This window comes from Nesoenas mayeri, assembly GCF_963082525.1.
Source record: "Nesoenas mayeri genome assembly, chromosome: 2".
NCBI classification, from domain to species: domain Eukaryota; kingdom Metazoa; phylum Chordata; class Aves; order Columbiformes; family Columbidae; genus Nesoenas; species Nesoenas mayeri.
The window spans coordinates 1,342,911-1,413,191 of NC_137543.1; the positions used below are offsets into that span (position 1 = coordinate 1,342,911).

Sequence of the window (70,281 nt, forward strand, 5' to 3'; positions counted from 1 at the left end):
GCACCCCAAGAATCCCCCCCCAGGGCCCAAATGAGCCCCCCAAGGCCCCAATGAGCCCCCCAAAAGCCCCTAATTAACCCCTCCAGGGCCCCAATGAGCCCCCCCAGCACCCCAAGACCCCCCCCCAAATTCCCCAAGAAGCCCCCCCAGAGCTCCCCCCATCCCTCCATGAACCCCTCAGCACCCATTGAGCCCCCCCAGACACCCAAAAAGCCCCCAGACACCCCCCCCCCAGATCCCAATAAGCCCCCCCAAGGTGCCAGGTAGCCCCCAGAGCACCCCAAGAATCCTCCCCCAGGGCCCAAATGAGCCCCCCCAGCACCCCAAGAACCCCCTCCAGGGCCCAAATGAGCCCCCCAAATTCCCCAATGAGCCCCCCAAAAAGCCCCTAATTAACCCCTCCAGGGCCCCAATGAGCCCCCTCAGCACCCCAAGAACCCCCCAAATTCCCCAAGAAGCCCCCCCCAGAGCTCCCCCCATCCCTCAATGAACCCCTCAGCACCCCAAGAAATCCCCTGACCCCCCCAGACACCCCCCCCTGGATCCCAATAAGCCCCCCAAGGTGCCAGGTAGCCCTCCCAGCACCCCAAAAATCCCCCCCCAGGGCCCAAATGAGCCCCCCCAGCACCCCAAGAACCCCCCCCCAGGGCCCAAATGAGCCCCCCAAGGCCCCAATGAGCCCCCCAAAAGCTCCTAATTAACCCCTCCAGGCCCCCTATGAGCCCCCCCAGCACCCCAAGAACCCCCCCAGAGCTCCCCCCCATCCCTCCATGAACCCCTCAGTACCCCAAGAAACCCCCTGAGCCCCCCCCAGACACCCAAAAAGCCCCCAGACACCCCCCCCCCAGATCCCAATAAGCCCCCCCAAGGTGTCAGGTAGCCCCTCCCAGCACCCCAAGAACCCCCCCCAGGGCCCAAATGAGCCCCCCAAGGCCCTAATGAGCCCCCCAAAAGCCCTAATTAACCCCTCCAGGGCTCCAATGAGCCCCCCCAGCACCTCAAGAACCCCTCCCAGGGCCCAAATGAGCCCCCCAGGGCCCCAATGAGCCCCCCAAAAGCCCCTAATTAACCCCTCCAGGGCCCCAATGAGCCCCCCCAGCACCTCAAGAACCCCCCCAGGGCCCAAATAAGCCCCCAAAAGGCCCTAATTAACCCCTCCAGCACCCCAATGAGCCCCCCCCAGCACCCCAAGAACCCCTCCCAGGGCCCAAATGAGCCCCCCAAGGCCCCAATGAGCCCCCCCAGCACCCCAAGAACCCCCCCCAGGGCCCAAATGAGCCCCCCAAGGCCCCAATGAGCCCCCCAAAAGCCCCTAATTAACCCCTCCAGGGCCCCAATGAGCCCCCCTAGCACCCCAAGACCCACCCCCCAGGGCCCCCCCAGTGCCCAAATGAGCCCCCCCCTCACCTCCAGCGCGTCCCCGCGGTGCAGCGCCAGCTCCTCCCGGTAATGCTGCAGCGCCCGCATCGTGGTCCCCAAGGTCCCCAAAGGTGGTGGCCAGGGACACATGGATCACGGCCACTTCCCCCGGTGGCCGCCCCAGCGCCTGCGCCAGCCCCAGCTGCCCCCCCCGGGGACCCCCTGTTAGTGGGGACACCCCATGGGGACACCCCTAAACCCTTCTCTGTGTGTCCCCTGGTGTCACCTGGCGCTGGTAGCACTGGACGGCGCGGTCGAAGTCCCCATGTTTGGAGAAGGTGTCCCCAAGTTGCTCGCAAAGGGACAAAGCCACCGCCGGGTCCCCCGCCTCCTCCAGAGCCTCCTGTAGCCGTGTCACCTTGGTGGCTGCAAGAGGGGGGGGACAGAGGGGACGTGGTGGGGACACCCAGAGACACCCCACAGGGTTGGGGGGGTGGTGTCCCCTCAAGTGTCACCTGGGGGACACTGTGCCCTTGGGGGACACTAGAGCATTCCTGAGGACATTGTCCCACCCCTGGGGACACTGCCCTACCCCTGGGGACATCACTCTGCCCTTGGGGACACTAGAGCATTCCCTGAGGACATTGTCCCACCCTTGGGGACACTGTCCTACCCCTGGGGACACTGTCCTACCCCTGGGGACATTGTCCCACCCCTGGGGACATCACCCTGCCCTTGGGGACACTGTCCCACTCCTGGGGACATCACCCTGCCCTTGGGGACACTGTCCCACCCCTGGGGACACTAAGCCATTCCTGGGGACATTGTCCCACTCCTGGGGACACTGTCCTACCCCTGGGGACATCACCTTGTCCTTGGGGACACTGTCCCACCCCTGGGGACACTAAGCCATTCCTGGGGACATTGTCCCACTCCTGGGGACACTGTCCGACCCCTGGGGACACTGTCCTACCCCTGGGGACACTGCCCTACCCCTGGGGGACAACACCCTGCCCTTGGAGACACTGTCCTACCCCTGGGGACACTGTCTGACCCCTGGGGACATCACCTTGTCCCTTGGGGACACTGTCCCACCCCTGGGGACACTAAGCCATTCCTGGGGACATTGTCCCACTCCTGGGGACACTGTCCGACCCCTGGGGACACTGTCCTACCCCTGGGGACACTGTCCTACCCCTGGGGACAACACCCTGCCCTTGGAGACACTGTCCCACCCCTGGGGACACTGTCTGACCCCTGGGGACATCACTTTGTCCTTGGGGACACTGTCCCACCCCTGGGGACACTAAGCCATTCTGGGGACACTGTCCCACCCCTGGGGACATCACCCTGCCCTTGGGGACACTGTCCCACTCCTGGGGACATTGTCCTACCCCTGGGGACATCACCCTGCCCTTGGGGACACTGTCCCACCCCCTGGGGACACTGTCCTACCCCTGGGGACATCACCCTGCCCTTGGGGACACTGTCCCACCCCTGGGGACACTAAGCCATTCCTGGGGACATTGTCCCACCCCTGGGGACATCACCCTGCCCTTGGGGACACTGTCCCACCCCTGGGGACACTGTCCTGCCCTTGGGGACACTGTCCCACCCCTGGGGACACAATCCTTTCCCTGTCCCCTTGTGTCCCTTATCTGTACTGGCACAGAACAGGGGACAGAGCTGGGGGAGCCAGCAGCCCCTCAGGCCATTGTCCCTTCCCTGGGGACATTGTCCTGCCTCTTGGGACACTGCCGCACTCTTGGGGACATTATCCTGCCTCTAGGGACATTGTCCTACCTCTGGTGACACTGTCCTACCCTTGGGGGACATCAGCTGGCCCTTGGGGACACTGTCCCACCCCTGGGGACACTAAGCCATCCCTATGGACATCAACCTACCCTTGGGGACACTGTCCCTCCTCTGGGGACACTAATGCATCCTTGGGGACACTGTGCGGTCTCTGGGGACACCATCGTGTCCCTAGTGACCCCGTACCTGTCCCCAACTAACCATATCGCAGGCAGGGGCACAGGAGCCGGTGCTGCCAGGGTTGCTGGGCTTGTCTCACCCCTGGGGACACTGTCCCTGTCCCCAAATCCCCGTCCCTGTCCCCAGCTCACTGTGTCACAGGCAGGAGCCACAAGAGCTGGCGCTGTCAGGGCTGCCGTGCTCGTCCCACCCCTGAGGACACCAACCCTCCCATGGGGACCCTGTCCCACCCCTGGGGACACCGAGTCGTCCCTGGGGACCCCGTCCCTGTCCTCAAATCCCTGTCCCTGTCCCCAGCTCATCGTATCGCAGGTGGGCACACAGGAGCTGGCGCTGCCAGGGCTGCTGCACTCGTCCCACCCCTGGGGACACCAACCTTCCCATGGGGACCCTGTCCCACCCCTGGGGACACCAAGTCAGCCCTGGGGACCCTGTCCCTGTCCCCAGCTCCCTGTCCCTGTCCCCAGGTCATCATATCACAGATGGGCGCACAGGAGCTGGCGCTGCCAGGGCTGCTGCGCTCGTCCCACCCTTGGGGACAACCAAACTTCCCATGGGGACGCTGTCCCACCCCTGGGGACACCAAGTCGCCCCTGGGGACCCCGTCCCTGTCCCCAACTCCCCGTCCCTAGCTCACGGTATCGCAGGTGGGCGCACAAGAGCTGGCGCTGCCAGGGCTGCCACGCTCGTCCCACCCCTGGGGACACCAACCTTCCCATGGGGACCCTGTCCCACCCCTGGGGACACCAAGTCAGCCCTGGGGACCCTGTCCCTGTCCCCAGCTCCCTGTCCCTGTCCCCAGGTCATCATATCACAGATGGGCGCACAGGAGCTGGCGCTGCCAGGGCTGCTGCGCTCGTCCCACCCTTGGGGACACCAAACTTCCCATGGGGACGCTGTCCCACCCCTGGGGACACCAAGTCGCCCCTGGGGACCCCGTCCCTGTCCCCAACTCCCCGTCCCTAGCTCACGGTATCGCAGGTGGGCGCACAAGAGCTGGCGCTGCCAGGGCTGCCACGCTCGTCCCACCCCTGGGGACACCAACCTTCCCATGGGGACCCTGTCCCACCCCTGGGGACCCCGTCCCTGTCCCCAAATCCCTGTCCCTGTCCCCAGCTCACTGTATCGCAGGTGGGAGCGCAGGAGCTGGCGCTGCCAGGGCTGCCGCGCTCGTCCCACCCTTGGGGAAACCAACCCTCCCATGGGGACCCTGTCCCACCCCTGGGGACACCGAGTCGCCCCTGGGGACACTGTCCCTGACCCCAACTCCCTGTCCCTGTCCCCAGCTCATCATATCACAGGTGGGCGCACAGGAGCTGGCGCTGCCAGGGCTGCTGTGCTTGTCCCACCCCTGGGGACACCAACCTTCCCATGGGGACCCTGTCCCACCCCTGGGGACACCGAGTCACCCCTGGGGACACCGTCACTGTCCCCAACTCCCTGTCCCTGTCCCCAGCTCATCATATCACAGATGGGCGCACAGGAGCTGGCGCTGCCAGGGCTGCTGTGCTTGTCCCACCCCTGGGGACACCAACCTTCCCATGGGGACGCTGTCCCACCCCTGGGGACACCAAGTCGCCCCTGGGGACCCCGTCCCTGTCCCCAACTCCCCGTCCCTAGCTCACGGTATCGCAGGTGAGCTCACAAGAGCTGGCGCTGCCAGGGCTGCCGCGCTCGTCCCACCCCTGGGGACACCAACCTTCCCATGGGGACCCTGTCCCACCCCTGGGGACCCCGTCCCTGTCCCCAAATCCCTGTCCCTGTCCCCAGTTCACTGTATCGCAGGTGGGAGCGCAGGAGCTGGCGCTGCCAGGGCTGCCGCGCTTGTCCCACCTCTGGGGACACCAACCTTCCCATGGGGACCCTGTCCCACCCCTGGGGACACCGAGTCGCCCCTGGGGACCCCGTCCCTGTCCCCAGCTCACTGTCCCTATCCCCAGCTCACCGTATCGCAGGAAGGAGCCACAGGAGCTGGCGCTGCCAGGGCTGCCGCACTCGTCCCACCCCTGGGGACACCAACCTTCCCATGAGGACCCTGTCCCACCCCTGGGGACACCGAGTCGCCCCTGGGGACCCCGTCCCTGTCCCCAGCTCACTGTCCCTGTCCCCAGCTCATCATATCACAGGTGGGCGCACAGGAGCTGGCGCTGCCAGGGCTGCTGCGCTCGTCCCACCCCTGGGGACACCAACCTTCCCATGGGGACGCTGTCCCACCCCTGGGGACACCGAGTCGACCCTGGGGACCCCGTCCCTGTCCCCAACTCCCTGTCCCTGTCCCCAGCTCATCATATCGCAGGTGGGCACACAGGAGCTGGCGCTGCCAGGGCTGCTGCGCTCGTCCCACCCTTGGGGACACCAACCTTCCCATGGGGACGCTGTCCCACCCCTGGGGACACCAAGTCGCCCCTGGGGACCCCGTCCCTGTCCCCAACTCCCCGTCCCTAGCTCAAGGTATCGCAGGTGCGCGCACAAGAGCTGGCGCTGCCAGGGCTGCCGCGCTCGTCCCACCCCTGGGGACACCAACCTTCCCATGGGGACCCTGTCCCACCCCTGGGGACCCCGTCCCTGTCCCCAAATCCCTGTCCCTGTCCCCAGTTCACTGTATCGCAGGTGGGAGCGCAGGAGCTGGCGCTGCCAGGGCTGCCGCGCTTGTCCCACCCCTGGGGACACCAACCTTCCATGGGGACCCTGTCCACCCCTGGGGACACCGAGTCACCCCTGGGGACCCCGTCCCTGTCCCCAGCTCACTGTCCCTATCCCCAGCTCACCGTATCGCAGGCAGGAGCCACAGGAGCTGGCGCTGCCAGGGCTGCCGCGCTTGTCCCACCCCTGGGGACACCAACCCTCCCATGGGGACCCTGTCCCACCCCTGGGGACACCGAGTCACCCCTGGGGACCCTGTCCCTATCCCCAACTCCCTGTCCCTGTCCCCAGCTCACTGTATCGCAGGCAGGAGCCAGAGGAGCAGGTGCTGCCAAGGCTGCCGCGCTCGTCCCACTCTTGGGGACACCAACCTTCCCATGGGAACGCTGTCCCACCCCTGGGGACACCGAGTTGCCCCTGGGGACACTGTCCCTGTCCCCAACTCCCTGTCCCTGTCCCCAGCTCATCATATCGCAGGTGGGCACGCAGGACCTGGGGCTGCCAGGGCTGCCGCGCTTGTCCCACCCTTGGGGACACCAACCTTCCCATGGCGACCCTGTCCCACCCCTGGGGACACCGAGTCACCCCTGAGGACCCCGTCCCCCGCCGGGGGACACCGAGTCGCCCCTGGGGACACTGTCCCTGTCCCCAACTCACCGTATCGCAGGCGGGAGCGCAGGAGCTGGCGCTGCCAGGGCTGCCGCGCTTGTCCCACCCCTGGGGACACCAACGTTCCCATGGGGACCCTGTCCCACCCCTGGGGACACCGAGTCACCCCTGGGGACCCCGTCCCTGTCCCCAACTCACCGTATCGCAGGCGGGAGCGCAGGAGCTGCCGTTGCCATGGCTGCCGCGCTCCCAGCGCGTGGGCTCGTCTCAGCGCCCGCTTGGCCGCTCCGAAGTCCCCGAGACTCAGCAGCACCTGGTGACAACGGCCACACGCGTCACCGGGGACACCAGATCCCACCCGTGGGGGACACAGGGGGTGCACACCCCCCCCCAGCACCCACCTGGCCGGTGCTGCTGCAGCAGTCGCTCTCCAGCGCCGGGTCGTGCAGTTTGCGGGCGCAGTCGCGCGCCCGGGCCAGGCAGCGCAGGGCCCCCCCCGGCTGCCCCCCCCGCAGCCGCAGGTGCCCCAGGTTGAAGTACGCGCGGTACAGGTCCTCAGCCAGCTGGCCCTGCCTGCCACCGGGTCATTGTCACCTCCCCGGGTCACACACACCCGCCCCTGCCTGGCACTGGGGTCACTGTCACCCCCAAACCCGCCCCTGCCTGCCATTGGGGTCACTGTCACCTCCCAAAGCCACCCACACCCACCCCTGCCTGCCATTGGGGTCACTGTCACCCCCAAACCCATCCCTGCCTGGCACTGGGGTCACTGTCAACCCCAAACCCGCCCCTGCCTGTAAATGGAACCATTGTCACCCCGCTGCATCCCCCAAACCCGCCCCTGCCTGGCACTGGGGTCACTGTCACCCCCAAACCTGCCTCTGCCTGGCACTGGGGTCACTGTCACCCCCAAAACCGCCTCTGCCTGGCACTGGGGTTACTGTCACCCCCAAACCTGCCCCTGCCTGGCACTGGGGTCACTGTCACCCCCAAACCTGCCCCTGCCTGGCACTGGGGTCACTGTCACACCCAAACACACTCTTGCCTGGCACTGGGGTCACTGTCACCCCAAACCCGCCTCTGCCTGGCACTGAGGTCACTGTCACCCCAAACCTGCCCCTGCCTGGTACTGGGGTCACTGTCACCCCCAAACACACTCTTGCCTGGCACTGGGGTCACTGTCACCCCCAAACCCGCCCCTGTCTGCCATTGGGGTCACTGTCACCCCCAAACCCGCCCCTGCCTGCCATTGGGGTCACTGTCACCCCTAAACCCGCCCCTGCCTGGCACTAGGGTCACTGTCACCCCCAAACTCGCCCCTGCCTGGCACTGGGGTCACTGTCACCCCCAAACCCGCCCCTGCCTGGCACTGGGGTCACTGTCACCCCCAAACCTGCCCCTGCCTGGCACTGGGGTCACTGTCACCCCCAAACCCATCCCTGCCTGGCACTGGGGTCACCGTCACCCCCAAACCTGCCCCTGCCTTGCACTGGAGTCACTGTCACCCCCAAACCCGTCCCTGCCTGTAAATGGAACCATTGTCACCCCGCTGCATCCCCCAAACTCACCCCTGCCTGGCACTGGGGTCACTGTCACCCCCAAACCCACCCCTGCCTGGTACTGGGGTCACTGTCACCGCCAAACCCACCCCTGCCTGGTACTGGGGTCACTGCCACCCCCAAACCCGCCCCTGCCTGGCACTGGGGTCACTGTCACCACCAAACCCGCCCCTGCCTGGCATTGGGGTCACTGTCACCCCCTAAACTAGCCCCTGCCTGGCACTGGGGTCACTGTCACCACCAAACCCGCCCCTGCCTGGCATTGGGGTCACTGTCACCCCCTAAACTAGCCCCTGCCTGTACATGGAACCATTGTCACCCCGCTGCATCCCCTAAACCCACCCCTGCCTGGCACTGGGGTCACTGTCACCCACAAAACTATTCTTGCCTGGCAGTGGGGTCACTGTTACCCCCAAACCCGCCCGTGCCTGGAACTGGGGTCACTGTCACCCCCAAACCCGCCTCTGCCTGTAAAAGGAACCAATGTCACCCCACTGCATCCCCCAAACCCGCCCATGCCTGGCACTGGGGTCACTGTCACCCCCAAACCCGCCCCTGCCTGGCACTGGGGTCACTGTCACCCCCAAATCCACCCCTGCCTGGTACTGGGGTCTCTGTTACCCCCAAACCCACCCCTGTCTGGCACTGGGGTCACTGTCATCCCCCAAACCCTCCCCTGCCTGGCACTGGGGTCACTGTCACCCCCCCAAATCCAGCCCTGCCTGGCACTGGGGTCACTGTCACCCCCAAAACTATCCTTGCCTGGCACTGGGGTCACTGTCACCCCCGTGTCCCCCAGACCCGCTGCCGGGGGCTCCTGCCCTTCCCCCCTTACTCAGCCAGGAAGATGCTTTTCTTCATGTAGTGCTCGCACTTGGCCGCATCCCTCAGGCTGTCGTAGACCAGCGCCAAGTTCAAGTACAGCCGCGTCCTCATCTCCGTCAGCTCCCGCCTGGACACGCTCCCTGGGGACAAAACAGCCACACCGGGAGGTGACAAATCCCCCAGCCCGGGGGTGGAAAACCCACCCCGAGCCCCCCCAGTGCCATGTCACCTTCCAGTTTCTCCTCCACGATGGCCAAACTGGTGCGGAACGCCCGCTCAGCCTCACGCAGCGCTGCTGTGTCCCCTCCTGCCGCTTCAGTGTCCCCTCCTGTCGCTTCCGTGTCCCCTCCCGTCGCTCCCGTGTCCCCCCCCGGCGCGCGGCTCTCAGCCATGAACATGTACGTGCGGCCGATGGTGGCCCAGGCGCGTTGCTGCTCCGTGTCGTCCGAGAGGGACCGCGCCAGCTCCAGGTGCTGCCGCTGGTGCTGCAGGGACGGCGAGAAGCCTTAGAACCCCCCTCTAAATACACCTTAGACCCCCCCACCCCCAAAAAATCTAAACCCCACCTTCAGCGCGGCCTCGTAGTTCTCCATCTCGGCCAAGCGCTCACCGATCTTGCGGTGAGCGACGGCGCAGCCGATGCCGTCACCTGCCGCCTCCAGCAGCCGCAGCTCCTGCCGATGCTCCTCCAGAGCCTCCTCGTAGCGGCCTGGGATGAGGGAGGGGACGTCAGATAGATGGGGGGCTCAGGAGAACCCCCCTGAGTCCCCACAGTCTCCCACAGCATCCTCACAGCTAAGTTGAGATCTGGACATGTTGGAGAGTTGGGTGGGGAATAACCTGATGAAATTTAACAAGGGCAAGTGTAGAGTCTTGAACCTGGGCAGGAACAACCCCAGGTTCCAGTATAAGTTGGGGAATGAGCTATTAGAGAGCAGCGTAGGGGAAAGGGAGCTGGGGGTCCTGGGAACAGCAGGGTGACCATGAGCCAGCACTGGGCCCTTGTGGCCAGGAAGCCAATGGGACCTGGGGTGGGTTAGAAGAGGGTGGTCAGTAGGTCAGAGAGGTTCTCCTGCCCCTCTGCTCTGCCCTTGAAAAAAGGGTTTAGCTCAGATACCATCAGGATATACGTGGGGAATTTATATATAATATATATATAACGTGTAGCCGAACCACCCTGAAAACACCTGATCTCATCTGATCTGGGAAGCTAAGCAGGGTCTGGCCCGGTCAGTACTTGGATGGGAGACCTTGTGGCCACGAAGCCAATGGGACCTGAGGTGGATTAGAAGAGGGTGGTCAGTAGGTCAGAGAGGTTCTCCTGTCCCTCTGCTCTGCCTTTGAAAAAGAGTTTAGTTCAGATACTATCAGGATATACCTGGGGATCATATATATATATGTAATGTATACAGCCATAGCACCCTGGGAATGCCTGGTCTGGGAAGCTAAGCAGGGTCGGGCCCGGTCAGTACTTGGATGGGAGACCAGGTGGGCACAGCGGGTGCTGTGGGCTGAGCCAGCACTGGGCCCTTGTGGCCAGGAAGCCAATGGCACCTGGGGTGGGTTAGAAGGGGGTGGTCAGTGGGTCAGAGAGGTTCTCCTGCCCCTCTGCTCTGCCCTGGGGAGACCACACCTGGAATCTTGTGTCCAGCTGTGGCCCCTCAGTTCCAGCTAGATGATCTTTTGAGGTCCCTTCCAATCCCAAACATACTGTGATACTGCGAACCAACCAGCCCCCCTAGACAAAACAAACCATGGCTGGCCAAGATCTCCCCGAGCTGATTGCAAAGCGCCGCCTCTTCCAGCAGGTTCCCGCCGCGCTGGGCTTTGTCCTTCGCCTTCTGCAGCTCTGGGGATGGGGGGGGACACGGTGTGGAACCCCCCACCCAGCCCAGGGACCCTCCCCTCTCATCAGACCACCCTGTGCCCAGAACAGCTGCTTGAACCCAGGGCATAGGGGGGGCTCCGCAGCCCCCCGAGGCTTCTTGAGGCATTTAGGGGGACCCATTAGGACACTGTGCGGGGGCCCAATGGGTCCCTGTGGGGGCTCATTGGGGGCTGGGGGAGCCCATTGGGTCCCATGGCGGGGTCATTTGGGGCAGTGACGAGATGGGGGGGGACACATAGTGGGGGGTTAAAGGGACAAGGAAGGGGAAGGACTGAGGGACCAGGGGGGTGTGAGGGTGCCGGGGGGGGGATGAGGGAGCCCGGGGGGGGAGGATGAGGGAGCCCGGGGGGGGAGGATGAGGGAGCCTGGGGGGGGGGGGGGGGGGGGATGAGGGAGCCCGGGGAGGGGGGGATGAGGGAGCCTGGGGAGGGGGGGGGGGAGGAATAACGGAGCCCGGGGGGGGATGAGGGGGGAGGCCCGGGACCAAGGTGGCTCTGGGGTGACCAGGGTGCTCAGGGGGAGCCCCGAGGAGGCCCCGGAGAAGCTCCGGAGCCCCGTGTAGGCCCTGGTGGGCCCGTTTGGGTCCGTTTGGACCCGGACTTACGGCGAATCTCCCGCTCCGCGCTCATCACCCGCCGCCGTTCAACCCGCCGAATGCCGCCCGCCCCGCCCCCTCCGCCCCCATTGGCCCGCGCTCCGCCGCCTGCACCAATCCGCGTGGGGAAGGGAAGGAACTGCCCGTTTTCATTGGTCAGTGAGCAGAACTGAACCCGCCCCCCCCCTCCGGACAGCGCCTGGCCGCAGGGGCTGCTGGGAAGTGTGGCGGCCCGGGCGCGGGGATGCTGGGAAGTGTGGCGGCCCGGGGGCGCGGGGGATGCTGGGAAGTGTGGCGCCCTGCCTGCCCCGCCCGCTGCTCCCAGTGCCACCAGTGTCCCTATTGTCCCCAGTGTCCCCAGTGACCTCCAGACACCTCCCACTGGCCCAGTAGCTCCCAGTAGCCCCTAGTGCTCCCCAGTACCTCCCATCCCAGTGGCCCCAGTGTTTCCAGTACCTCCCAGTTCACTCCAGTAGCCCCAGTGCCCCCCAGTACCTCCCAGTGCACTCCATGGTCCCCAGTGCTCCTGAGCCCATTGACTCCAATGCACCCCAGTTGCTCCCAGTGCTCCCCAGTGCCCCCTAGCCCAATGGCCACAGTGCCCCTAGTACCTCCCAGTTCACTCCAGTAGCCCCAGTGCCCCCCAGTACCTTCCAGTGCACTCCATGGTCCCCAGTGCTCTCCAGTGCCCCCCAGCCCAATGGCCACAGTGTCCCCAGTACCTCCCAGTTCACTCCAGTAGCCCCAGTGCTCCCCAGTATCTCCCAGTTCACTCCAGTATCCCCAGTTCTCCCCAGTAGCTCCCAGTGCACTCCATGGTCCCCAGTGCTCCTGAGCCCATTGACTTCAATGCACCCCAGTTGCTCCCAGTGCTCCCCACCGCCCCCCAGCCCAGTGGCCCCAGTGCTCTCAGTACCTCCCAGTACACTCCAGTATCCCCAGTGCCCCCCAGTACCTCCCAGTTCACTCCAGTAGCCCCAGTGCTCTCCAGTACCTCCCAGTGCACTCCATGGTCCCCAGTGCTCCCCAGCGCCCCCCAGCACAATGGCCACAGTGCCCCCAGTACCTCCCAGTTCACTCCAATAGCCCCAGTGCCCCCCAGTACCTCCCAGTTCACTCCATGGTCCCCAGTGCTGCTGAGCCCATTGACTCCAATGCACCCCAGTTGCTCCCAGTGCTCCCCAGTGCCCCCCAGCCCAATGGCCACAGTGCCCCCAGTATCTCCCAGTTCACTCCAGTAGCCCCAGTGCCCCCCAGTAGCTCCCAGTGCACTCCATAGTCCCCAGTGCTGCTGAGCCCATTGACTCCAATGCACCCCAGTTGCTCCCAGTACTCCCCAGCCCAGTGGCCACAGTGCTCCCAGTACCTCCTAGTTCACTCCAGTAGCCCCAGTGCCCCCCAGTAGCTCCCAGTGCACTCCATGGTCCCCAGTGCTCCTGAGCCCATTGACTCCAATGCACCCCAGTTGCTCCCAGTGCTCCCCATCGCCCCCCAGCCCAGTGGCCCCAGTGCTTCCAGTACCTCCCAGTACACTCCAGTAGCCCCAGTGCCCCCCAGTACCTCCCAGTTCACTCCATGGTCCCCAGTGCTCCTGAGCCCATTGACTCCAATGCACCCCAGTTGCTCCTAGTGCTCCCCAGTGCCCCCCAGCCCAATGGCCACAGTGCCCCCAGTATCTCCCAGTTCACTCCAGTAGCCCCAGTGCCCCCCAGTACCTCCCAGTGCACTCCATAGTCCCCAGTGCTCCTGAGCCCATTGACTCCAATGCACCCCAGTTGCTCCCAGTACCCCCCAGCCCAGTGGCCACAGTGCTCCCAGTACCTCCCAGTACACTCCAGTACCCCCAGTTCTCCCCACTGCCCCCCAGCCCAGTGACTCCAGTGCATCCCAGTGCCCTCCAGTGTCCCCCAGCCCAGTGCCCCCAGTGCACTCCATGTCCCATTTCCCCAATTCCCAGCCCCACTCCCTGCCCCCGTGCCCCATCCCACTGTCCCCATGTCCCCAAGTGCCACCTGGTGTCCCTGTCCCCACCCCCCTGGGGCTCAGGGATGAGAGATGGGGCAGAGGGACACGGGACAGGGCTTGGGGACATGGGATGGGGACAAGGGACTGGGCTTGGGGACATGGCCTGGGGACAAGGGACAGGGCTTGGGGACATGGGGTGGGGTGCAGGGACATGGCCTGGGGACAAGGGACAGGGCTTGGGGACATGGGGTGGGGTGCAGGGACATGGGGCAGGATGTGGGGATGTGGGATGGGGACAGGGCGTGGGGACAAGGGACATGGTTTGGGGACAAAGGACAGAGCTTGGGGACAAGGGACATGGCTTGAGGACAAAGGATAGGGCTTGGGGACAAGGGATGGGGTGCAGGGACATGGGACTGGATGTGGGGATGTGGGATGGGGACAGAGCTTGAGGACATGGGACAGGGCTTGGGGACAAGGGACAGGGCTTGGGGACAAAGGACAGGGCTTGGGGACATGGGATGGGATGCAGGGACATGGGACAGGGTGTGGGGATGTGGGATGGGGACAGGGCTTGAGGACAAGGGACAGGGCTTGGGGACAAGGGACATGGCTTGGAGACAAAGGACAGGGCCTGGGGACAAGGGACAGGGCTTAGGGACAAAGGACAGGGCTTGGGGACAAGGGATAGGGCTTGAGGACATGGGATGGGGTGCAGGGACATGGGACAGGGTGTGGGGATGTGGGATGGGGACAGGGCTTGGGGACATGAGACAGGGCTTGGGGACAAGGGACAGAGCTTGGGGACATAGGACAGGGCTTGGGGACATAGGACAGGGCTTGGGGACATGGGATGGTGTCGGGACATGGGACAGGATGTGGGGATGTGGGATGGGGACAGGGCTTTGGGACAAGGGACATGGCTTGGGGACATGGGACATGGCTTGGGGACAAGGGACAGGGCTTGGGGACATGGGATGGGTGCAGGGACATGGGACAGGGTGTGGGGATGTGGGATGGGGACAGGGCTTGGGGACAAAGGAAAGGGCTTGGGGACACGTCCCCATGGACCCCCACCACTCCAAGTATCCTGGGGTTGGGGGGTGGCACCTTCACTTTGGGGACCCCCAGGGACCCCATGCCAAGGGACACCCAGGGTGACACCAACCCCCGTGGGACCCTGGGCAGTGTCCCCTCCCCACCCGGGGGGACCCCCCCCCAAAAAAGACACCATCACCCCCTAGTTCCTCAGCACCTTTATTCCCAGCCCCACACCCGGGGGGGGTGGGGGCTCAGCCCCACATTTGGGGGGGGCACAGCCCCCCCACTCCACAATGGTCACCCCCCTGAGGGTGACGAGGGGACAGGACCACCCCCCCAACTTAGGGGGAGCCCAATTGCACTAATTCGGGGTGTCCCCCCCTCAGACCCCATAGAGGCTCAATGAGGGGTGTTGGGGGGCCCAGAGGGAGCCCCCCCAGCACTGGGGGGGGGCGCAGGTGCAGCAGGGGAGGGGGAGCATGACGGGGGGTTGTTGGGGGTCCCACCACCCCATGGTGGGGGGGGGCGGTGGGGGGGGACGAGGCGCATCCTGCAGGAGGCGCTCGATGGAGAAGGGGGCGCTGGGGTGATGGGGGGGGTGAGGATGGAGATGGGGGGTCGGGGGGCTCCGGGGGGGTGCGGGGGGGGGTAGGGGTGTCCCCGTAGGATGAAGGGGGCCAGGTCCCGCGCGAAGGCGGCCGCCCCCCCCCCGCGCCACCGCCGTGTTCTGCAGCTTCAGCGCCTCGGGGGGGATGCGGCTCACGTCCACCGTCCAGTAATTGCCCTTGGCCTTGGGCTTGGCCGGGTCCTTCAGCACCTGATGGGGTGGGGGGGGGGGGGACACACACAGGGGATAATGGGACCCCCCCAGACACACAGAGGCACCCAGACCCCCCCCTAACCCAGAGACCCCCATCTCAGCTGCCCCATCCATGGGATCCCCCCAAACCTCCTGCACCCCACCCCAGGACCCCCCCCATCCCCTGTCCCATCCCCAGATCCCCCCCCATATTGACAGGACCCCCCCGCACCCCAAGGACCCTCCCCCAGCCCCCCCTGCTCCATCCCCAGGGACCCCCAACTATCCCAATGGACCTGGGGGGACCCATCCAACTCTGTCACCCCTCAAGGCCCCCCCCATATGCCCCCCAACTCCAAGCCCCCCCATCTTGAGGGGACCCCCCACCCCCTGCCCTGTCCCCAGGGACCCCATCCCAAGGGACGCCTTACCCCAACCCCCCCCATCCCCAGGGACCCCCATCCCGAGGGTCCCCCACTCCTATGCCCCCCCCAGGGTTTTCCCCCTATCCCAGGGACCCCCAGTTAAGCTGCCCCATCCCAGGGGGTCCCCCAAACCTCCTGCCCCCCCCCTACACAGTCATGTCCCCCCCAATCCCAGGGACCCCCAAACCTCCTGCCCTGTCCCCAGACCCCCCCATCCCAAGGACCCCCAGTTAAGCTGCCCCATCCCAGGGGATCCCCTCCAAACCTGCTGCCTCCCCATCCCCAGTCGTGTCCCCCCCCATCCCATGGACCCCCCCGTATTCCAACCCCATCCCAGCACCCCCATCCCCAATGACCCCCCGTCCTGCTGCCCCTCCCACCCCAATGGACTCCCCCCACCCCGAGTGCCCCCCACTTTGCAGGGTGCCCCCCACCTTGGCGAAGCAGGGGTTGGAGGAGAGGTTGTGGCGGATCGAGTCCTTCCAGCCCTGGTAGCCCCCCCCGAAGAACGGGAAGAGGCGGCTGATGGCCTGGATGATCTGGGGGGGCACGGCAGCTTTGGGGGGGGCAGCACTCACACAGCACCCACAGCACCCACAGAACCCACACAGCACCCACAGCACCCACAGAACCCACAGCATCCATACAGCACCCACACAGCACCCACAGCAACCACAGCACCCATAGAACCCATAGAACCCACAGAACCCATACAGCACCCACACAGCACCCACACAGCACCCACAGAACCCAAACAGCACCCACACAGCATCCACAACATCCATACAGCACCCACAGCACCCACAGAACCCATAGAACCCACAGCATCCATACAGCACCCACACAGCACCCACAGCAACCACAGCACACATAGAACCCATAGAACCCACAGAACCCATACAGCACCCACACAGCACCCACACAGCACCCACACAGCACCCACACAGCACCCACACAGCATCCACAACATCCATACAGCACCCACAGCACCCACAGAACCCATAGAACCCACAGCACCTATGGAACCCACAGCACCCACGCAGCACCCAGAGAACCCACAGCACCCAGAGAACCCACAGCACCCACACAGCACCCACAGCACCCACACAGCACCCACACAGCACCCACACAGCACCCACAGCACCCACAGCACCCACAGCATCCACACAGCACCCACAGCACCCACAGCACCCACAGCACCCACAGCACCCACAGCACCTACAGAACCCACAGCACCCACACAGCACCCACAGCACCCACACAGCACCCACACAGCACCCACAGCACCCACAGCATCCACACAGCACCCACAGCACCCACAGCACCCACAGCACCTACAGAACCCACAGCACCCACACAGCACTCACACAGCACCTACAGCATCCACAGCATCCACACAGCACCCACAGAACCCATAGAACCCACAGCACCCACAGAGCACCCACAGTACTCACAGCACCCACAGCATCCACAGCACCCACACAGCACCCACACAGCCCACAGAGCCCACACAGAACCCACAGCACCCATAGAACCCATAGAACCCACAGCACCCACGCAGCACCCACAGAACCCACAGCACCCACAGCACCCACACAGCACCCACAGAACCCACAGCACCCACACAGCACCCACACAGCACCCCAGTGTTCCCAATACAGACCAGTATGGCTCAATACATCACCCCAGTATTCCCAGCACAGACCAGTATGGCCCAGCAAGGCACCCCAGAGCTCCCAGTACAGCCCAGTTCTCCAGCCCCGCACCCCAGTGTTCCCAGCACAGACCAGTATGGCTCAACACGTCACCCCAGTGCTCCCAATACAGACCAGTATGGCCCAACATGTCACCCCAGTGCTCCCAGTACAGACCAGTGCCCACATCCCACACCCCAGTGCTCCCAGTCCATCCCAGTCCCTCACCCCAGTGCTCCCAGTCCATCCCAGTCCCCAGCTCTGCATCCCAGTGCTCCCAGTCCATCCCAGTCCCTCACTCCGGAGCTCCCAGTCCATCCCAGTCCCACACCCAAGATTCCCACTACTCCCCAGTCCCTCACCCCAGTGCTCCCAGTCCACCCCAGTTCGGCACCCCAGTGCCACCCTGTGCTCCCCATCCCATCCCAGTCCCCCACCCCAGTGCTCCCAGTCCATCCCAGTCCCCAGCTCTACATCCCAGTGCTCCCAGTCCATCCCAGTCCCTCACCCCAGAGCTCCCAGTCCATTCCAGTCCCTCACTCCAGTGCTCCCAGTCCATCCCAGTCCTACACCTAAGGTTCCCACTACAGTCCAGTCCCTCACCCCAGTGCTCCCAGTCCATCCCAGTCCCGCACCCCAGTGCTCCCAGTCCATCCCAGTCTCTCACCCCAGTGCTCCCAGTTCATCCCAGTCCCACACTCCAGTGCTCCCAGTCCATCCCAGTCCCCAGCTCTGCATCCCAGTGCTCCCAGTCCATCCCAGTCCCACACCCAAGATTCCCACTACTCCCCAGTCCCTCACCCCAGTGCTCCCAGTCTATCCCAGTCCCTCACTCCAGTGCTTCCAGTCCATCCCAGTCCCTCACTCCAGTGCTCCCAGTCCATCCCAATCCTACACCCAAGGTTCCCACTACAGTCCAGTCCCTCACCCCAGTGCTCCCAGTCCACCCCAGTCCCGCACCACAGTGCTCCCATTCCACCCCAGTCCCGCACCCCAGTGCTCCCAGTCCATACCATTCCCTCACCCCAGTGCTCCCGGTCCATTCCAGTCCCCAGCTCTGCATCCCAGTGCTCCCAGTCCATCCCAGTCCCTCACTCTGGTGCTCCCGGTCCATCCCATTCCCCAGCTCTGCATCTCAGTGCTCCCAGTCCATCCCAGTCCCACACCCTAGTGCTCCCAGTTCATCCCAGTCTCTCACCCCAGTGCTCCCAGTTCATCCTAGTCCCACACCCCAATGCTCCCAGTCCATCCCAGTCCCACACCCACCATTCCCAATCCATTCCAGTCCCTCACTCCAGTGCTCCCAGTCCATCCCAGTCCCACACCCAGCATTCCCACTACACCCCAGTCCCTCATCCCAGTGCTCCCAGTACATCCCATTCCCCAGCTCTGCATTCCAGTGCTCCCAGTCCACCCCAGTCCCCAGCTCTGCATCCCAGTGCTCCCAGTCCACCCCAGTCCCAGCCCCACACTCGTGTTCGTTCGTGGTCGCAGCCCCGACGGGGCGGCCGGTGGGTCCGAGGTCCCGGGGAGTCCCGGGGGTGCCGGGATGGGGGTCCTGGGGGTCCGAACCGAGGGGTCATTGGGGGCTGATGGGTCGGGGGGTCCCGTAGGTGGGTGGGGGGTCCCAGGGGGGTCCCGGGGGTCGGTACCTGGGCGAGCTTGAGGCGGCGGCCGGGGGCGGCGCGGATGACGAGGGCGATGAGCGCCAGGTAGGAGTAGGGGGGCTTGGGGTGCCGGCGGTACCGCTGTCGGCCGGGCCGGACCCCCGCCATGGCCCAGTTCGGCTCGGTTCGGCTCGGCTCTGCCGGTCCCGTCCCGGTTCGGCTCTGTTAGTCCCAGTTGAGCTCTCCCCACCCCGGCCCCGCTCGGCTCGGCTCTATTGGGCTCGGGTCGGGTCTCTGGGCTCGGCTCGGATCAGTACGGGTCTCCGGGCTCGTCACTGTTCGGCTCGGTTCGGCAAAAGTCAGCTCAGCTCGGCTCTGCCCGTCCCGTCCCGGTTCAGTTCAGCTCTGCCCGTCCCGGTTCAGTTCCGTTCGGCTCCGTCAGTCCCGGTTCAGCTCTGCCCGTCCCGGCCCCGCTCGGCTCGGCTCGGGTCTGTTCGGGTCGGGTCTTTGGGCTCGGCACTGTTCGGCTCGGTTCGGCAAAAGTCGGCTCAGCTCGGCTCTGCCGGTCCCGTCGCGGCTCGGTTCGGCTCTACCCGTCCCGTCCGCGTTCGGTTCTGCTCAGTTCAGTTCTACTCGTCTCGCTCCGGTTCGGCTCTGCCAGTCCCGGTTCACTTCGGTTCAGCTCAGCTCGTCCCGACTCAGCTCTGCCTGTCCCGGTCCAGTTCGGTTCGGCTCCACTCGTCCCAGCTCAGCTCTGCCCGTCCCGGTTCAGTTCGGTTCGGCTCAGCTCGTCCCGACTCAGCTCTGCCTGTCCCGGTTCAGTTCGGTTCGGCTCCACTCGTCCTAGCTCAGCTCTGCCCGTCCCGGTTCAGTTCGGTTCGGCTCAGCTCGTCCCGACTCAGCTCTGCCCGTCCCAGTTCAGTTCGGTTCAGCTCAGTTCGGTTCGGCTCAGCTCTGCCTGTCCCAGTTCAGTTCGGTTCGGCTCAGCTCGTCCCAGCTCAGCTCTGCCCGTCCCGGTTCAGTTCGGTTCGGCTCTGGTCTGCCAGTCCCGGTTCAGTTCGGTTCAGCTCAGCTCGTCCCGACTCAGCTCTGCCCGTCCCGGTTCAGTTCGGTTCAGCTCCGCTCGTTCCGGCTCAGCTCTGCCCGTCCCAGTTCGGCTCTGCCAGGCCCGGCCCAGCTGAGCCCGGCTCAGCCCGTGCCCACCCCCCTACCCCAAAGCCCCGTCTGGTCCCCGCGGGGCATCGACACGAAGGCGCCGGGTCGGGTCGGGCTTTATCAGGGGCCAGGACCCCCCGGGGCGGGCGGGGCCGGTGGGGGGTGGGCACGGGGTTGGGGGGTTGGGCACGGGGCGGCAGGTGGGGGGCAGAGAGCCGGGGGGAGCCCAGGGCAGGTGGGGGCAGAGCCCTGGGGTGTTATTGGGGGGTCCTGGCGCAGGTGGGGGGCTCAGCCCTGGGGGGTTGTTGGGGGGTGCTGGGGCAGGTGGGGGGTACAGCCCTGGGGGGTTATTGGGGGTCCTGGGGCAGGTGGGGGGTAGAGCCCTGGGGGGTTGTTGGGGGTCCTGGGGCAGGTGGGGGGCAGAGCCCTGGGGGGTTGTTGGGGGTCCTGGAGCAGGTGGAGGGTAGAGCCCTGGGGGGTTGTTGGGGGTCCTGGAGCAGGTGGGGAGCTCAGCCCTGGGGGGTTATTGGGGGTCCTGGAGCAGGTGGGGGGTAGAGCCCTGGGGGGTTGTTGGGGGTCCTGGAGCAGGTGGGGGGTAGAGCCCTGGGGGGTTGTTGGGGGTCCTGGAGCAGGTGGGGGGTAGAGCCCTGGGGGGTTGTTGGGGGTCCTGGAGCAGGTAGGGGGTACAGCCCTGGGGGGTTATTGGGGGTCCTGGGGCAGGTGGGAGGCAGAGCCCTGGGGGGTTATTGGGGGTCCTGGGGCAGGTGGGGGGCAGAGCCCTGGGGTGTTATTGGGGGGTCCTGGGGCGGGTGGGGGGTAGAGCCCTGGGGGGTTATTGGGGGGTCCTGGGGCAGGTGGGGAATAGAGCCCTGGGGGGTTATTGGGGGGTCCTGGAACAGGTGGGGGGCAGAGCCCTGGTGACAGTGAGACCCTTGACACAGGACCCTGCTCCAGTGCCCCCAGTGCTCCCAGTGTCCCCAGTGACTCTGGCACCCCCAGTGCCCCCAGTGCTCCCAGTGTCCCCAGTGACTCTGGCACCCGCAGTGTCCCCAGTGTCCCCCGTGTCCTCAGTGCCCCCAGTGCTCCAAGTGTCCCCAGTGTCCCCAGTGCCCCCAGTGCTCCCAGTGTCCCCAGTGCCCCCAGTGTCCCCAGTGTCCCCAGTGCCCCCAGTGCTCCCAGTGTTCCCAGTGTCCCCAGTGTCCCCAGTGCCCCCAGTGCTCCCAGTGTCCCCAGTGCCCCCAGTGTCCCCAGTGTCCCCAGTGCCCCCAGTGCTCCCAGTGTCCCCAGTGCCCCCAGTGCCCCCAGTGTCCCCAGTGCTCCCAGTGTACCCAGTGACTCTGGCACCCCCAGTGCCCCCAGTGCTCCCAGTGACCTCAGTGCTCCCAGTGTGCAGCCTCACAGCCCCCACCCCATAGGACACCAGTGCCCCCAGCCCCATTAGCCTCCACTGTTCCCAGTCCCGTCACCCCCATCCCCACCACCCCATGGCCCCCCAACCCTGTCCCCATCGCCCCCATCACTCCCAGTCCCCATCTCTGCAGCCCCCTGTAACCCCCAGCCCCATCATCCCCATCCCGCAGCTCCCAGCATCCCCATTGCCCCCATAATCTGCACCCCACATCCCTGCAGCCCCCCCATCTTCATCACTCCCATCCTCATTGCCCCCCATCCCTGCAGCCCCCCCATTCCCATCCCCATCACCCCCATAACCCCCATTCTCATCCCCATCTCCCCCATCCCCATCACCCCCATTCCCATCCTCATCACCCCCATTCCCACCACCCCATCTCCCCCATCCCTGCAGCCCCCCCATCCCCATCCCCATCACCCCCATAACCCCCATTCCTGTCTCCCACATCCTCATCACCCCCAGCCCTATCACACCCACCCCTGCAGCCCCTCCATTCCCATCCCCATCTCCCCCATGACCCCCATTCCCATCCCCATCACCCCCATGACCCCCATTCTCATCCCCATCACCCCCATGACCCCCATTCCCATCCCCATCACCCCCATCTCCCCCATTCTCATCCTCATCACCCCAACATCCTCATTCCCATCACCCCCATGACCCCCATTCCCATCCCCATCTCCCCCACCACCCCCATTCCCATCCCCATCACCCCCATGACCCCCATTCTCATCCTCATCACTCCCAACACCCTCATTCCCATCACCCCCATGACCCCCATTCTCATCCTCATCACCCCCATCACCCACATCACCCCCATCACCATCCCCATCACCCCCATTCCCATCCCCATCTCCCCCATCACCCCCATTCCCATCCCCATCACCCCTATCACCCCCATTCTCATCCTCATCACCCCCATGACCCTCATTCTCATCTTCATCACCCCCATGATCCCCATTCCCATCCCCATCACTCCCATCACCCCCATTCTCACCCCTATCACCCCCATTCCCATTGCCATCACCCCCATGGCCCCCATTCTCATCCTCATCACTCCCATGACCCTCATTCTCATCTTCATCACCCCCATCACCCCCATTCCCATCCCCATCACCCCCATCACCCCCATTCTCATCCCCATCACCCCCATCACCCCCATTCTCATCCCTATCACCCCCATCACCCCCATTCCCATTCCCATCCCCATCACCCCCATGACCCCCATTCCCATCCCCCTCTCACCCCCATCACCCCCATTCTCATCCCCATCACCCCCATCACCCCCATTCTCATCCCTATCACCCCCATCACCCCCATTCCCATTCCCATCCCCATCACCCCGATGACCCCCATTCCCATCCCCCTCTCACCCCCATCACCCCCATTCCCATCCCCATGACCCCCTTCACCCTCATTCTCATCCCCATCACCCCCATGACCCCCATTCCCATCCCCATCCCCATCTCCCTCATCATCCCCATTCCCATCCCCATCACCCCCATCACCCCCATTCCCATCCCCATGACCCCCATTCTCATCTTCATCACCCCCATGACCCCCATTCCCATCCCCATCACCCCCATGGCCCCCATTCTCATCCTCATCACCCCCATGATCCCCATTCCAATCCCCATCACCCCTATCACCCCCATTCCCTTTCCCATCCCCATCTCCCCCATTCTCAACCCCATGACCCCCATTCTCATCCCCATCACCCCCATTCCCATCATCATCACCCACATGACCCCCATTCCCATCCCCATTACCCTCATTCCCATCCCCATCACCCCCATTCCCATCCTCATCACCCACATGACCTCCATTCCCATCCCCATCACCCTCATTCCCATCCCCATCACCCCCATCACCCCCATTCCCATCCCCATCACCCCCATTCCCATCCCCATCTCCCCCATCACCCCCATTCCCATCCCCATCTCCCCCATCACTCTCATTCCCATCCCCATCACCCCCATTCTCATCCTCATCACCCCCAGGACCCCCATTCCCATCCCCATCACCCCCATCACCCCCATTCTCATCCTCATCACCCCCATGACCCTCATTCTCATCCTCATCACCCCCCTGATCCCCATTCCCATCCCCATCACCCCCATCACCCCCATTCCCATCCCCATCACCCCCATCACCCCCATTCTCATCCTCATCACCCCCATGACCCCCATTCTCATCCTCATCACCCCCATGATCCCCATTCCCATCCCCATCACCCCCATCACCCCCATTCTCATCCTCATCACCCCCATCACCCCCATTCCCATCCCCATTTCCCCCATCTCCATCACCCCCATGGCCCCCATTCCCATCCCCACCACCCCCATTCTCATTCCCATTACCCCCATGACCCCCATTCTCACCCCCATCACCCTCATTCCCATCTCAATCACCCGCATGACCCCCATTCCCATCCCCATCACCCCCATCACCCCCATTCCCATCCCCATCACCCCCATGACCCCCATTCCCATCCCCATCTCCCCCATCACCCCCATTCCCATCACCCCCATCACCCCCATTCCCATCCCCATCACCCCCATGACCCCCATTCCCATCCCCATCTCCCCCATCACCCCCATTCCCACCACCCCCATGACCCCCATTCCCATCCCCATCACCCCCATGACCCCCATTCCCATCCCCACCACCCCCATCACCCCCATTCCCACCCCCATGACCCCCATTCCCACCCCCATCACCCCACTCCCCCGGGGCCGGTGCCGCCGCTCCTTTGTTGTGCAAAGGCCCCGGTGCCGCCAGTTCGGCTGCTCCGCCAGCGCCGGGGGGAACGGCGGGGGGGCGGGGAGACCATGCAGGGGGGGATGAGGAGTGGGGGTGCAAGGGGTCATGGGGGTCAGGGGTGATGGGGGTCAGGGGGTGATGGGGATGCAGGGGGTGATGGGGGTGCAAGAGTGATGGGGTGCAGGGGCGATGGAGGTCGGGGTGATGGGGTGCAGGGGTGATGGGGTGCAGGGGTGATGGGGGTACAGGGAGTGTGGGGTGCAGGGGGTGATGGGGTGCAGGGATGGATGGGGTTGCAGGGGTGATGGGGGTGCAGGGGTGATGGAGGTGCAGGGGGTGATGGGGGTGCAGGGATGATGGGGGGACAGGGATGGATGGGGTGCAGGGATGATGGGGGTGCAGGGATGGATGGGGTGCAGGGTGTAATGGGGTGCAGGGAATGGATGGGGGTGCAGGGTGTAATGGGGTGCAGGGATGGATGAGGGTGCAGGGGTGATGGGGGTGCAGGGATGGATGGGGGTGCAGGGATGGATGGGGGTGCAGGGAGTGTGGGGTGCAGGGGATGGATGGGGGTGCAGGGATGATGGGGGTGCAGGGATGGATGGGGGTGCAGGGAGTGTGGGGTGCAGGGGATGGATAGGGGTGCAGGAATGATGGGGGTGCAGGGATGGATGGGGGTGCAGAGTGTAATGGGGTGCAGGGATGGATGGGGGTGCAGGGAGTGTGGGGTGCAGGGGATGGATGGGGGTGCAGGAATGATGGGGGTGCAGGGATGGATGGGAGTGCAGAGTGTAATGGGGTGCAGGGATGGATGGGGGTGCAGGGAGTGTGGGGTGCAGGGGATGGATGGGGGTGAAGGGATGATGGAGGTGCAGGGATGGATGGGGTTGCAGGGATGGATGGGGGTGCAGGGGATGGATGGGGATGCAGGTATAATGGGGGTGCAGGGATGATGGTGCAGGGGGTGATGGGGTGCAGGGATGATGGGGGTGCAGGGGGTAATGAGGGTTCAGGGGATGATGGGGGTGCAGGGATGGGTGGGGGTGCAGGGGGTGATGGGGGTGCAGGGATGAAGGGGGTGCAGGGGTGATGGGGTGCAGGGGGTGATGGGGTACAGGGAGTGTGGGGTGCAGGGGGTGATGGGGACGCAGGGGATGGATGGGGGTGCAGGGATGATGGGGGTGCAGGGATGATGGTGCAGGGGGTGATGGGGGTGCAGGGATGATGGGGGGACAGGGATGGATGGCGGTGCAGGGATGGGGGTGCAGGTATGATGGGGTGCAGGTATGACGGGGTGCAGGGGTGATGGGGGTGCAGGGATGGATGGGGGTGCAGGGATGATGGGGGTGCAGGGGGTAATGGGGTGCAGGGATGATGGGGACACAGGGGATGGATGAGGGTGCAGGGATGATGGGGGTGCAGGGGTGATGGGGTACAGGGGGTAATGGGATTCAGGGGATGATGGGGTGCAGGGGATGAATGGGGATGCAGTGGATGGATGGGGGTGCAGGGATGGATGGGGTGCAGGGTATAATGGGGTGCAGGGATGGATGGGGGTGCAGAGATGGATGGGGGTGATGGGGGTGCAGCGATGATGGGGGGGCAGGAGATGTGGGAAGCACATTTCAGGGGCTGCAGCCCCCCCTCAAGCTTTGCAGTGTGACCCCATTCCTGTGTCCCCCCCATGACACAGACACCACCTGCTGTTGTCACCGTCTGCTCTTTATTGGGGCCCATCCCGGGGTGGTGGGGGGCCAGGGGGTGCTGGGGGTCACAGGGCGGGTGACAAGGACACCGTGTGTATGTGTGGGGGGGACACAGGTTGCTCTGACCTGGGGGGGGACACATGGGGTAGGTCCATATGTGCGGGGGGGTCACTTGTGGATGCTGAGAACCAAACCACCACCCTAGTAGTTCCAGAGCCCCTGTCCCGTCCCCCCCAATTTTGGGGGGGTCAGCGGTGCAGCGCGGGGTGCACGATGTCCCCTGGGTGGCTCAGCCACACATCAAAGATGCTTTTATTGGGGGGCATGGCCTGTGCCCCCCCCTCCAGCTCAGGATCGGGCCCGGGGGGGGGCGGGGGGCCAGGGGGCATCACCCCCCAGCGCAGGGCGAGAAAGGGGGGACCACTGGGGGGGGCCACAGCATTGGGGGCCACGGTGGTGCTGTAGGAGGTGGGGAGCTGCCCCCAGGTTGTGGGGGGGTCAGCGCTGGGGGTAGCGGACCCCCCCGATTGGGATGGCGGGGGGGGGACCCAAGGGGGTGCTGGGAGGTGTAGGAGGGGCGCAGACCCCCACATGCCACCTGCGGGGGGGTCCCCAGGTGCTGGCGACTTGTTCGTGGGGTCCCCCCCCTCTGGGAAATCCCTGAGCAGGGATTCGATGGAGAAGCTGCGGCGGTGGGTGGGGGGTCCTGCTGGGGATGGAGATGGGGGGTCGGGAGGCTCCGGGGGGGTGCGGGGGGGGTAGGGGTGTCCCCGTAGGATGAAGGGGGCCAGGTCCCGCGCGAAGGCGGCCGCCCCCCCCCGCGCCACCGCCGTGTTCTGCAGCTTCAGCGCCTCGGGGGGGATGCGGCTCACGTCCACCGTCCAGTAATTGCCCTTGGCCTTGGGCTTGGCCGGGTCCTTCAGCACCTGATGGGGTGGGGGGGGGGGGACACACACAGGGGATAATGGGACCCCCCCAGACACACAGGGGCACCCAGAACCCGCCCTTACCCAGAGACCCCCATCCCAGCTGCCCCATCCATGGGATCCCCCCAAACCTCCTGCACCCCACCCCAGGACCCCCCCATCCCCTGTCCCATCCCCAGGCCCCCCCCATATTGACAGGACCCCCCCCCTGCACCCCAAGGACCCTCCCTCAGCCCCCCCTGCTCCATCCCCAGGGACCCCCAACTGTCCCAATGGACCTGGGAGGACCCATCCAACTCTGTCACCCCTCAAGGGGTCCCCCCATATCACCCCCAACCCCAAGGCCCCCCCATCTTGAGGGGACCCCCCACCCCCTGCCCTGTCTCCAGGGACCCCATCCCAAGGGACCCCCACCCCAACCCCCCCATCCCCAGGGACCCCCATCCCGAGGGACCCCTACCCCTATGCCCCCCCCAGGGTGTTCCCCCTATCCCAGGGACCCCCAGTTAAGCTGCCCCATCCATGGGATCCCCCCAAACCTCCTGCTCCCCCCATCCCCATTCCCAGTCCTGTATCCCCAATCCCATGGACCCCCAAACCTCCTGCCCTGTCCCCAAACCCCCCATCCCCAGATACCCCCAGTTAAGTTGCCCCATCCCAGGGGATCCCCCCAAACCTCTTGCACCCCATCCCAAGGACCCCCAAACCTCCTGCCCTGTCCCCAAACCCCCCATCCCCAGGCACCCCCAGTTAAGTTGCCCCATCCCAGGGGATCCCCCCAAACCTCTTGCACCCCATCCCAAGGAGCCCCCACCTCCCACCCTTTCCCCAGACCCCCCCACCCCCAGTCCTGCTGCCCCCCCATCCCCAAGGGACCCCCCCCCCCATCTCTGCCATTCCCCCATCCTGAGGGACCCCTAATTTGAGGGGACCCCCCAGCCTTCCCAGTCCCCCCCACCCCCCCCGGTTGTCCTCCCCACCATCCCAAGGACCCCCCATACTCCTGCCCCATCCCCAAACCCATCCATAGTCATGTCCCCCCCATCCCAGCCCCATCCCAGCGCCCCCATCCCCAATGACCCCCCGTCCTGCTGCCCCCCCCATCCCAATGGACCCCCCCCCACCCCGAGTGCCCCCCACTTTGCGGGGTGTCCCCCCCACCTTGGCAAAGCAGGGGTTGGAGGAGAGGTTGTGGCGGATCGAGTCCTTCCAGCCCTGGTAGCCCCCCCCGAAGAACGGGAAGAGGCGGCTGATGGCCTGGATGATCTGGGGGGGGCACGGCAGCTTTGGGGGGGGCAGCACCCACACAGCACCCCCCCAAAGTTGGATCCAACCCCTATTCCACCCATGGGATCTCTGCAGCCGTCACCCTGCAGTGGGGACCCCCCGCGCACCCAAAGAACCCTGTGACGGGAACGCCTGGGTCCTCCCCGGACGCCTGGGTCCCCCTGAGGGCAGGGGGGAGGGGAGTCCGACAGACAGAGCGACAGAGGCGACAGAGCGACAGACCCCCCGGCGCCGCTAATCCTGCCCCCCGCGGGGGCATCGGCGGGAACCGGCCCGACCGCCCCCCCGGGGCTGGATCCGGCCCGATCCCCCCACTAGACCCTCGGAATCCCCCCAGGGCTGGATCCGGCCCGTCCCCCCCACCCAATACCCCTCGGAACCCCCCAAGTGACTGGAGCCCCCCCCAGACCCACGCAACGCGGCGCAGCCCCGACGGGGCGGGCGGGCGATAGGACCCAGTGGGGTCCGGGGACGGGATGGGAGTGGGACAGGGGGTCCCGGGGAGGCTCGGGGGGTCCTGGGACAGCGTGGGGGGCTCGGGGATCCCGGGGGGGTCCCGGAGGGGGTGAAGGGGTCCTGAGAAGGGGTGACGGGGTCCCGTTGGGTGCCGGGATGGGGGTCCCGGGAGTCCGAAGCGAGGGGTCATTGGGGGGCTGATGGGTCGGGGGGTCCCGTAGGTGGGTGGGGGGTCCCAGGGGGGTCCCGGGGGTCGGTACCTGGGCGAGCTTGAGGCGGCGGCCGGGGGCGGCGCGGATGACGAGGGCGATGAGCGCCAGGTAGGAGTAGGGGGGCTTGGGGTGCCGGCGGTACCGCTGGGGGCGGCCCCGGGAACCCCCCCGGGAAGTCCGGACCGACCCCGAGGCCGGAACCGACCCCGGGGGCGGCGGCGGCGACATGGCCGGAGGGGGGGGGAGGGGCTGGCACCGAGCGGGTTTTATCTGAGAGCGACCCGGAACCGAGGGGAGGGGCGGGAATTGGGGGGGGGGGGGCGGGTGGGATGGATGGGATGGGGTGGAATGGGGACACAATGGGATGGGATGGGGTGGGATGGGATGGGATGGGATGGGGTGGATGGGATGGGAGGGATGGGGTGGATGGGATGGGATGGATGGAATGGGATGGGATGGGATGGGATGGATGGGATGGGATGGAATGGGTGGGATGGATGGATAGGATGGAATGGGGATACAATGGGATGGGATGGGATGGATGAGATGAGGTGGAATGGATGAGATGGGGTGGGATGGGATGGGATGGATGGGATGGGATGGGATGGGATGGATGAGATGGGGTGGGATGGATGAGATGGGGTGGGGTGGGATGGGGTGGGATGGGATGGATGTGATGGATGGGATCGGATGGATGGGATGGGGTGGGATGGGATGGGATGGATGGGATGGGGTGACATGGGGTGGATGGGATGGATGGGTGGGATGGGATGGATGGGATGGGATGGGATGGGATGGGGTGGGATGGATGGATGGGATGGGATGGGATGGATGGGATGGGGTGGGATGGATGAGATGGGGTGGGGTGGGATGGGGTGGGATGGGATGGATGTGATGGATGGGATCGGATGGATGGGATGGGGTGGGATGGGATGGGGTGGGATGGGATGGATGGATGGATGGGATGGAATGGAATGGGGACACAATGGGATGGGATGGATGGGATGGGATGGGGTGGGATGGGATGGGGTGGGGTGGGATGGGGTGGGTTGGGGTGGGATGGGATGGGATAGATGGGATGGGATGGGAGGGATGAGGTGGAATGGGATGGATGGGATGGGGTGGGATGGATGGATGGATGGATGGGTGGGATGGAATGGAATGGGGACACAATGGGATGGGATGGGGTGGGATGGGATGGGGTGGGGTGGGATGGATGGATGGATGGATGGATGGATGGATAGATGGATGGATGGGATGGAATGGGGACACGATGGGATGGATGGGATGGGATGGGAGGGATGGGATGGATGGGGTGGGATGGATGGGATGGGATGGGATGGAATGGGGACACAATGGGATGGGATGGGATTGGATGGGATGGGATGGGATGGATGGGATGGGATTGGGTGGGGTGGGGTGGGATGGATGGATGGATGGATGGATGGATGGATGGATGGATGGGATGGAATGGGGACATGATGGGATGGATGGGATGGGATGGGAGGGATGAGATGGATGGGGTGGGATGGATGGGGTGGGATGGATGGGATGGGATGGAATGGGGTGGGATGGATGGATGGGATGGGATGGGATGGGGTGGGATGGGATGGGATGGGATGGGATGGGATGGATGGATGGATGGGATGGAATGGATGGATGGGGTGGGATGGGATGGAATGGGATGGATGGATGGATGGGATGGGATGGAATGGGATGGGATGGGATGGGATGGAATGGGATGGGATGGATGGGATGGGGTGGGATGGGATGGATGGATGGATGGATGAGATGGAATGGAATGGAATGGAATGGGGATAAAATGGGATGGGATGGGATGGGATGGGATGGGATGGGATGGATGGGATGGGGTGGGATGGGATGGATGGATGGATGGATGGGATGGAATGGAATGGGGACACAATGGGATGGGGTGGGATGGGATGGGGTGGGGTGGGATGGATGGATGGATGGGATGGAATGAGGACACAATGGGATGGGAGGGATGGGATGGGGTGGGGTGGGATGGGATGGGATGGGATGGGATGGGATTGGATGGGGACACAATGGGATGGGATGGGGTGGGGTGGGGTGGGGTGGGATGGGATGGGGTGGGATGGAATGGGATGGGATGGGGTGGGATGGAATGGAATGGGTGGGATGGATGGATGGATGGGATGGAATGGGGACACAATGGGATGAGATGGGATGGGATGGGATGGGATGGGATGGGATGGGATGGGGACACAATGGGATGGGATGGGATGGGATGGGATGGGATGGGATGGGATGGGATGGGATGGGATGGGGACGGAGCGTGACGGGATGCACTGGGGACGCAGGTTTTGGCAGCAGGACACCGCCGCAGGGTGGGTGTGGGTGAGAAACCACCATCAGGTCCCCGTGTCCCCATTCCAGCCCGTTCCAGGCTGGACCCAGCGCTGGGACGTGCTGGGGACAAAGGGAACAAGGTGGCTCAGCAGGGACAGGAATGGGACCCCAGGCCGGGGGGGCCAGGGGGGCTGGGGGGCCAGGGGGTGGTGGTGCTGCCAGTACTGAAGCTGCAGTTCCCTTTGTACACTTGCATAGCTTTGCACACCTGTGCACACCCTTGCACACTTGCAAGGTGATGTGTGCACCTTTGCACACTTGCATAGCCTTGCACACCTGTGCACACTGGCAAGGCGACACTTGCACCTTTGTACACTTGCACAGCCTTGCACACCTGTACACACCTGTGCACACTTGCAAGGTGACACACACCCCTTTGCACACTTGCACAGCCTTGCACACCTGTGCACATCTGCACACTTGCAAGGTGACACGTGCACCTTTGCACACTTGCACAGCCTTGCACACTTGTGCACACCTGTGCACACTTGCAAGGTGACGTCTGCACGTTTGCACACTTGCACAGCCTTGCACACTTGTGCACACCTGTGCACACTTGCAAGGTGACGCACAGACCCTTGCACACTTGCACACCTGTGCACACTTGCAAGGTGACATCTGCACCTTTGCACACTTGCACACCTGTGCACACCTGTGCACACCTGTGCACACCTGTGCACACTTGCAAGGTGATGCACACACCTTTGCACACTTGCATAGCCTCGCACACCTGTGCGCACTTGCAAGGTGACGTGCGCACCTTTGCACACTCGCATGGCCTTGCACACCTGTGCTCACCTGTGCACACTTGCAAGGTGAAACACACACCTTTGCACACTTGCATAGCCTTGCACACTTGTGCACACTTGTAAGGTGACACACACCTTTGCACACTTGCACAGCCTTGCACACCTGTGCACACTTGCAAGGTGACATGCGCACCTTTGCACACTTGCACAGCCTTGCACACCTGTGCACACTTGCAAGGTGACACACACACCTTTGCATACTTGCACATCTGTGCACACCTGTGCACACTTGCAAGGTGACGTGCGCACCTTTGCACACTTGCATAGCCTTGCACACCTGTGCACACATGTGCACACTTGCAAGGTGACACGTGCACCTTTGCACACTTGCATAGCCTTGCACATCTGTGCACACCTGTGCACACTTGCAAGGTGACACACACACCTTTGCACACTTGCACAGCCCTGCACACCTGTGCACACTTGTAAGGTGACGTGCGCATCTGTGCACACTTGCAAGGTGACACGCACACCTTTGCACGCTTGCATAGGTCTGCACACCTGTGCACACCCTTGCACACTTGCAAGGTGACGTCTGCACCTTTGCACACCTGCATAGCCTTGCACACCTGTGCACGCTTGCAAGGTGACACACACATCTTTGCACACTTGCATAGCCTTGCACACTTGTGCACACCTGTGCACTCTTGCAAGTTGACGTGCGCACCTTTGCACACTTACACAGCCTTGCACACCTTTGCACACCTCTGCACACTTGCAAGGTGACACACACACCTTTGCACACTTTCACTGCCTCGCACACCTGTGCACACCTGTGCACACTTGCAAGGCGACATGTGCACCTTTGCACACTTGCATAGCCTTGCACACCTGTGCACACCTGTGCATACTTGCAAGGTGCCGCGCACACCTTTGCACACTTGCACAGCCTTGCACACCTTTGCACACCCTTGCACACCTTTGCACGCTTGCACATTGACACGCACACCCTTGCACACCTTTACACGCCCCGCACACACCATTGCACGCCCGCGCAACGCCCCTCCGGCTCCGCCCCTCGCTCCGCCCCCTCCCCGTGTCCCCGCCCAATCGCTCCGCCCCCCATGTCCCCACCAATCGCTCCGCCCCTCCCTGTGTCCTCGCCCAATCGCTCCGCCCCCTCCCTGTGTCCCCGCCAATCGCTCCGCCCCTCCCTGTGTCCTCGCCCAATCGCTCCGCCCCCTCCCTGTGTCCCCGCCCACTCCCCGCTCATCCCGCCGCTCTTGGCCCCGCCCCGCGCGACGCTCCAGCCGCCGCGTCTCTGTGGCTGCGCCCGGAGGCCGGAAGTGCCGGTACCGGGAACGGCGGGGGCGGGGGGAAGCGGTCGGTGGGACTCTCGGGTTTATGGGGGGGGGGGTGACCCGGTGACCCCCTGAGCACCCCTCTCGTTCCCCGCAGGACCCATGGGTGCCGCCGGCCGGGCCGTGTCCCAGGCGCTGCTCGGGGCCGTGTGTCTGTTCTGTGCCCACCGGGCCCGCCAGGTCAGCGGAGACATCGGGGATGGGGGGGGGGGGGAGGGGGGGACATGGGGACAATGGGGGACAGGGGCAGCCCCGGGTGGGCCGAGCCGGGCAGCGGGATCGGGCCCCATCACAGGGATCGGGTCCTGACGTCCAGCTGGTCACATGTCACCAGGATCGGGCCCCATCCCCAGGATCGGGCCCTGGCACCCAGATGGTCACATGTCGCCAGGATCGGGCCCCATATCCAGGATCAGGTTCTAGCGCCAGGATCGGGCCCTGTCCCTAGGATCGGGCCCCTCCTCCAGGATCGGGCCCCTCCTCCAGGATCGGGCCCCGGCAACTAACTGGTCACATATCGCCAGGATCGGGCCCCATCCCCAGGATCGGGCCCTGGCACCCAGATGGTCACATGTCGCCAGGATCGGGCCCCATCCCCAGAATCAGGTCCTAGCGCCAGGATCAGGCTCTGTCCCCAGAATTGGGCCCCTCCTCCAGGATCTGGCCCTGGCAACTAACTGGTCACATGTCGCGAGGATCGGGCCCCATCCCGAGGATCAGATCCTAGCGCCAGGATCGGGCCCTGTCCCTAGGATTGGGTCCCTCGTCCAGGATCGAGCCCCTCCTCCAGGATCGGGCCCCGGCAACTAACTGGTCACATGTCGCCAGGATCGGGCCCCATCCCCAGGATCGGGCTTTGGCACCCAGATGGTCACATGTCGCCAGGATCGGGCCCCATCCCCAGGATCAGGTCCTAGCGCCAAGATCGGGCCCTGTTCCCAGGATCGGGCCCCTCCTCCAGGATCGGGCCCCGGCAACTAACTGGTCACATGTCGCCAGGATCGGGCCCCATCCCCAGGATCGGGCCCTGGCACCCAGATGGTCACATGTCGCCAGGATCGGGCCTCATATCCAGGATCAGGTCCTAGCGCCAGGATCGGGCCCTGTCCCCAGGATTGGGCCCCTTCTCCAGGATCGGGCCCCTCATCCAGGATCGGGCCCCGGCAAATAACTGGTCACATATCGCCAGGATCAGGCCCCATCCCCAGGATCGGGCCCTGTGCCCCAGCTGGTCACATGTCATTTGGGGTCCTCCCGTGTCACTCAACCTGTCCCATGTCACCAGGGCCATCCTGTGTCCCCAGGATCGGGCCCTGTCACCCAGCCCCATGTCACCGGGATGCTCCATGTCACCGGGACTGTTCAGTGTCACCCAGCCTGTCCCCATGTCACCAGGATGGTCCCATGTCACCTGGCCAGTTCTGTGTCACTGGTCCCTTGTCACTGGGATGGTCCCATGTCACCATGTCACATGTCACCCGGCCAGTTCCGTGTCACTGGTCCCTTGTCACTGGGATGGTCCCATGTCACCGTGTCCCATGTCACTTGGCCAGTTCCATGTCACTGGTCCCTTGTCACTGGAATGGTCCCATGTCACCGTGTCCAATGTCACCCAGCCAATTCCATGTCACTGGTCCCTTGTCACTGGGATGGTCCCATGTCACCGTGTCCCATGTCACCCGGCCAGTTCCGTGTCACCGGTCCCTTGTCACTGGGATGGTCCCATGTCACCGTGTCCAATGTCACCCGACCAATTCCGTGTCACTGGTCCCTTGTCACTGGGATGGTCCCATGTCACCGTGTCCAATGTCACCCGGCCAGTTCCGTGTCACTGGTCCCTTGTCACTGGGATGGTCCCATGTCACCGTGTCCCATGTCACCCGGCCAGTTCCGTGTCACTGGTCCCTTGTCACTGGGATGGTCCCATGTCACCGTGTCAATGTCACCCGGCCAGTTCCGTGTCACTGGTCCCTTGTCACTGGGATGGTCCCATGTCACCGTGTCCCATGTCACCCGGCCAGTTCCGTGTCACTGGTCCCTTGTCACTGGGATGGTCCCATGTCACCGTGTCAATGTCACCCGGCCAGTTCCGTGTCACTGGTCCCTTGTCACTGGGATGGTCCCATGTCACCGTGTCCCATGTCACCCGGCCAGTTCCGTGTCACTGGTCCCTTGTCACTGGGATGGTCCCATGTCACCGTGTCCAATGTCACCCGGCCAGTTCCGTGTCACCGGTCCCTTGTCACTGGGATGGTCCCATGTCACCGTGTCCCATGTCACCCGGCCAGTTCCATGTCACTGGTCCCTTGTCACTGGGATGGTCCCATGTCACCATGTCCCATGTCACCCGGCCAGTTCCGTGTCACTGGGATGGTCCCATGTCACCGTGTCCAATGTCACCTGGCCAGTTCCGTGTCACTGGGATGGTCCCATGTCACCGTGTCCAATGTCACCCAGCCAGTTCCGTGTCACTGGGATGGTCCCATGTCACCGTGTCCAATGTCACCCGGCCAGTTCCGTGTCACCGCACTGTCCCCACATCACCCACCCTCTCAGGTGCCACCCCCCCTGCTCACCTGTCCCCTCTGTCCCCAGGTGACCCCCGGCCCGGCCGCCGGGTTCCTGCTGCAGGCACTGGGGGCAGCGAGTGACGCCCTGGAGCCCCTTTGGCCCTCGGGGACACCGGGAGGTGACAGTGACACCGCCGACCCCCTCCCTGGCTCCTGGGTCTCGGCCATGCTGGCCCAACCCCTGGTGGCCTTCGGCTTCCACCGGCGCAGCGGTGACCACGGCACCGCCAACCTGCTGCTTGGGGTGACGGTGACGCTGGCCCCCGGCGCCGCGCGCCTGCCACCCGAGGGCCGGCTGCTGGCCGCCCGCGCTGTCACCGTCCTTGTCACCGGCGCCATTGTCACCCTGGCCGCGCTGACGGGCAACGTGGCCGCCGCACTTGGTGGCCTCCTCCTCCTCGCCGGGAACCTGCTGCCGGGGGCACACGTGGTGGCACCTGGGGACACGCGGCCGCGGGGACACCCAGGGGTGGTGGCACAGGACACGCTGCCAAGGGGACACGTGGTGGCACCTGGAGACACGCGGCCACGGGGACACCCGGGGGTGGTAGCACCTGGGGACACAATGACAGGGGGACACCCGGGGGTGGTGGCACAGGACACGTTGCCCAGGGGACACGTGGTGGCACCTGGGGACACGCGGCCGCGGGGACACCAGGGGGTGGTAGCACCTGGGGACACAGTGACAGGGGGACACCCGGGGGTGGTGGCACTTGGGGACGCGCTGCTGTGGGGACACCCGTGGGTGCTGGCGGCTGCCAACCTGCTGCTGCTGCGGGCGCTGCGGGCGCCGCTCCCCGGGGACGGTGACAATGATGGGGACAATGGGGACACAGAGCAGGCAGTAAAGCTGGCGGCTGGTGACGGTTACGGCCTCGTTGGTGACATCAGGTGGCGTTGTGGTGGGGACATGGGTGATGTGACCCCTGGGGGGTTCTCTAGGGTGGGGGATCCCCAGTGTGTCACCCCGGAAGGGGTCCCTGGGGTGTCACCGTGAGTGGGGGTTCCTGACATAGCACCCTGGGGTCCCTGAGGTGTCACACTGGGTGGGGGTCACCTGTGTGTCACCCTGGGGGTCCCTGGGGTGGCACCCTGGGGTGGGGGGTCCCCAGTTTGTCACCCTGGGGTGTCACCATGGGGTGGGTGTTCCTGACATGGCACCGTGGGTGGGGGTCCCAACATGACACCCTGGGGGGGCACCTTGTGGTGGGGACCCCGACATGGCACCCTGGGGTGGGGGGGTCCCCAGTTTGTCACCCTGAGGTGTCACCATGGGGTGGGTGTCCCTGACACGGCACCCTGGGGTCCCTTGGGTGGCACCGTGGGTGGGGGTCCCAACATGACACCCTGGGGGGTCACCTTGTGATGGGGGACCCTGACATGGCACCCTGGGGTGGGGGGTCCCCAGTTTGTCACCCTGGGGTGTCACCATGGGGTGGGTGTTCCTGACATGGCACCGTGGGTGGGGGTCCCAACATGACACCCTAGGGGGGCACCTTGTGGTGGGGGACCCCGACATGGCACCCTGGGGTGGGGGATCCCCAGTTTGTCACCTTGGGGTGTCACCCTGGGGTGGATTTCCCTGACATGGCACCCTGGGGTCCCTTGGGTGGCACCATGGGGGGGGGTCCCAACACGACACCCTGGGGGGGCACCTTGTGGTGGGGGACCCCAACATGGCACCCTGGGGTGGAGGTCCCCAGTTTGTCACCTTGGGGGTCCCTAGGGTGGCACTCTGGGTGAGGGTCCCTGACATGGCACCCTGGGGTCCCTTGGGTGGCACCATGGGTGGGGGTCCCAACATGACACCCTGGAGGGGGCACCTTGTGGTGGGGGATCCCGACATGGCACCCTGGGGTGGGGGGGTCCCCAGTTTGTCACCCTGGGGTGTCACCATGGGGTGGGTGTTCCTGACATGGCACCGTGGGTGGGGGTCCCAACATGACACCCTGGGGGGGCACCTTGTGGTGGGGGACCCCGACATGGCACCCTGGGGTGGGGGGTCCCCAGTTTTTCACCCTGGGGTCCTTGGGGTGTCACCCTGGGGTGGGTGTCCCTGACATGGCACCCTGGAGTCCCTTGGGTGGCACCATGGGTGGGGGTCCCAACATGACACCCTGGAGGGGGCACCTTGTGGTGGGGGGCCCCGACATGGCACCCTGGGGTGGGGGGTCCCCAGTTTGTCACCCTGGGGTGTCACCATGGGGTAGGTGTCCCTGACATGGCACCATGGGGTCCCTTGGGTGGCATCCTGGGGTGGGGGTCCCCAACATAGCACCCTGGAGGGGTCCCTGGGGTGGGGGTCCCTGTTGTGTCACCCTGGGGTGACACCCTGTGTAGGGGTCACTGGTTTGTCACCCTGGGTGGGGAACTGGTCACACTGGGACAGGGGTACTGGGACACTGGGTTACTGGGAGCACTGGCACTTGGGGGTGGGGACACTGGGGGGGACGCTGTGGCACTGGGGGTACTGGTCACACTGGGATTTGTGGTACTGGGAGCACTGGTTATACTGGGACTGAGGGCACTGGGGACACACTGGGCACTGGTCACACTAGGGACACTGGGGTTACTGGTCACACTGGGGCTGGGGGACATTGGGGACACTGGGGTTGAGGACACTGGTTGCACTGGGACTAGGGGCACTGGGGGTACTGGTCACCCTGGGATTGGTGGTACTGGGGACACTGGTCACACTGGGACTGGAGGCAATGGGGACATGGGGGGCACTGGTCACACTGGGACTGGGGGTACTGGGGACACTGGTCACACTGGGGCTGGGGGCAATGGGAGCATTGGTCACACTGGGGCTGCGGGTACTGGTCTGCACTGGACTCACTGGTCCATACTGGTCTGCACTGGTCCATACTAGTCCACACTGGTCAGTACTGGTCTGCACTGGTGTGTACTGGTCTGCACTGGCCTCACTGGTCCATACTGGTCCACACTGGTCCGTACTGGTTGCACTGGTCCGTACTGGCTGCACTAGGTCAGTACTGGCCCGTACTGGCCCGTACTGGTCTGCACTGGTCCATACTAGTCCACACTGGTCAGTACTGGTCCATATTAGTCCACGCTTGTCAGTACTGGTCCACACTGGTTCTTACTGGTTACACTGGTCCGTACTGGCCGCACTAGGTCCGTACTGGTCCGTACTGGTCCGTACTGGTCCGTACTGGCCGCACTAGGTCCGTACTGGTCCGTACTGGTCCGTACTGGCCGCACTAGGTCCGTACTGGCCGCACCGGTTCTTACTGGGCGCCCTGGGGAGCGCCCCCGCCCCCCGGAGCTCCCCGCCACAGGCCCCTCCCCCTCGGGCTCCCCTCTTCCATTGGTCCGCTCCCCGTGACGTCACCAATCCCCGCCCCTCCACCTCCCCCGCACGGTGAGCGGGGGGCGGATGGCGCTGGCGTTGAAGTTTGCGACTCCAGGCCCGGCGGGGAGGGGGGGGCGTGGCGCCTGCGTCGGGCGTGACCTCTGATTGGCCACTTTACCCCCTGGCACCGCCTCCCGCGGGCGGCGATTGGCCGTGACCCCTCCGGGCCGGGAGGGCGGGGTCGGGGGGAGGGCGGCCAAGATGGCGGCGGTGGCGGGGTGAGGCGGCGGCGGTGGCGGCGATGATGTCCGGGGCGGAGGATCGTGAGGCCGGCGGGGGCCCGGCCGCCCCCTCCGCTGCCCTCCCCGGCCCCACAGCTTCAACGGGCGGCCCGGGCGAGGCGGGCGGCGGCGCCGAGGAGTCGGGTTCGCTGCTCGGCCCGGCCCGGCCTCACGCTGAGGCGGGAAGCGACCCCGACGCGCCGCCCAAGAAACGCTTGAGGGCGGCGGGAACGGGGGCGGGTGGGCCCGAGGGGGCGGCGGGCAGCGTGAAGCTGGAGGAGCGGCTCTACTCCGTGCTGTGCTGCACCGTCTGCCTCGACCTGCCCAAGGCCTCGGTCTACCAGGTACGGCCGGGCCCCCCCCCCCCCCCCCCGCCCCGGGGCCTCCCCGGCGGCCACCGACCCCCCCCCGGGCCGGCCCCCGTTCCTCATCGGCCACTGACACCCCCCTTGTTGTCACCAGCCAGCTCGCCATGTCCCCACCCCCCAGCAGTGGCACCTCCTGGGGCTTTTTGCACCTTCCCCCCCCTCCCCGGGCTCCTTGGCCCCTGTCCCCTCCCGGTGCTCAGTGACACCCCCAGCTCCTTATGTCCCCCCCTTAATCACAGCCCCCCCCAGAGCCTCCTTGTCCCTTCATTGGCCACCACCCCCTTGTTGTCACCATCCAGCTCTCTGTGTCCCCACCCCCATCAGTGACACCCCCTGAGGCTTTTTGCACCCCTGCCCCCCCACTCCGGGCTCCTTGTCCCCTGTCCCCCGCTCTGGTGCTCAGTGACACCCCCAGCTCCTTGTGTCCCCCTCAAGAATCACAGGTCCCTCAGGGGCTCCTTGTGCCCCCCCAGGGTTCCTTGTCCCCTCCCTGGTGCTCAGTGACACCCCCAGCTCCTTATGGCCCCCCCTTAATCACAGCCCCCCCCGGAGCCTCCTTGTCCCCTCATCAGCCACCAACCCCCCCCTGTTGTCCCAGCCAGCTCTCCCTGTCCCCCCTCTCATCAGTGACACCCCACGAAGCTTTTTGCCCCCCCCACCCCGAGCCCCTTGTTTCCTGTCCCCCCTCCTACTGCTCAGTGACACCCCCCCCCCCCCGGCCATCAATTACAGGTCCCTCAGGGGCTCCTGGTCGCCCCCAGGCCACCTTGTCCCCATATTTGACCCTTGTCCCACCCACCTGAGTCACAGCCCCCCCAGAGCTCCTTGTCCCCCTGCTCAGTGACACCCCCAGCATCTTGTGTCCTCCCCCCCCCAACCAAGAATCACAGGTCCCTCAGGGGCTCCTTGTGCCGCCCCCCCAGGGTTCCTTGTCCCCTCCCTGGTGCTCAGTGACACCCCAAGCTCCTTATGGCCCCCCCTTAATCACAGCCCCCCCCGGAGCCTCCTTGTCCCCTCATCAGCCACCAGCCCCCCCCTGTTGTCCCAGCCAGCTCTCCCTGTCCCCCCTCTCATCAGTGACACCCCACGAAACTTTTTGCCCCCCTCACCCCGAGCCCCTTGTTTCCTGTCCCCCCTCCTACTGCTCAGTGACACCCCCCCCCCCCCGCCCATCAATCACAGGTCCCTCAGGGGCTCCTGGTGGCCCCCAGGCCACCTTGTCCCCATATTTGACCCTTGTCCCACCCACCTGAGTCACAGCCCCCCCAGAGCTCCTTGTCCCCCTGCTCAGTGACACCCCAGCATCTTGTGTCCCCACCCCCAACCAAGAATCACAGGTCCCTCAGGGCTCCTTGTGCCCCCCCCCAGGGTTCCTTGTCCCCTCCCTGGTGCTCAGTGACACCCCAAGCTCCTTATGTCCCCCCCATCAGTCACAGCCCCCCCCGGAGCCTCCTTGTCCCCTCATCAGCCACCAGTCCCCCCTTGTCCCAGCCAGCTCTCCATGTCCCCCCTCTCATTAGTGACACCCCACAAAGCTTTTTGCCCCCACCCCCAGAGCCCCTTGTTTCCTGTCCCCCTCCCACTGCCCAGTGACACCCCCCCCTCCTTGTCCCCCCCCTGCCTATCAATCCAATCACAGGTCCCTCAGGAGCTCCTGGTCGCCCCCAGGCCACCTTGTCCCCATATTTGACCCTTGTCCCACCCACCTGAGTCACAGCCCCCCCAGAGCTCCTTGTCCCCCTGCTCAGTGACACCCCCAGCATCTTGTGTCCCCCCCCCAACCAAGAATCACAGGTCCCTCAGGGGCTCCGTGTGCCCCCCCAGGGCTTCTTTTCCTCTGTCCCCTCCCTGGTGCTCAGTGACACCCCAAGCTCCTTGTGTCCCCCCCATCAGTCACAGCCCCCCCCAGAGCCTCCTTGTCCCTTCATCGGCCACCAACCCCCTTGTTGTCACCATCCAGCTCTCTGTGTCCTTGTCCCCATCAGTGACACCCCCGCCCCCGGCAGCTTGTCCCCTGTCCCCCCCCACTGCTCAGTGACACCCCCACCTTCTTGTGTCCCTCCCCAATCAATCACAGCCCCCCTCAGGGGCTCCTTGTGCCCCCCCAGGCCACCTTGTCCCCAATTCTTGACACCCCCCATTGGTCACAACCCCCCCGAGCCCTTGTCCCTTGTCCCCCCACTTCCTGCTCAGTGACACCCCAGCTCCTTGTGTCCCGCCCCCCCCCGCAACAATCACAGGTCCCTCAGGGCCTCCTTGTCCCCTGCTCAGGGCTACTTGTCCCCTGTCCCCCACCCTGCTGCTCAGTGACACCCCCAGCTCCTTGTGTCCCCCCCATCAATCACAGCCCCCTCAGCGGCTTCTTGCACCCCCCCCAGGGCTCCTTGTCCCTCTTATTTAACCCTTGTCCCCCCACCTCTGTCGCAGCCCCCCCAGAGCCCCTTGTCCCCTGTCCCCTCCCCCCGCAATGCTCAGTGACCCCCCCAGCTCCTTGTGTTTCCCCCCACCCCCCATGAGTCACAGGCCCCTGGGGTCCTTGTGTCCCCCCCGGTCATTGATATCAACTGCCCCCCTGTCACCCAACAAGATCCTCCCCTGTCACCCTCTGTCCCCCTAAAAAAAAGAGGGACCCCCTCCATCAGTCCCTGTCACCCCATGGGGCCCACTGACCCCCACCCAGTCTCCTCAGGCACCCACCGCACTGGGTGCTCCCCAAGACCCCCCCTCACTGCTCAACGGGGGGGTTCAGGTTCCCCTTCCCAGCCCCATCTGGGGACTTTAGAGTCTTGTCCCCTTTTAGGGACCTCAGGGTGCCCCCCTCCCCCCCCAATTTGGGGACTTTAAGGTCTCGTTTCCCCCTCATCCCATTTGGGGTCTTTAGGGTCTCATCCCCCTTTAAGGGACCCCAGGGTCCCGTCCTCTTTTAGGGACCCCAGGGTCCCCCCCCACCCCATTTTGGGACTTTAGAGTCCTGTCCCCTTTTAGGGACCCCAGGGTCACTCCCCATCCCATTTGAGGACTTTAGGGACCCCAGGGTCACCCCCCACCCCATTTGGGGTCTTTAGGGTCCTGTCCCCTTTTAGGGACCCCAGGGTCCCACCCCATCCCATTTGAGGACTTTAGGGACCCCAGGGTCCCCCCCCCATCCCATTTGGGGTCTTTAGGGTCCCGTCCCCTTTTAGGGACCCCAGTGTTGTCCGTCTGTCTGTCCGTCCCCCCCCCCCGCCTCCCCTTAGGGCTCCAGATACCCCCTGACCCCCCTCCAGCACCCTGAGCCCCCCCCACTGTCACCAACCCCCCCGGGAATGCTTTTGGTCACCCGGTCGCATCGGTGACTTTGCCAACGGTGGCGGCAGAGCCAGGGGGTCCTGTCCCTGTTTTTTTGGGGAGGGGGGGATCATTTTGGGGATGGGATCCCCTTGTTGGCAACATTTAAGAGCATTAAAGCCCCACTGGGTGCCAGATCCCCAACCAATCTGGCACCGGCGCTCACCAAACCGGCTCCGCGTGCCGGGCTGGACAGACGGACGCTCCGCATCCTTCCTCCCGACCTCCTCATCCTCACCACCCCCTGTTTAATTAGACCTGACGAAGCCTTTGCCGGGGACGTAATTAAACCCGCGGTACCGGCGCCTTCCCGCCCTCCAGCACGTTCGTTCGTTTGGACCAAAGCGCTAACGAGCGGCTGTAATTACACGCTGAGGAGGAGCCGGGAGCGCTCGGCCGGATCCAAAACTGGTGTTTGGTGATGAGGATTTTCAGCCAAAGCCGACGCGGTTATTTCGGAGCCGTGCGCCGGTTCAGCACCCAGCAGGAGGGAAAACCGCAAGGTTTTGGAGCGGGAACAATGGCCGTGGCGGCTCAGCAGATCCGGCGCTAATCCCGGTGCGGCCTCTCCCGTCCCGGCAGAGGATTAAAACTCATCCCGGCGCGGTCTAACGAGCTCCTGGTCGTCCCGCCGGTGCGACCCTGGTTGGAATTTGGGGGCTGAATCCCCACGACGTGCCGAAGCTCATCCTGGAGGTGACGGCGAATCCTCACCGGATTTGGGGAAGGATTTTCATGAAGCCACTGTTGGGATGTTCGTGTCTCGCTCGACAGGTCCCTGCGCTCACCATGGTGGGGAAACACCCGGCGCGGATCCGGTGCCACCGTCACCTTTGCCAGGACACCCGCAGCGATGGACACGGCGTCACCGTCCTCCCCAACCAGCACTTTTGGCAAAGCCCAGAATTTGCCGCTGGATTTTCCCTCTTTCCCTCTGTTTTCTGAGACAGGTTGACGCCGCCATCATAAACACCTTTTAAAGACGATTTTTCCCCTAAACCCGGTGATTTTTGGCACGCGTGCGCGGCACATTCCAACCTTGTGATCCCACATATCTGGCACAGCGCGGGAGACATTCCCCTTTATTTTGGTGCGACTCCCCGCGCCGTGCGGCACTCAGAGTGCGCTCCACTCCCCTCCCTACCACCTTTACCACCCGCTGCGTGTTTTTTGGGTTGGCAAAGCGTCTTTTCCGCCTCCGGCACATCCAAACTCCCTTTGCGTGACTCGGTTTCCCCCCCCGACGCGAGGCTGACGTTTGGTTTCTCCCCCCAGTGCACCAACGGGCACCTGATGTGCGCCGGCTGCTTCATCCACCTCCTGGCGGACGCGCGGCTCAAGGAGGAACAGGCCACGTGCCCCAACTGCCGCTGCGAGATCAGCAAGAGCCTGTGTTGCCGCAACCTGGCTGTGGAGAAAGCCGTGAGCGAGCTGCCCTCCGAGTGCGCCTTCTGCACCCAGCAGTTCCCCCGCTCCCTCCTGGAGCGCCACCAAAAAGAAGAGTGCCAGGACAGGTAACCGGCGCCCCGACACAAAAAGCTCTTGGCACCATGGCCCAAAGCCTTTGGTGCCGCAGCCCAAAGCCTTTGGTGCCGCAGCCCCGTCGTTTTGACGCCGATCCCGCGTTGTTTTGACACGGTGTCCCGCGTGATTCTGACACTACGTCCCCCTTCGTTTTGGCACCGCGTCCCCCATGGTTCTGACACTACGTCCCCTTCGTTTTGTCACCATGTCCCGCATGGTTCTGACACTACGTCCCCCTTCATTTTGTCACCGTGTCCCCCTTCGTTTTGTCACCGTGTCCCCCATGGATCTGATACTACGTCCCCCTTCGTTTTGTCGCCGCGTCCCCCATGGTTCTGACACTACATCCCCCTTCGTTTTGTCGCTGTGTTCCACATCATTTTGTCACCGTGTCCCCCATGGTTCTGACACTACGTCCCCCTTCATTTTGTCACCATGTCCCCCTTCGTTTTGTCGCCGTGTCCCCCATGGTTCTGACACTACATCCCCCTTCATTTTGGCACCATGTCCCGCATGGTTCTGACACTACGTCCCCCTTCGTTTTGTCGCCGTGTCCCCCTTCGTTTTGTCGCCGTGTCCCCCATGGTTCTGATACTACATCCCCCTTCGTTTTGTCACTGTGTTCCACATCATTTTGTCACCATGTCCCCCATGGTTCTGACACTACGTCCCCCTTCGTTTTGTTGCCGCGTCCCCCATGGTTCTGACACTACATCCCCCTTCGTTTTGTCACTGTGTTCCACATCATTTTGTCACCGTGTCCCCCATGGTTCTGATACTACGTCCACCTTCATTTTGGCGCTGCGTCCCCCATGGATCTGATACTACGTCCCCCTTCGTTTTGGCGCCGCATCCCCCATGGTTCTGACACTACATCCCCCTTCGTTTTGTCACTGTGTTCCACATCATTTTGTCGCCGCGTCCCCCATGGTTCTGACACTACATCCCCCTTCGTTTTGTCACTGTGTTCCACATCATTTTGTCACCGTGTCCCCCATGGTTCTGACACTACATCCCCCTTCGTTTTGTCACCATGTCCCCCTTCGTTTTGTCGCCCTGTCCCCCATGGTTCTGACACTACGTCCCCCTTCGTTTTGGCGCCGCATCCCCCATGGTTCTGACACTACATCCCCCTTCGTTTTGTCACCGTGTTCCACATCATTTTGTCGCCGTGTCCCCCATGGTTCTGACACTACGTCCCCCTTCGTTTTGGCGCCGCGTCCCCCTTCGTTTTGGCATCATGTCCCCCATGGATCTGATACTATGTCCCCCTTCGTTTTGGTACCGCATCCCCCATGGTTCTGACACTACGTCCCCCTTCGTTTTGTCACCATGTTCCACATCATTTTGTCACCGTGTCCCCCATGGTTCTGACACTACGTCCCCCTTCATTTTGTCACCATGTCCCCCTTCGTTTTGTCGCCGTGTCCCCCATGGTTCTGACACTACATCCCCCTTTGTTTTGCCACCGTGTTCCACATCATTTTGTCACCATGTCCCCCATGGTTCTGACGCTACGTCCCCCTTCGTTTTGTCACTGTGTTCCACATCATTTTGTCACCGTGTCCCCCATGGTTCTGATACTACGTCCACCTTCATTTTGGCGCTGCGTCCCCCATGGATCTGATACTACGTCCCCCTTCGTTTTGGCGCCGCATCCCCCATGGTTCTGACACTACATCCCCCTTCGTTTTGTCACTGTGTTCCACGTCATTTTGTCGCCGCGTCCCCCATGGTTCTGACACTACATCCCCCTTCGTTTTGTCACCATGTCCCCCTTCGTTTTGTCGCCCTGTCCCCCATGGTTCTGACACTACGTCCCCCTTCGTTTTGTCACCGTGTTCCACATCATTTTGTCGCCGTGTCCCCCATGGTTCTGACACTACGTCCCCCTTCGTTTTGGCGCCGCGTCCCCCTTCGTTTTGGCATCATGTCCCCCATGGATCTGATACTATGTCCCCCTTCGTTTTGGTACCGCATCCCCCATGGTTCTGACACTACGTCCCCCTTCGTTTTGTCACCATGTTCCACATCATTTTGTCACCGTGTCCCCCATGGTTCTGACACTACGTCCCCCTTCATTTTGTCACCATGTCCCCCTTCGTTTTGTCGCCGTGTCCCCCATGGTTCTGACACTACATCCCCCTTTGTTTTGCCACCGTGTTCCACATCATTTTGTCACCGTGTCCCCCATGGTTCTGACACTACGTCCCCCTTCGTTTTGGCGCCGCGTCCCCCTTCATTTTATCACCATATTCTGCATCATTTTGTCACCATGTCCCCCATCATTTAGACACTGTGTCCCACATAATTTTGTTGCTGTGTCCCCCATTGTTTTGTTGCCATGTCTCCTGTCATTTTGACACTGTGTCCCCTCATTTTGACTCCATATCCCTTGTCATTTTGACACTGTGTCCCCATCATTTTGACTCCATATCCCTTGTCATTTTGACACTGTGTCCCCATCATTTTGACTCCATATCCCGTGTCATTTTGACACTGTGTCCCCATCATTTTGACTCCATATCCTGCATCATTTAGACTCAATAATCCCCATTGTTCTGATGCCGTGTCCCCCTTTATTTTGTTGCCGTGTCTCCTGTCATTTTGACACCATGTCCCCCATGGTTCTGTCGCCGTGTCTCCCATCATTTGCCACCGTATCCCGCATCATTTGACACCGTGTCCCCATCATTTTGACACCATGTCCCCCATCCTTCTGTCACCACGTCCCCCATCATTTTGTCGCAGTGTCTCCCATCATTTTGTCGCAGGGTCCCCCATCGTTCTGTCACCGTGTCCCCCATCGTTCTGTCACCGTGTCCCCCATCGTTCTGTCACCGTGTCCCCCATCGTTCTGTCACCGTGTCCCCCATCGTTCTGTCACCGTGTCCCCCATCGTTCTGACACTACGTCCCGCATCATTTTGACACCACATCCCCCATTGTTTTGACACCGTATCCTGTATCGTTTTGGCACCGTGTCCCCCATCATTTAGACACTGTGTCCCACATCATTTTGTAGCCGTGTCCCCCATTATTTTGTTGCCATGTCTCCCGTCATTTTGACTCCATATCCCCCATCATTTTGACTCCGTGTCCCCCATCATTTTGACTCCGTGTCCCCCATCATTTTGACTCCGTGTCCCCCATCATTTTGACTCCGTGTCCCCCATCATTTTGACTCCGTGTCCCCCATCATTTTGACACCGTGTCCCCCATCATTCTGTCACCACGTTCCCCATCGTTTTGACACCATATCCTGTATTGTTCTGTCGCCGTGTCCCCCATCACTTTGTCGCCGTGTCCCCCATCACTTTGTCGCCGTGTCCCACATCACTTTGACGCCGTGTCCCCCATCGTTCTGACACCACGTTCCCCATCGTTCTGTCACCACGTTCCCCATCGTTCTGTCACCACGTTCCCCATCGTTCTGTCACCACGTTCCCCATCGTTCTGACACCACGTTCCCCATCGTTCTGACACCACGTTCCCCATCGTTCTGACACCACGTTCCCCATCGTTCTGACACCACGTTCCCCATCGTTCTGACACCACGTTCCCCATCGTTCTGACACCACGTTCCCCATCGTTCTGACACCACGTTCCACATCGTTTTTACACCATATCCTGTATCGTTCTGACGCCGTGTCCCCCATCGTTCTGACGCCGTGTCCCCCATCGTTCTGACGCCGTGTCCCCCATCGTTCTGACTCCATGTCCCCCATCATTTTGACACCGTGTCCCCCATCGTTCTGTCACCACGTTCCCCATCGTTTTGACACCCTATCCTGTATTATTCTGTTGCCGTGTCCCCCATCATTTTGTCGCCGTGTCCCCCATCATTTTGTCGCCGTGTCCCCCATCATTTTGTCGCCGTGTCCCCCATCGTTCTGCCACCGTGTCCCCCATCGTTCTGCCACCGTGTCCCCCATCGTTCTGCCACCGTGTTCCCCATCGTTCTGTCGCCGTGTCCCCCATCGTTCTGTCGCCGTGTCCCCCATCGTTCTGTCGCCGTGTCCCCCATCGTTCTGTCACCGTGTCTCCCGTCATTTTGACTCTACGTCCCGCATAATTTTGACTCCATATCCCCCATCGTTCTGACGCCGTTTCCCCCATTATTGTGTTGCCGTGTCTCCTGTCATTTTGACACCATGTCCCCCATCATTTTGACTCCATGTCCCCCATCATTTTGACTCCATGTCCCGCATCATTTTGACACCGTGTCCCCCATCGTTCTGTCACCACGTTCCCCATTGTTTTGACACCATATCCTGTATTGTTCTGTCGCCGTGTCCCCCATCATTTTGACTCCGTGTCCCCCATCGTTCTGTCACCACGTTCCCCATCGTTTTGACACCCTATCCTGTATTATTCTGTCGCCGTGTCCCCCATCGTTCTGTCGCCGTGTCCCCCATCGTTCTGTCGCCGTGTCCCCCATCGTTCTGTCGCCGTGTCCCCCATCGTTCTGTCGCCGTGTCCCCCATCGTTCTGTCGCCGTGTCCCCCATCGTTCTGTCGCCGTGTCCCCCATCGTTCTGTCACCATATCCTGTATTGTTCTGTCGCTGTGTCCCCCATCACTTTGTCACCGTGTCGCCCATCATTCTGACACTACATCCCGCGTCATTCTGTCGCCGCGTCCCCCACCATTCTGCCGCCATGCCCCCCATCATTTTGCCACCGCATCTCTCATCATTTTGCCATCACGTCCCCGTCATTCTGTCACCGTGTCCCCATCGTGATTTTGAGCATCTCCTTCAACCACAATGTTCCTCTAGCTCTAAATCCGCCTTTCCCCCCCAAACAGGGTGACCCAGTGCAAATACAAGCGCATCGGCTGCCCCTGGCAAGGCCCCTTCCACGAATTGACGGTGCACGAGGCCGAGTGCACCCACCCCACCAAAACCGGCAACGAGCTCATGGAGATCTTAGACGAGATGGACCAAACGAGGAAAAAAGAAATGCAGCTTTACAACAGCATCTTCAGCCTCCTCAGCTTCGAGAAGATCGGCTATACAGGTAACGGCGCCACCAAAACCCCGGCTTAATCTTGGGCGGGACGCGTTTGGTAGCGCCAAAGAGTTTAGAAGCGATCGATAGTTGAAAATCGAACCGTAAATGATGTTCCGGGCACCTTCTCGCTGGCTTTGCCGGCGATGGGTGTGGGAAGCACCGGTGATGCCGTACAGGTAGGTAAGCTGGGTTTTATTTGGATGTATATGTGTTAAAACTGGGTTTAGGCTTTAAACGCCGTCCGGACTGTGTCACCAGGGTTTGTGCTGCCCCTCGGATCCCAATAAACGGCGCTTGGCCACCCAAACCGCATCCGTCTGTCTGTCCTGGACGCTGGGAAAGCCTTTTGGCAGCTCTCGACCCCCTGACACCCCAAATCTCCCCATTTTGGGGGTGTTCTCCCCATTTTGGGGCTGTTCTCCCCATTTTGGGGGTATTTTCCAGCACTCTGCTCCTCCCTGACCCAAATCTCCCCATTTTTGGGGTGTTTTGCACAGGTTTGCTCTTCCCCAACCCATTATCTCTCTATTTTTAGGGGTATTTTGTCCATTTTTGGGGGTGTTTTCCAGCACTCTGCTCTCCCCTACCCAATCCTCCTTGATTTGGGGGTGTTCTCCCCATTTTTGGGGTGCATTTCCCATATTATGTCCCTCCCCGACCCCAATTCTCCCCAATTTTGGGTGTCTTCTCCCCATTTTTGGATGAGTTTCCCATCACCCTGCCCCTCCCTTACCCCAGTTCTCCCCATTTTTGGGGTTGTTCTCCCCATTTTTGGGGTTGTTCTCCCCATTTTTGGGGATGTTCTCCCCATTTTTCGGGTACATTTCCCAACTCCCCCTTCCAGACCCAAATTCTCCCCATTTTGGGGCATGTTCTCCCCATTTTTGGGGGGCATTTCCCAACTCTATCCCCCTCCCAGACCCCAATTCTCCCCATTTTGGATGTGTTCTCCCCATTTTTGGGGTGCATTTCCCATCACTCTGCCCCTCCGAGACCCCAAATCTCCCCATTATTGGTGTGTTCTCCCCATTTTTGGGTGTCTTCTCCCCATTTTTGGATGAGTTTCCCATGACTCTGTCCCTCCCTGACCCCAATTCTCCCCATTTTTGGGTGAGTTCTCCCCATTTTTGTGGTGCATTTCCCACCTCTCTCCCCCTCCCTGACCCAAATCTCCCCGTTATTGGGGTGCGTTCTCCCCATTATTGGAGTGCATTCTCATTATTGGGGTTGTCTTCCAGCTCTTTCCTCCTCCATGACCCAAATCTCCCCATTATTGGGGTGCGTTCTCCCCATTTTTGGGGCATGTTCTCCCCATTTTTGGGTGTGTTCTCCCCATTATTTTGAGCTGTTTTCCAGCTCTCTTCCCCTCCCTGACCCAAATCTCCCCATTATTGGGATGTATTCTCCCCATTATGGGGTGTGCTCTCCCCATTTTTGGGTGTATTCTCCTGATTATTTGAGGTGTCTTCCAGCTCTCTCCCCCTCCCTGACCCAAATCTCCCCATTATTGGGGTGCGTTCTCCCCATTATTGGGGTGCATTCTCATTATTGGGGTTGTCTTCCAGCTCTTTCCCCCTCCCTGACCCAAATCTCCCCATTATTGGGGTGCGCTCTCCCCATTATTGGGGTGCGCTCTCCCCATTATTGGGGCATGTTCTCCCCATTTTTGGGTGTGTTCTCATTATTGGGATTGTCTTCCAGTTCTCTCCCCCTCCCTGACCCAAATCTCCCCATTTTGGGGTGTGTTCTCCTGATTATTGGGGTTGTCTTCCAGCGTTCTCCCCATTTTTGGGTGGCTTTTCCCTATTTTTGGTTGTGTTTTCCATAGCTCTGCTCCCCCCCCGACCCCAATTCTCCCTATTTTTGGGTGTGTTCTCCCAATTATTTGGGGTGTCTTCCAGTTCTCCCCCCTCTCTGACCCAAATCTCCCCATTATTGGGGCGCGCTCTCCCCATTATTGGGGCGCGCTCTCCCCATTTTTGTGTGTGTTCTCCCCATTTTTGGGGTTGTCTTCCAGTTCTCCCGCCTCCCTGACCCAAATCTCCCCATTATTGTGGCTCGTTCTGCCCATTATTGGAGTGCGCTCTCCCCATTTTGGGGCACGCTCTCCCCATTTTGGGGCGCGCTCCCCCCATTCCCAGCCTGCGCTTCCCAGCTCTCTCCCCGTTTCTCCCCGCTCCGCAGAGGTCCAGTTCCGGCCGTACCGCACCGACGACTTCATCACCCGCCTGTACTACGAGACGCCGCGGCTGACGGTGCTGAACCAGACGTGGGTGCTCAAGGCGCGCGTCAACGACTCGGAGCGCAACCCCAACCTGTCCTGCAAGCGCACCCTCTCCTTCCAGCTCCTGCTCAAGAGCAAGGTCAACGCGCCGCTCGAATGCTCCTTCCTGCTGCTCGAGGGGCCCTACGACGACGTCAAGATCCGCCCCGTCATCTACCGCTTCGTCTTCAGCAACGAGAGCGCCGAGAGCGACTACCTGGCGCTGCCCATCCGCGACTCGGTGGAGTGCAACAAGCTGCTGGCGGCCAAGAACATCAACCTGCGCCTCTTCCTCTTCCAGAGCCAGAAATAGAGCGGGGAAACAGACGGGGAAACCCATGAAATGGTCATTGACTGGTGGCTCTTGCTCTTGCCGGGGCCGAGAACGAAATGAATAAACCATTGACTGGCAGACAGAGCCAGAAATTAAACCGATAAACCATAGACCCGAAATTGAACCAATAAACCATCGGCTGGTGCCTCTTTCTCTCCTAGAGCCAGAAATAAAACCCCAAAACCCAAGAACACTGATAAAATCGTCATTGACTGGTGGCTCTTGCTCTTGCCGGGGCTGAGAATGGAATGAATAAACCATTGACTGGCAGACGGAGCCAGAAATTAAACCGATAAACCATAGATCCGAAATCGAACCAATAAACCATCGGCTGGTGCCTCTTTCTCTCCTAGAGCCAGAAATAAAACCCCAAAACCCAAGAACACCGATAAAATCGTCATTGACTGGTGGCTCTTGCTCTTGCCGGGGCCGAGAATGAAATGAATAAACCATTGACTGGCAAATGGAGCCAGAAATTAAACCGATAAACCATAGACCCGAAATCGAACCAATAAACCATCGGCTGGTGCCTCTTTCTCTCCTAGAGCCAGAAATAAAACCCCAAAACCCAAGAACACTGATAAAATCGTCATTGACTGGTGGCTCTTTTGCCGGAGCCAGAGATGAAATTAATAAACCATTGATCGGCACCTCTGCCTCTTCCAGAACCAACAATGAAATGAGTAAACCATTGACCGGCAGCCAGAGCTGGAAATCAAACCAATAAACCATCAACTGGTGCCTCTTCCAGAGCCAGAAATAGAGCGGAAAGAAGATGAGGAAAGCGATGAAATGGTCATTGACTGGTGGCTCTTGCTCTTGCCGGGGCCAAGAATGAAATGAATAAACCATTGACTGGCAGACGGAGCCAGAAATTAAACTGATAAACCATTGACCCGATATTAAACCAATAAACCATTGGCTGGCAGCCGGAGCCAGAAATCAGACCAATAAACCATTGTCTAGCAGCCGGAGCCAGAAATCAAACCAATAAACCATTGGCTGGCAGCCAGAACCAGAAATCAAACCAATAAACCATTGTCCCGAAATCGAACCAATAAACCGTTGACCTGGAATTGAACCAATAAACCATCGGCCGGCAACCAGAACCAGAAATTAAACCCATAAACCATTGACCCGAAATCGAACCAATAAACCATTGGCCGGCAACCAGAACCACAAATCAAACCAATAAACCATTGACCCGAAATCGAACCAATAAACCATTGGCCGGCAGCCAGAACCAGAAATCAAACCGATAAACCATTGACCTGGAATTGAACCAATAAACCATCGTCCGGCAGCCAGAACCAGAAATCGAACCGATAAACCATTGACCCGATATCAAACTAATAAACCATTGGCTGGCAACCGGAACCAGAAATCAAACCAATAAACCATTGACCTGAAATCGAACCAATAAACCATTGGCCGGCAGCCAGAACCAGAAATCAAACTGATAAACCATTGACCCGATATCAAACTAATAAACCATTGGCTGGCAACCGGAACCAGAAATCAAACCAATAAACCATTGACCTGGAATTGAACCAATAAACCATTGGCCGGCAGCCAGAACCAGAAATCAAACCGATAAACCATTGACCTGGAATTGAACCAATAAACCATCGTCCGGCAGCCAGAACCAGAAATCGAACCGATAAACCATTGACCCGATATCAAACTAATAAACCATTGGCTGGCAACCGGAACCAGAAATCAAACCAATAAACCATTGACCTGAAATCGAACCAATAAACCATTGGCCGGCAGCCAGAACCAGAAATCAAACTGATAAACCATTGACCCGATATCAAACTAATAAACCATTGGCTGGCAACCGGAACCAGAAATCAAACCAATAAACCATTGACCTGGAATTGAACCAATAAACCATCGGCCGGCAGCCAGAACCACAAATCAAACCAATAAACCATTGACCCGAAATCGAACCAATAAACCATTGGCCGGCAGCCAGAACCAGAAATCAAACCAATAAACCATTGACCCGAAATCGAACCAATAAACCATTGGCCGGCAGCCAGAACCAGAAATCAAACCAATAAACCATTGACCCGAAATTGAACCAATAAACCATCGGCCGGCAACCAGAACCAGAAATCAAACCAATAAACCATTGACCTGGAATTGAACCAATAAACCGTCGGCCGGCATCCAGAACCAGAAATCAAACCAATAAACCATTGACCCGAAATTGAACCAATAAACCACTGGCCGGCAGCCAGAACCAGAAATCAAACCGATAAACCATTGACTGGTGTCTCTTCCTCTTCTAGAGCCAGAAATAAAGCCAAGAAAACCAATCAAATGGTCATTGAGTGGTGGTTCTTGCTCTTGCCAAAGCCAGAAATGGAATGAATGAATCATCAACTGTTGTATTTGCCTCTTCTGGAGTCAGAAATAAAACCCAAAACCCAATAAAATCATCATTAACTGGTGGCTCTTCCTCTTCAGAAATGAAACAAACCCAAAAAAACCAACTAGAGACAGAAATAAAGTTAATAAACCATCAACCGGCGGCTCCTTCTCTTCCAGAACCCAAATAAACCATTGACCGGCAAAACCCATCGTTGAGCTTTTCATCTTCTGGAGGCGGAAATAAGAGAAATAAAGGTGTAAATTGGTGGATTTTCCTCTTCTAAAGACAGAAATAAATGGAATAAACCCAATAAAATCATCGACGGCTCAGAGGGAAAAATAGAATTAATAAAACCATCGAGCGGAGGCGGAAATGAAAGAAATACACCCGTAAATTGGCCGATTTTCCACTTCTGGAGGCAGAAATAACCCAATAAAACCATCGACTGGCGGCTCGGAGGCACAAATAAAATGAATAAACCCATCGCCCGGCGGTTTTTCCTCTTCTGGAGACGCAAATTGTTAAAAACTGGGAATAAAGCACCGAATCCCAGGAGGAAAATCCCGCGTCCCCCCCCGCGTTGCGCCCGCGGCTCCAAAGGCGGGAAAACGGGCCCTTTCGGGGGGTTTTACTGTGAGAATAAAGGAAATGGGAGTTTTCCAAGAGTTTTCTGGGGCGGCCTGAGGTTGGTGGTGAATTAAAATGGGGGTTTGGGGGTTCGGAGCGGAATTTGAGGGTGTTTTAATAAAATGTCAGGGGTTAGAATGGAATTGGAGGGGTTAAAACTGAGATTGGAGTGGATAAAACTGAGATTTGAGGGGTTAAAACTGGAATTGGAGGGGTTAAAACTGGAATTGGAGGGGTTAAAGCTGGAATTAAAGGGCTTAAAACTGAGATTTGAGGGTTAAAACTGGAATTGGAGAAGTTAAAACTGGAATTTGAGGGGTTAAAACTGAGATGTAAGGGGTTAAAACTGGAATTTGAGGAGTTAAAACTGGAATTTGAGGGGTTAAAACTGGAATTGGAGGGGTTATAACTGAGATTGGAGGGCTTAAGACTGCAATTTGAGGGGTTAAAACAGATTTGAGGCATTAAAACTGATATTTGAGGCATTAAGACTGGAATTTGAGGGGTTAAAACTGCGATCTGAGGGTTTAAAACTGGAATTGGAGAGTTAAAACTGGAATTAGAGGGCTTAAAACTTAGATTTGAGAGTTAAAACTGTAATTTGAGGGTTAAAACTGAAATTTGAAGGATTAAAACTGAAATTTGAGGGGTTAGAATTAGAATTGGAGAAGTTAAAACTGGAATTTGAGGGGTTAAAACTGAGATTTGGGGGGTTAAAACAAATTTGAGGCATTGAAACTGAGACTTGATGCGTTAAAACTGGAATTGGAGGCATTAAAACTGGAATTAGAGGGCTTAAAACTGAAATTTGAGGGTTAAAACTGGAATTTGAGGGTTTAAAACTGAGATTTGAGGGTTAAAACTGAAGTTTGAGGGTTTAAAACTGAAATTGGGGGGTTAAAACTGGAATTAGAGGGGTTAAAACTGGAATTTGAGGGTTTAAAACTGAAATTGGAGGGTTAAAAGTGGAATTTGAGGGTTAAAACTGAGATTTGAGGGTTAAAACTGAAGTTTGAGGGGTTAAAACTGAAATTGGAGGGTTAAAATTGAGATTGGAGGGGTTAAAACTGAGATTTAAGGGTTAAAACTGACATTGGAAAGGTTAAAACTGAGATTTGAGGGGTTGAAACTGATGGTTGAGGGGTTAAAACTGAAATTTGAGGTTTAAAACTGAAATTTGAAGGTTAAAACTGGAATTTGAGGGGTTAAAACTGAGATTTGAGGGTTAAAACTGATATTTGAGGGGTTAAAACTGAAATTTGAGGGTTAAAACTGAAGTTTGAGGGTTAAAACTGGAATTGGAGGAGTTAAAACTGGAATTTGAGGGTTTAAAACTGAAATTTGAGAGGTTAAAACTGAGATTTGAGGCGTTAAGACTGGAATTTGAGGGCTTAAAACTGCGATTTGATGGTTTAAAACTGGAATTGGAGAGTTAAAACTGGAATTGGAGGGGTTAAAACTGGAATTAGAGGGCTTAAAACTGAAAATTGAGGGTTAAAACTGGAATTTGAGGGTTTAAAACTGAGATTTGAGGGTTAAAACTGAAGTTTGAGGGTTTAAAACTGAAATTGGAGGGTTAAAACTGGAATTAGAGGGGTTAAAACTGAAATTTGAGGGTTAAAGCTGGAATTTGAGGGTTTAAAACTGAATTTGGAGGGTTAAAACTGAAATTTGAGGGGTTAAAATTGGAATTGGAGGGGTTAAAACTGTAATTTGAGGGTTAAAACTGCAATTCGAAGGGTTAAAGCTGAAATTTGAGGGGTTAAAATTGGAATTGGAGGAGTTAAAGCTGGAATTTGAGAGGTTAAAACTGAAATTTGAGGGGTTAAAACTGAGATTTGAGGCGTTAAGAGTGGAATTTGAGGGGTTAAAACTGCGATTTGAGGGTTTAAAACGAATTGGAGAGTTAAAACTGGAATTGGAGAGTTAAAACTGGAATTAGAGGGCTTAAAACTGAAATTTGACGGTTAAAACTGGAATTTGAGGGTTTAAAACTGAAATTTGAGGGTTAAAACTGGAATTTGAGGGTTTAAAACTGAGATTTCAGGGTTAAAACTGAAGTTTGAAGGGTTAAAACTGAAATAGGAGGGTTAAAACTGGAATTAGAGGGGTTAAAATTGGAATTGGAGGGGTTAAAACTGCAATTTGAGGGTTAAAACTGAAATTTGAGTGGGTTTTCAAACTAAAATCTGAGTTTTTAAAACAAAATTGGGGAGTTTTTTAAAGCGAAATTGGAGTGGTTTTTAAAAGCAAAATCTGAGTTGCGGTTTTAAACTAAATTTGAGGGGTTTTTAAAATTTGAGGGATTTTAACAAAAATTAGGATTTTTTTTAAACGCAAATTTGAGTGTGTTTTAAAATCAGAATTTGAGTGGTTTTAAAATCCATATTTGAATGATTTAAAACCAAAATTTGGGGTTAAAATCAAAATTTGGGGTTAAAATCAAAAGTGGTTTTTAAATCAAAATTTGAGTGGTTTAAAACCAAAATTCGAGTGTTTTTTAAACCAAAACTTTAGTGGTTTAAACCAAAATTTGAGTGTTTTTTAAACCAGAATTTGAGTGGTTTAAACCCCAAATTTGAGTGTGTTTTAAACCAAATTTGAGTGTATTTTAAACCCAAATTTGAGTGGTTTAAAACCAAAATTGTCGAGTTTTTAAAAATCAAAATTTGAGTGGGTTTTAAAACCAAAACTTTTAAAACCAGAATCTGAGTTGCGGTTTTAAACTAAATTTGAGAGGGTTTCATAACCAAATTTTGAGTGGTTTTAAATCCAAATTTGAGTGGTTTAAAACCAAAATGTGAGTGGGTTTAAATCATAATTTGAGTGTTTTTTAAACCAAAATTTGAGTGGTTTTAAAATAAAAATCTGAGTGTGTTTTTTAAATCAAAACTTAAGTGGTTTAAAACCAGAATTTGCGTGGTTTTAAAATCAAATTTGAGAGTTTTTAAATCAAAATTTGAGTGGTTGAAAACCCAAATTTGAGTGGTTTTAAAATCAATATTTGAAGGGTTTAAAACCAAAATTTGGTTTTAAAGCTAAATTTGAGTGTTTTTTAACCAAAATTTGAGTGTTTTTTAAATCAGAATTTGAGTGGTTTAAAACCAGAATTTGAGTGTTTTTTAAACCAAAATTTGAGTGGTTTAAAACCAGAATTTGAGTGGTTTAAAACCAGAATTTGAGTGTTTTTAAACCAAAATTGAGTGTATTTTAAATCCAAATTTGAGTGGTTTAAAACCAAAATTGTCGAGTTTTTAAAAAGCAACATTTGAGTGGGTTTTAAAACCAAAACTTTTAAAACCAGAATCTGAGTTGCGGTTTTAAACTAAATTTGAGAGGGTTTCATAACCAAATTTTGAGTGGTTTTAAATCCAAATTTGAGTGGTTTAAAACCAAAATTTGAGTGGGTTTAAATCATAATTTGAGTGTTTTTTAAACCAAAATTTGAGTGGTTTTAAAATAAAAATCTGAGTGTGTTTTTTAAATCAAAACTTAAGTGGTTTAAAACCAGAATTTGCGTGGTTTTAAAATCAAATTTGAGAGTTTTTAAATCAAAATTTGAGTGGTTGAAAACCCAAATTTGAGTGGTTTTAAAATCAATATTTGAAGGGTTTAAAACCAAAATTTGGTTTTAAAGCTAAATTTGAGTGTTTTTTAACCAAAATTTGAGTGTTTTTTAAATCAGAATTTGAGTGGTTTAAAACCAGAATTTGCGTGGTTTTAAAATCAAATTTGAGAGTTTTTAAATCAAAATTTGAGTAGTTTAAAACCCAAATATGAGTATTTTTTAAAACTAGAATCTGCAGAGCAGTTTTAACTAAATTTGAGGTTTTTTAAAACCAAATCTTGAGTGATTTTTAAAACCAGATTTGAATGGTTTTCAACCCAAATTTGAGGGTGTTTTAAAATCCAAATTTGAGTGGTTTAAACTCAAAATGTCCGTGTTTTTTACCCCAAGTTTGAGGTGCAGGATCTGAACTAAATGTGAGGGGGTTTAAAACCGGAATTAGAGGGGTTTTAACCAAAATTTGAGGGGTTTTAACCAAAATTTCAGTGGTTTTTAACCTAAATTTGAGGAGCAGTTTTAACTAAATTTAAATTTGGTTTTAACCCAAAATTTGAGGGTTTTTTTTAAGCCAAATTTGATATTTTTTAAGCAAAATTTGAGGATGTTTAAATGGAATATTAAGGGTTTTTCTAACCAAAATTTGGGAGTTTTTAAGCAAAATTTGAGGGGTTTGTAACCAAAACTGAGGAGTTTTGAACTAAATTTGAGGGTTTTCAACCCAAAATTTGGGTGTTTTTTTACAACCGGATTTGCGAGCTTAATTTAACCAAAATTTGTGGCTTTTTAAAGTGATATTTGAGGAGTTTTAAACCAAAACTAAGGAGCAGTTTTAACTAAATTCAAGGAGTTTTAAACAAAAATGTGATGGTTTTTAAAACCAGGTTCGAGAGAGTTTTTTAACCCAAATTTGAGGGTTTTAAACCAAATGTTTAAGTCTTTAAACCAAAATTTGAGGGTTTTCGTAACAAAAATTTGAGGTGTTTTAACACAAAGTAACGAGCTGGTTTTAACTAAATCTGAGGTGGTTTTAACCCAAAGGAATGAGCTAGTTTTAACTAAATCTGAGGTGTATTAACCCAAAGGAATGAGCTGGTTTTAACTAAATCTGAGCTGGTTTTAACTACATTTGAGGTGTTTTAATCCAAAGGAACGAGCTGGTTTAACTAAATTTGAGGAGGTTTTAAACCCAAAGGAACGAGCTGGTTTTAACTAAATTTGAGGGATTTTTAACCCAAATTAACGAGCTGGTTTTAACTAAATCTGAAGTGGTTTTAACCCAACGTAATGAGCTGCTTTTAACTAAATCTGAGGTGGTTTTAACCCAACGTAACGAGCTGGTTTTAACTAAATCTGAGGTGGTTTTAACCCAAAGGAACGAGCTGGTTTTAACTAAATTTGAGGGGTTTTAACCCAAAGTTAACGAGCTGGTTTAACTAAATTTGAGGTGGTTTTAACCCAAAGGAACGAGCTGGTTTTAACTAAATCTGAGGTGGTTTTAACCCAAAGGAATGAGCTAGTTTTAACTAAATCTGAGGTGTATTAACCCAAAGGAATGAGCTGGTTTTAACTAAATCTGAGCTGGTTTTAACTACATTTGAGGTGTTTTAATCCAAAGGAACGAGCTGGTTTAACTAAATTTGAGGAGGTTTTAAACCCAAAGGAACGAGCTGGTTTTAACTAAATTTGAGGGATTTTTAACCCAAATTAACGAGCTGGTTTTAACTAAATCTGAAGTGGTTTTAACCCAACGTAATGAGCTGCTTTTAACTAAATCTGAGGTGGTTTTAACCCAACGTAACGAGCTGGTTTTAACTAAATCTGAGGTGGTTTTAACCCAAAGGAACGAGCTGGTTTTAACTAAATTTGAGGGGTTTTAACCCAAAGTTAACGAGCTGGTTTAACTAAATTTGAGGTGGTTTTAACCCAAAGGAACGAGCTGGTTTTAACTAAATCTGAGGTGGTTTTAACCCAAAGGAATGAGCTAGTTTTAACTAAATCTGAGGTGTATTAACCCAAAGGAATGAGCTGGTTTTAACTAAATCTGAGCTGGTTTTAACTACATTTGAGGTGTTTTAATCCAAAGGAACGAGCTGGTTTAACTAAATTTGAGGAGGTTTTAAACCCAAATTAACGAGCTGGTTTTAACTAAATTTGAGGGATTTTTAACCCAAATTAACGAGCTGGTTTTAACTAAATCTGAAGTGGTTTTAACCCAACGTAATGAGCTGCTTTTAACTAAATCTGAGGTGGTTTTAACCCAACGTAACGAACTGGTTTTAACTAAATCTGAGGTGGTTTTAACCCAAAGGAACGAGCTGGTTTTAACTAAATTTGAGGGGTTTTAACCCAAAGTTAACGAGCTGGTTTAACTAAATTTGAGGTGGTTTTAACCCAAAGGAACGAGCTGGTTTTAACTAAATTTGAGGTGGTTTTAACCCAAAGTAATGAGCTGGTTTTAACTAAATCTGAGGTGTTTTAACCCAAAGGAATGAGCTGGTTTTAACTAAATCTGAGCTGGTTTTAACTACATTTGAGGTGTTTTAATCCAAAGGAACGAGCTGGTTTAACTAATTTCAGGGGGTTTTAAACCTGAAGTAACGAGCTGGTTTTAACTAAAATTGAGGTGGTTTTAACCCAAAGGAACGAGCTGGTTTTAACCAAATTTGAGGTGGTTTTAACCCAAAGGAATGAGCTGGTTTTAACTAAATTTCAGGGGGTTTTAAACCCAAAGTAACGAGCTGGTTTTAACTAAAATTGAGGTGGTTTTAACCCAACGTAAAGAGCTGGTTTTAACTAAATTTGAGGTGGTTTTAACCCGAAGTAACGAGCTGGTTTTAACTAAATGTGAAGTGGTTTTAACCCAACGTAACGAGCTGGTTTTAACTAAATCCGAGGTGGTTTTAACCCAAAGGAACGAGCTGGTTGTAACTAAATTTGAGGGGGTTTAACCCAAAGGAATGAGCTGGTTTTAACTAAATCTGAGGTGGTTTTAACCCAACGTAACGAGCTGGTTTTAACTAAATCCGAGGTGGTTTTAACCCAAAGGAACGAGCTGGTTGTAACTAAATTTGGGGGGTTTTAACCCAAAGGAACAAGCTGGTTTTAACTAAATCTGAGGTGGTTTTAACCCAACGTAACGAGCTGGTTTTTAACTAAATCCGAGGTGGTTTTAACCCAAAGGAACGAGCTGGTTGTAACTAAATTTGAGGGGGTTTAACCCAAAGGAACGAGCCGGTTTAACTACATTTGAGGTGGTTTTAACCCAAAGTAACGAGCCGGTTTAAACTAAGTCTGAGGTGGTTTTAACCCGAAGTAACGAGCTGGTTTTAACTAAATCTGAGGTGTTTTAAACCCAAAGGAACGAGCCGGTTTAACTACATTTGAGGTGGTTTTAACCCAAAGTAACGAGCCGGTTTAAACTAAATCTGAGGTGTTTTAACCCAAAGTAACGAGCTGGTTCTGACTAAATCTGAGGTGGTTTTAACCCAAAGGAACAAGCTGGTTTAACTAAATCTGAGGTGGTTTTAACCCAAAGGAACAAGCTGGTTTAACTAAATCTGAGGTGGTTTTAACCCAAAGGAACGAGCTGGTTTTAACTAAATCTGAGGTGGTTTTAACCCGAAGTTAACGAGCTGGTTTAACTAAATCTGAGGTGGTTTTAACCCAAAGGAGCAAGCTGGTTTTAACTAAATCTGAGGTGGTTTTAACCCAAAGGAACGAGCTGGTTTTAACTAAATTTGTGGTGGTTTTAACCCGAAGTAACGAGCTGGTTTTAACTAAATTTGAGGTGGTTTTAACCCGAAGTAACGAGCTGGTTTTAACTAAATTTGAGGTGGTTTTAACCCGAAGTAACAAGCTGGTTTTAACTAAATGTGAGTTGGTTTTAACCCAAAGGAATGAGCTGGTTTTAACTGAATCTGAGTTGGTTTTAATCCAAAGTAATGAGCTGGTTTTAACTACATTTGAGGGGGTTTTAACCAAAGGAACGAGCTGGTTTTAACTACATTTGAGGTGGTTTTAACCCAAAGTTTCAGTGCTGATTTAAAGCAGATTTGAGAGTTTTGTCTTTTAACCAAGATTTGAGGATTTAACCAAAATATTCAGATTTATTGGACCAAATTTGAGGCTTTTCTTAACCAAAATTTGAGTGATTTTAACCCAAAACGTGAGGGATTTTTAACCCAAAGTGAAGAGCGTTTTTAAACTAGATGTGAAGATTTTTTAACCCCAAATTTGAGGATTTTTTAAACTGAAATTTGAGGGATTTAAACCAAAATTGGAGGGTTTTCTTAACCAAAAAATTGAGTGTTTTTTAAGCCAAATGTGAGGGGTTTTAAACCAAAAGTGAGGAGCGTGTAGTGAGGTGACCGGGTGGTGAGCAGATACTATCAGGATATACTTGGGGAACATACATATAATACATATATAATATATACAGCCATACCACCCTGAGAACACCTGATCTCATCTGATCTGGGAAGCTAAGCAGGGTCAGGCCCGGTCAGTACTTGGATGGGAGACCTTGTGTCCAGGAAGTCAATGGGACCTGGGGTGGATTAGAAGAGGGTGGTCAGTAGGTCAGAGAGGTTCTCCTGCCCCTCTGCTCTGCCTTTGGAAAAGGGTTTAGTTCAGGTACTATCAAGATATACTTGGGGAACATATATATGTATATAATATATACATCCATACCACCCTGGGAGTGCCCCATCCCATCTGATCTGGGAAGCTAAGCAGGGTCGGGCCCGGTCAGTACTTGGATGGGAGACCAGGTGGGAACAGCGGGTGCTGTGGGCTGAGCCAGCACTGGGCGCTTGTGGCCAGGAAGCCAATGGGACCTGGGGTAGGTTAGAAGGGGGGGGTCAGTAGGTCAGAGAGGTTCTGGCCCTCTACTCTGCCTTTGAAAAAGGGTTTAGTTCAGATACTATCAGGATATACTTGAGGATCATATATATATAATGTATACAGCCGTAGCACCCTGGGAATGCCTGGTCTTGGAAGCTAAGCAGGGTCAGGCCCGGTCAGTACTTGGATGGGAGATCTTGTGGCCAGGAAGCCAATGGTACCTGAGGTGGATTAGAAGAGGGTGGTCAGTAGGTCAGAGAGGTTCTGGCCCTCTACTCTGCCTTTGAAAAAGGGTTTAGTTCAGGTACTATCAGGATATACTTGGGGATCATATATATATAATGTATACAGCCATAGCACCCTGGGAATGCCTGGTCTTGGAAGCTAAGCAGGGTCAGGCCTGGTCAGTACTTGGATGGGAGACCTTGTGTCCAGGAAGTCAATGGGACCTGGGGTGGATTAGAAGAGTGCGGTCAGTAGGTCAGAGAGGTTCTCCTGCCCCTCTACTCTGCCTTTGAAAAAGGGTTTAGTTCAGGTACTATCAGGATATACTTGAGGAACATATATATATATAATATATACGTCCATACCACCCTGAGAGTGCCCCATTTCATCTGATCTGGGAAGCTAAGCAGGGTCGGGCCCGGTCAGTACTTGGATGGGAGACCTTGTGGCCAGGAAGCCAATGGGACCTGGGGTGGATTAGAAGGGGAGGGTCAGTAGGTCAGACAGGTTGTTTTTAACCAAAACGAGCAGTTTTAAACTCAATTTGCGGGGATTTTCAACCCAAAACTCGAGTGTTTTTTTAAAACCAGATTTGAAAGCTGTTGGTTTTTTTTTTAACTAAAATTTAATGTTTTAACTGAGGGGTTTTTAACCCAAATTTTAAGGGGATTTAACAAAAATTTGATATTTTTAAACAAATTTGACCAGAATTTGAGGGTGTTTCTTTACATCTTTTTTTTTGGTGCAATTAGAAGGGCCAACGAGCTCCCGGCTCGTTAATTAACCAGTTGTTAATTAACTGATTTTAGAGAATAGTTTTTAATGCATTAAATTAAATTGGGGGGGGGGGGGGGGAGGTCACCCCTGTCCTCCCAGTTTGGGGAGACCCTGGGACTGGGAGCACTGGGAGCCCCAACTATGGTCCCCCCGCTAATTAGTTCTGTGGTAATTAGTGACTGGGGGGACTGGGAGCACTGGGATTGGTGAATGGGGATACTGGGGAACCTGAACTGGGGTTACTGGGAATACTGGGGAAAGTGAACTGGAGTTACTGGGAAAACTGGGGAACGTGAACTGGGGTTACTGGGGACACTGAACTGGGGTTACTGGGGAGACTGGGGAAACTGAACTGGGAATGCTGGGGAAACTGAACTGGGGTTACTGAGAATACTGGGGAAACTGAACTGGAGTTACTGGGGACACTGAACTGGAGTTACTGGGAATACTGGAGAAACTGAACTGGAGTTACTGGGGAAACTGAACTGGGGTTACTGGGGAAACTGAACTGGGGTTACTGGGAATACTGGGGAAACTCAACTGGGAATACTAGGGACACTGAACTGGGGTTACTGGGGAAACTGGGGAAAGTCAACTGGGAATACTGGGGACACTGAACTGGTGTTACTGGGAATACTGGAGAAACTGAACTGGGGTTACTGGGGACACTGAACTGGAGTTACTGGGAATACTGGGGAAACTGAACTGGGGATACTGGGGAAACTGAGCTGGGGTTACTGGGGAAACTGAACTGGGGTTACTGGGAATACTGGGGAAACTGAGCTGGAGTTACTGGGAATACTGGGGAAACTGAGCTGGGGTTACTGGGAATACTGGGGAAACTGAACTGGGGTTACTGGGGAGACTGGGGAAACTGAACTGGGGTTACTGGGGAAACTGAACTGGAGTTACTGGGAATACTGGGGACACTGAACTGGGGGTACTGGGGAAACTGAACTGGGGTTACTGGGAATGCTGGGGAAACTGAACTGGGGTTACTGGGGACACTGAACTGGGGTTACTGGGAACACTGAGGACACTGAACTGGGGCTACTGGGGAAACCGAACTGGGAATACTGGGGAAACTGAACTGGGGTTACTGGGAATACTGGGGAACGTGAACTGGGGTTACTGGGAACACTGAGGACACTGAACTGGGGCTACTGGGGAAACCGAACTGGGAATACTGGGGAAAATGAACTGGGGTTACTGGGAATACTGGGGAACGTGAACTGGGGTTACTGGGGTTACTGGGGAAACTGGACTGGGGTTACTGGGGACACTGAAGTGAAGTTACTGGGAATACTGGGGAATGTGAACTGCGGTTACTGGGGAACCTGAACTGGGGTTACTGGGAATACTGGGGACACTGAACTGTGACTATTGGGAAACTGAACTGGAGTTACTGGGGAAACTGAATTGGAGTTATTGGGAATACTGGGGACACTGAACTGGGAATACTGGGGAAACTGAACTGTGGTTACTGGGAATACTGGGGAAACTGAACTGGAATTACTGGGAATGCTGGAGAAACTGAACTGGGAATACTGGGGAAACTGAACTGGAGTTACTGGGAATACTGGGGACACTGAACTGGGAATACTGGGGAAACTGAACTGGAGTTACTGGGAATACTGGGGACACTGAACTGGGGTTACTGGGAATACTGGGGAATCTGAACTGGGGTTACTGGGAATACTGGGGACACTGAACTGGGGTTACTGGGGAAACTGAACTGGAGTTACTGGGAATACTGGAGAAACTGAACTGGGGTTACTGGGGAAACTGAACTGGGGTTACTGGGAATACTGGAGAAACTGAACTGGGGTTACTGGGGAAACTGAACTGGGGTTACTGGGAATACTGGAGAAACTGAACTGGGGTTACTGGGGAAACTGAACTGGGGTTACTGGGAATGCTGGGGAAACTGAACTGAGGTTACTGGGGAAACTGAACTGGGGTTACTGGGAATACTGGGGACACTGAACTGGGGTTACTGGGGAAACTGAACTGGAGTTACTGGGAATGCTGGGGAAACTGAACTGGGGTTACTGGGGACACTGAACTGGAGTTACTGGGAATACTGGGGAACCTGAACTGGGGTTACTAGGGAAACTGAACTGGGGTTACTGGGGAGACTGTGGAAACTGAACTGGGAATACTGGGGAATCTGAACTGGGGTTACTGGGAATACTGGAGAAACTGAACTGGAGTTACTGGGGAAACTGAACTGGGGTTACTGGGGACACTGAACTGGAGTTACTGGGAATACTGGGGAAACTGAACTGGGGTTGCTGGGGAAAATGAACTGCGGTTACTGGGGAAACTGGGGATACTGAACTGGGAATACTGGGGAATCTGAACTGGGGTTACTGGGAATACTGGGGAAACTGAACTGGGGTTGCTGGGGAATCTGAACTGGGGTTACTGGGAATACTGGGGAAACTGAACTGGGGTTGCTGGGGAAAATGAACTGGGGTTACTGGGAATACTGGGGAATGTGAACTGCGGTTACTGGGGACACTGAACTGGGATTACTGGGAATATTGGGGAAACTGAACTGGAGTTACTGAGGAAACTGAACTGGGGTTACTGGGAATACTGGAGAAACTGAACTGGGGTTACTGGGAATATTGGGGAAACTGAACTGGGGTTACTGGGGAAACTGAACTGGGATTACTGGGAATGCTGGGGAAACTGAACTGGGGTTACTGGGGAACCTGAACTGGGGTTACTGAGAATACTGGGGAAACTGAACTGGAGTTACTGGGGACACTGAACTGGTGTTACTGGGAATACTGGGGAACCTGAACTGGGGTTACTGGGGAAACTGAACTGGGGTTACTGGGGAGACTGGGGAAACTGAACTGGGAATGCTGGGGAAACTGAACGGGGGTTACTGGGAATACTGGGGAAACTGAACTGGGGTTACTGGGGAAACTGAACTGGGGTTACTGAGAATACTGGAGAAACTGAACTGGGGTTACTGGGAATACTGGGGAAACTGAACTGGGGTTACTGGGGAAACTGAACTGGAGTTACTGGGAACACTGAGGACACTGAACTGGGGCTACTGGGGAAACTGAACTGGAGTTACTGGGAATACTGGGGAAGCTGAACTGGGGTTACTGGGGAAACTGAACTGGAGTTACTGGGAATACTGGAGAAACTGAACTGGGGTTACTGGGGAAACTGAACTGAGGTTACTGGGAATACTGGGGAAACCGAACTGGGAATACTGGGGAAAATGAACTGGGGTTACTGGGAATACTGAGGAACGTGAACTGGGGTTACTGGGGTTACTGGGGAAACTAGACGGGGTTACTGGGGACACTGAACTGGAGTTACTGGGGAAACTGGGGACACTGAACTTGGGTTACTGGAGTGACTGGTGGAACTGAACTGGAGTTACTGGGAATACTGGAGAAACTGAACTGGGGTTACTGGGGACACTGAAGTGAAGTTACTGGGAATACTGGGGAATGTGAACTGCGGTTACTGGGGAACCTGAACTGGGGTTACTGGGAATACTGGGGACACTGAACTGTGACTATTGGGAAACTGAACTGGAGTTACTGGGGAAACTGAATTGGAGTTATTGGGAATACTGGGGACACTGAACTGGGAATACTGGGGAAACTGAACTGGGGTTACTGGAGAAACTGAACTGGGGCTACTGGGGAAACTGAACTGTGGTTACTGGGAATACTGGGGAAACTGAACTGGAATTACTGGGAATGCTGGAGAAACTGAACTGGGAATACTGGGGAAACTGAACTGGAGTTACTGGGAATACTGGGGACACTGAACTGGGGTTACTGGGAATACTGGGGAATCTGAACTGGGGTTACTGGGAATACTGGGGACACTGAACTGGGGTTACTGGGGAAACTGAACTGGAGTTACTGGGAATACTGGAGAAACTGAACTGGGGTTACTGGGGAAACTGAACTGGGGTTACTGGGAATACTGGAGAAACTGAACTGGGGTTACTGGGGAAACTGAACTGGGGTTACTGGGAATACTGGAGAAACTGAACTGGGGTTACTGGGGAAACTGAACTGGGGTTACTGGGAATGCTGGGGAAACTGAACTGAGGTTACTGGGGAAACTGAACTGGGGTTACTGGGAATACTGGGGACACTGAACTGGGGTTACTGGGGAAACTGAACTGGAGTTACTGGGAATGCTGGGGAAACTGAACTGGGGTTACTGGGGACACTGAACTGGGGTTACTGGGGAGACTGTGGAAACTGAACTGGGGTTACTGGGGAATCTGAACTGGGGTTACTGGGAATACTGGAGAAACTGAACTGGAGTTACTGGGGAAACTGAACTGGGGTTACTGGGGACACTGAACTGGAGTTACTGGGAATACTGGGGAAACTGAACTGGGGTTACTGGGGAAAATGAACTACGGTTACTGGGGAAACTGGGGATACTGAACTGGGAATACTGGGGAATCTGAACTGGGGTTACTGGGAATACTGGGGAAACTGAACTGGGAATATTGGGGAATCTGAACTGGGGTTACTGGGAATACTGGGGAAACTGAACTGGGGTTGCTGGGGAAAATGAACTGGGGTTACTGGGAATACTGGGGAATGTGAACTGCGGTTACTGGGGACACTGAACTGGGGTTACTGGGAATATTGGGGAAACTGAACTGGGGTTACTGAGGAAACTGAACTGGGGTTACTGGGAATACTGGAGAAACTGAACTGGGGTTACTGGGAATATTGGGGAAACTGAACTGGGGTTACTGGGGAAACTGAACTGGGATTACTGGGAATGCTGGGGAAACTGAACTGGGGTTACTGGGGAACCTGAACTGGGGTTACTGGGAATACTGGGGACACTGAACTGGGGTTACTGGGGAAGCTGAACTGGAGTTACTGAGAATACTGGGGAAACTGAACTGGAGTTACTGGGGACACTGAACTGGTGTTACTGGGAATACTGGGGAACCTGAACTGGGGTTACTGGGGAAACTGAACTGGGGTTACTGGGGAGACTGGGGAAACCGAACTGGGAATACTGGGGAAAATGAACTGGGGTTACTGGGAATACTGAGGAACGTGAACTGGGGTTACTGGGGTTACTGGGGAAACTAGACTGGGGTTACTGAGAATACTGGAGAAACTGAACTGGGGTTACTGGGAATACTGGGGAAACTGAACTGGGGTTACTGGGGAAACTGAACTGGAGTTACTGGGAACACTGAGGACACTGAACTGGGGCTACTGGGGAAACTGAACTGGAGTTACTGGGAATACTGGGGAAGCTGAACTGGGGGTACTGGGGAAACTGAACTGGAGTTACTGGGAATACTGGAGAAACTGAACTGGGGTTACTGGGGAAACTGAACTGAGGTTACTGGGAATACTGGGGAAACCGAACTGGGAATACTGGGGAAAATGAACTGGGGTTACTGGGAATACTGAG

General features: G+C 57.9%; 5 protein-coding genes across 5 annotated transcripts in view; 2 read left to right on the forward strand and 3 right to left on the reverse strand.

Moving 5' to 3' along the window:
* The window catches only part of TONSL (tonsoku like, DNA repair protein), a gene marked incomplete at both ends in the record, with an annotated part of 44,296 nt that extends 32,789 nt beyond the window's left edge, over nt 1-11,507 (reverse strand). Inside the window, 10 exon segments of the mRNA XM_080339487.1 lie at nt 1,408-1,470; nt 1,472-1,561; nt 1,646-1,785; nt 6,805-6,919; nt 7,008-7,179; nt 9,001-9,130; nt 9,220-9,475; nt 9,557-9,699; nt 10,744-10,839; nt 11,483-11,507. Of these exon segments, the coding sequence (XP_080195613.1) occupies nt 1,408-1,470; nt 1,472-1,561; nt 1,646-1,785; nt 6,805-6,919; nt 7,008-7,179; nt 9,001-9,130; nt 9,220-9,475; nt 9,557-9,699; nt 10,744-10,839; nt 11,483-11,507 (1,230 nt within the window).
* A 3,371-nt stretch (nt 11,508-14,878) lies between these two features.
* Nucleotides 14,879-19,172, reverse strand: LOC308037600 (forkhead box protein H1-like; the record flags this gene model as incomplete). Its single annotated transcript, XM_080339488.1, is given in 4 exon segments — nt 14,879-15,187; nt 15,189-15,296; nt 16,138-16,242; nt 19,050-19,172. Coding segments are annotated over 4 exon segments (645 nt in total).
* Nucleotides 19,173-26,287: 7,115 nt separating this feature from the next.
* Nucleotides 26,288-29,148, reverse strand: LOC308037601 (forkhead box protein H1-like; the record flags this gene model as incomplete). The annotated part of the gene is made up of 3 exons (XM_080339489.1): nt 26,288-26,965; nt 28,127-28,231; nt 28,969-29,148. The coding sequence occupies 3 exons, from the start codon at nt 29,146-29,148 to the stop codon at nt 26,288-26,290; spliced, it is 963 nt and encodes a 320-aa protein (XP_080195615.1).
* A 4,201-nt stretch (nt 29,149-33,349) lies between these two features.
* TMEM276 (transmembrane protein 276) lies at nt 33,350-39,380 on the forward strand (the record flags this gene model as incomplete). Its single annotated transcript, XM_080339490.1, has 4 exons — nt 33,350-33,412; nt 33,519-33,601; nt 36,017-36,868; nt 39,180-39,380. Exons 2-4 carry the CDS (start codon nt 33,524-33,526, stop codon nt 39,378-39,380), a joined length of 1,131 nt encoding a protein of 376 aa, XP_080195616.1. The 5' UTR covers nt 33,350-33,412; nt 33,519-33,523.
* Nucleotides 39,381-39,557: 177 nt separating this feature from the next.
* On the forward strand, nt 39,558-55,476 carry LOC308038272 (zinc finger TRAF-type-containing protein 1-like). The gene is made up of 4 exons (XM_080340628.1): nt 39,558-39,932; nt 44,559-44,797; nt 49,615-49,826; nt 52,005-55,476. Exons 1-4 carry the CDS (start codon nt 39,609-39,611, stop codon nt 52,394-52,396), a joined length of 1,167 nt encoding a protein of 388 aa, XP_080196754.1. The 5' UTR covers nt 39,558-39,608; the 3' UTR covers nt 52,397-55,476.
* Nucleotides 55,477-70,281: the final 14,805 nt, after the last annotated feature.

Bases quoted from the DNA above. Each gene is read 5' to 3' on its own strand.
- LOC308038272 (XM_080340628.1), top strand. From the start codon at position 39,609: ATGATGTCCGGGGCGGAGGATCGTGAGGCCGGCGGGGGCCCGGCCGCC. The intron at 39,933-44,558 runs GTACGGCCGGGC...TTCTCCCCCCAG, and splicing joins CCAAGGCCTCGGTCTACCAG to TGCACCAACGGGCACCTGAT. The intron at 44,798-49,614 runs GTAACCGGCGCC...CCCCCCAAACAG, and splicing joins AAAGAAGAGTGCCAGGACAG to GGTGACCCAGTGCAAATACA.